Below are 72089 nucleotides of genomic sequence, written 5' to 3' on the forward strand. Positions count from 1 at the left end.
GCCTGTCTCCCTTGCACAATGATGTTTCCACCCCCTGTGGTCATACTGCACCAGTGAGGACAGAACTGGTTTGGACAGGGCTCAGACACCCTTGCACAAAGAAGAAAAAAGACAAAAGTGGGTATAAGTATTGGACCTTAAACCCCAGGAGTTTTTTTTAGATCACTTCTGGACTCAAGAGGAACCTTTGTCAAAGAGATGAGCTGGAGAGCTGTGAGGAGTACTGCCCCTTTTGCTCTGTGTGGTTGGCCTGCAGTTGCTGCTTCTGACAAGGAAAGGACAAAGACTGGGACTTTGCTATGAATCTGCTTGAAGGAGAGTCTCCAAGGACCTCTGTGTGCTGGCCTCCTGTTCTGACATCTCAGGGACACAAGGACTTCACCCCCAGCTTCCCTGAACTCTTTCACTGAGAGTTGAGAACTGCCAGAGGGTGCCTATTCCAGTTTTGGGCCTCTGGAGGTTGTTCCTGCTGTTGGAAGCTGGACGTAATGTGAAAGAAGGAAGAAAAGCAATTTCCAATGTTGTCAGCGATGCCGTTGTGATGCCGTGACCTACACCAAGGCCATGGGGACGCTCATGATGTGCACGACGCACCGCCCGGCCTGCACCGCAGCTCCCATGTCCTTCAACACCTGCGGACACCTGCAGTTACCGACATATCCCAACGCCACCGATCACACCGACTCCGTCATCACCAGTGCTTGCATCCTGTTATCGCAGCACTAATAACCGCAGAGGGTGACTCCACGAACTCGCCAACTGCGCACTGTCATTGGAACCGCCACCTCATCGCCGACGCAAATTACTTCCCCTGTCCTGGATTCGACACGTCGCCTCCTCGCGGACACGACGCCTCGCCTCCCCTGTGGCAGCCCGGGAGCCGGCCTCGACCTCAGCACCGACGCCTCACCTACACGACGCCGTGCATTGTCATAGACTTTATTATCCAAAGGTACTGTTTGTTTGGGGGTTCGTGTGACTCCATGCCCAATGCCGCGCACCTCGCGGCCGGCACTGTACTTTGAATTTATTGCTGTCACGACGTCGTAACAGCTCCAAGCTTTATTTTGGAAATAAATGTTTTTAAGTGCTATTTTACTACTATATGTTTTATTTTTGTCGTTTTGGTCATGTTGAGTTTCGATAAAGATATTTTATTTTTCTAAACTGGAGTGGTGTCGATTTGTGGTGTTATCACTGTGTTACTGTGTGTTTTGAGTACAATACTTTGCTCCTTGCCTTTGGGATAAACAGGTCTGCTCATGCCAAGCTACCAAGGGGTGAGGGTTATCTAAAGTGTATATCCCCCTTACCCTGACTAGAAGCAAGGGTCTATACTTGGACAAAGGTCATATCTATGCCAATTAGAGACCCCTATTTCTAACACCCCACAAGTGAGCGCAGACAGCTCCTTCTGCTTCCACATACTACGCATTCTCAGAAAAATGTTCAAATAGATCCCCATGAGCACCAGGCTTACCGTCACTCAAGCCCTAGTCACCGGTAGACTATGGCAATGCACTCTATGCCGGCATCCCCAACCACCTTCTTCACCAAATTCAGACATCCAGAACACCTCATCTAAACTCATCTTTGACCTCCCACGGCGCACCCACATCACGCCACACCTCAGACAACTCCCATGGCTGCTGATACACAAGAGCTGCCAAATTAACCTCCTCACACATGCAACCAAGGCACTGCACAATGTTGGTCCAGCTTACAACAACTACCACCTCCACTTTAAACATCTCACCAGACTCCTACATTTTGCCTCACTCTCTTTCCCACACGCCCATGGCATAAGCAGAAGAACAGAAGGTCTAGCCTTCTCCTATCTCACACCCAAAACTTGTAACAAACTCCCTCTACACATAAGGGCCTTCTCCTCGCTTCTGGAATGCCGCAGGAATATGAAGACCTGGCTCTTTAACTAACAGTCACACTTTACCGATCCAAATAAAATAACATAGTAACTGTGGTGGTTGAGGTCTTTAATCCTGATGTCCATGGAACTAACCTACTATGGATGCCCCTCAACTGGGCCAAGGGACCTACTGCACTTGACTCTCAGAAGCAGCTGTATTCCAGCAGTCAAGGCTCCCTCGTGGGGGAGGGCGGGATGTAGATTCAGGTCAGTGTACATGACTCATAACTTATCATGCAAACAGTACGAACAATAAATCAATATCCTGTCAAATACTTGCTTCTATTAAAAAAGGCAGTATTTTATTATTGACTCTACACATGTAAAGAGATGCAACATTCAAATACAGCAACACAATCCCCCTCAATGTCAGGGCTCTAGAAGTTGTCAGGGGAATCCATATCCCACCCTCCTTCATGTAACATGTTCAGGGTTATTCTTAGGCTTGGACAGAGGTTCTAATTCTGCCAGCGGAATCAGAGAAATATTGGTAATTCTGCATTGGTCTTGAAGAATTCTAGAAGACTAGAAAATTCTGCAGAGCCTGTGGAAGCAGGCTGAGGAGATGGTGTTGACTTGTCGTTTCATGGATAGCTCACTGCCCAGGATGATGCAGAGGTTGCAGATGTGATCTTTTGGAGTGGGGTGGTTCTGAGTTCCGATGCCCAACAGGAGTCATTCCAGAGGGGGTGTGGCTGCCATGCATACTCTGCCGTGATTAAAACTTTTAATTCAGTCCTTCGGCTCCGGACTGCAGTCTCACAAGGTCTCGTAATCCTTTTCTGCATCCTCCTGGTCCACAGGAGTCAGTCAAGGAAAACCTTTGGTACGGCTAGACCTGCCAATCACAGTTTTAGTTCCGTCCTGGGCGACGGCCAGACATTTTTGATGATTTGTTCCTTGCACATTGGGTTGCCGTGGTACCTTCCAGATGCAATGCGTGCTCCTCAGCTGCAATCGCTCACAACACGGCAGATCCTCCTTGTATATGTGGTCGCTGCCCAGATGTTTTCAAGGTCTGGCATGCTGGTCACACAACTTCTTCACTAGTGGCCCCCTCTTGCATAGGGGGTTACCACAACAGGGCTTTGTTGGCTTGGCACCTTCCGCACAGCTCTCGATATTTGATTCAGCAGCTGATCTCTCCTGGCATACGGGAGTCGCAGAAAAGAGTCTTGCACACAGGCTACGGGGTATGCACAGCTGAATCCTGACACATTACACAGGGAGTCCCCACGGTAGGACTCCCCACTGGAACTCACTCCCTCTAATGCTCTCCTCTTCCTCAGAGGGCACACTAGTTTTAGAAAGCAGGCAGGTGCTGGTGCTCCCGAACAGGTGGTCTTGGTTTCCATGGGCGATGTCCCCTCACCCAGCAGGGAGACTAGCAAGCCCTCTTTAACGTCACGCTTCTATTTGCATAGTGACAGTGTGCAGGGTACGTGCAGCCATTGTTCATGAGCGTCAGTTTGTCTAGTCTTTAGTGTTGTGTGCCGACTGGAGAAATGTCCGCGTCTGTGCTCAATATTGACATCAGACTCAAATCTACAGAGGTCTCCTTAATGAGTGTTCACCACAGGTTTCCTTGTGTCTTAGCTGCATGCTGTCTAATTTCTTCTTTTGAGTACACACGCATCCCGAACAGCTACAGGCAAGTTTTGCTCACTATGAATGCAGCATTTTCACAAGTTCTTGGTTTTGACAGCTACAACCTGGGTGATCGGCAGTTTCTCTTTCCACGCTGGATTTTATCTTCCTGTGACACGCTCACCCTTTACTATAACTTTCAGCAAATGTAATTTCAATCCATTTCTGTTCCTATGCCTAATGTATGCTTCGCTATGATTACGCAGTTTACTTTCACTATGGTGATGTGGAAATTTAGCGTGCAAACTGAACATTATCTGCGCCATCTTGCCTCTCCCCAGCGCCACGCATAGCGAATGCACGGCCGCCATTTTAGGCACCCCACTCTCTCTCCCCGCTCACTCTCGATCGCCAGCGCTTTCCCCCGGCGCTGCGAGCATCCCCCGCGCGCCGGCCACCCCCGCTCTCTCATACAGGCCATAAACCCTCTCCTTCTGCGCGACCCTGCTACGGAACCACATCCGACCGACATCCCATACATGGTCATGCCTCTCCTTTGATAACCCCCTTCCTCTGCGCCCCATTGTCTGAACTGGTCCCAGGCCATCACCTAGCCCTGCGGATGCAGTTTATTGCCCCTACTGTAAGGGAAACACCCCACATCAAAGGGATTACAGTAGATCAAAGCCCCTACTCCCTGAGACCCGACCGGTCACACACACCCCCAGGAATTGGCGGAATACCCTGCTGCGCAATAGCCATCTCCTACTGTGGGTGGGGTGGGAACTTCTACTGTATCTATGTGTGGGATCGGATCTGAACCAGGGCTTCAGGGGATATTCCCCCATACTTCAAGGGAATCTCAAGAATGTACTATGTGTAATAAAGCAATAAACCAGTGTATAAGAGACCAGGTCTCAGAGATGCAGTTAGAGCACCTCGTGACGATACCTTGCTGTCTGATCTGATGTGTTCTGCTCCGACGGAATAAAACTTTGTTTCCTGCCTTCCAGTCTCCGGCGCCTGCCTCTTTCATTGGTAAATTATCGAGTGGTATAAGAGGCGATTACCGCCGGGCAAATACTTGAAAGGTTATCGACTGAAACTGCCGCTACCATTTAACAATTGGCGTCCCAAACGTGGGGCCCATCAGCGACACGTGGATCCAGTGGGAGAGGTCCCGACGACAGAGTGAACGACTGCAACGATCGGGAGAGCTCCTGCCCAATAGACCCTCGTCTGGCAGCCGATCATCCGAACTTCACTGGTTCCGAGCAGACCTCTCTCGAGTGATCTACGGTCCTGACTGGGAACCATCAGGAGTGCCGCGGCAAATACGGAGAGTAGAGGACGATCAGGCGCTGGAGGCGGAAGACGAGAAACTGTCCACGCGGTCCGGGTAAGGTCGTGATACACGACAAAATGCGAAATAATTGATTGATTGTTTAAAGCTTTGGAAATACTAGTATTGCTCATTGATTGTGCTCATTGATTGTTCTCTTTGAGATATTCGCTGTCTACAAACGGGGAGGAGTAGAAATACTCTCTCTCTCTCTCCCTTTGCAGATAGTGAAGGGTAGGTAACGCAGACTTTTGTCCCCGTTGAAACCCGTCGTGCCTATCTTTATCTCCCCATTGATTGATTGTCCGAACATTGATTGTTTTGGAGAATAGTGCTTTTTGAGATATTCTCTGTTTGCAAATAACGTAGAATAGGAATATTCTGTCTAGTCTTTGCAAATAGTGAAGGGTAGGTAATGCTGACTTTTGTCCCCGTTGAAACCCGTCATGCCTATCTTTATCTCCCATTGATTGATTGATTGATTGTCCGAACACTAGTTGTTCGATATTGGTTCTTTGGAGGTATTCTCTGCTTACAAATAACGAGGAATAGAGATATTCTGTCTAGTCTTTGCAAGCAGTGAAAAGATAGGTAGTGCTGACTTTTGTCCCCGTTGAAACCCGTCATGCCTATCTTCTCCCCACTGATTGGTAGTTGGTTCTGCCCGGACCGCTTATTAGAGGTGAACCATCCGGCTCCACTGGAGGGCACCCCTAATAAGGACATGTTCACTAAATATGGACTAGTCGCCGTAGCTTATACCAAGCTATGGCATAAATATACAAAGAAGGACCCCGAGAGTCAGTGGCCACTGATGGGATCCTTCGACGACCATAAGATAGAAACGCTAGAAATAGCTCTGCGTAGCAATAAGACCACGCCTACTATGCTTGACAGTATTGGCATGTGGCGCAAAGAAGCAACGCAACGGAAAAAGAGGGAAGAAGTAAAAGCAGAAAAGGAATTACGAAAGGCAGCTCACCTTGCCGCTAGAAAGTTAGAAGAAGAAATAAAGGAGAGAAGGGAAACTAAATTAAGACAGGAGCCCGAAACATCAGGACAGTACGCTGTTAGGACCCCTTCTTTGCTCTACCCTGAGTTGTCCTCCAAGCAGCGAACGAATGACGAATTACTGTTAGGTCCCCCGATCATTTACATGCCCCCTCCATATGCACCCTCCCAGTCAGTAGTGCAACACCCACAACCCCCGAACACGAGCGAAAGCAGTACCGGGGCCTCGGTCCTCACGGCCTCCGCGCCGGCCGAGCCTCCTGCGCTGAACACAACGTCGGCTATAACATTAGACGACCTAGAGATGAGAAAGAAAGAGTCCACCAGAATGAATCGATTAACGAAGGATGAACGAGCAGGAATTGATAAGATAGTAGGGACACTGGTGGAGCGAAAGGAAAGTGAGGAGTATATAACAGACGTGTACAACTCGTATGCCGACAGCCGCAGACGACACTTCGTCGTACGGCTCTGTTATCACGCCCTGAATGCGTATGAGGAAAGATACCACGATAAAGGTCCCGAAGGCTTAGCAGCCCTATATAGGAAGGTAGACATCGGAGAGGAAAGAGAGGGCGACGTGACGAACCTCTTTACTCGTACACTCGAGGTCTACCGACACCTTAGAGAACATAGGCAGACCACCAAAGCAGAAACCCCCATAGCGACTAAGCCCCAGGAAGGAAGGGCTGAGGCCATGATGCCCATCAAAGAAGCTGCCCCCTACTGGGTCCCCCCACGAGGTCAGGGAACGCATGACGACATCAACCACCAAGATGCGAAGGGGAGGGTTGTATATAACTGGGTCTACCAGCCGTGGGACCGGCAAGATATTTTGACCTTTAGAAAAACTCTACCCGACTTGAGAAAGAACCCGACTGCCTTCTACACTGAACTGGGTACAGCCTTAGGTTCTACGATTATGACTTTAGCAGATATCGACTTGTTCTTTGGGCTATGTCTGCCGGCTGATGTGTGGAAACAAATCCGGAAAGTTGACCACGCTGAGCCGTTCGGATATACCTGGGTACAACTCGATACCATAGATAAGCAGCGAGAACCAGGACAGAAACCCCCAAAAGCCATATTAGAGCTCCCAGACAAGATTGTACTAAAACTGAAGACTCTAATCCCAGAAAGAAAGGTAGACTGGTCGATAGTAACGGCTTGCTGCCAGAAACCCCAGGAGGATGTGTCTGAATACTTCTCCCGATTCGAGACTGTGTTTTCCGATTACAGTGGCCAAGACATGACCACCGCAACCGGACATCACCTCTTTGTCCAGAATTATGTGAAGGGTCTGTCACAAGAAATCTCCCAGAAACTACAGACCAGTGAGAGTAGTTGGGCAGCCTCCAAACCCGCAGCAATTCTCCAGATGGCCCAATACTACGAAAATCAGAAAAACGAGAACGATAGGGCATCAGAGAAGAAGAAAAAGGAACTGAAGGAGAGGGTAATGATAGCACAGTTGCAAGGGGTGACCATAGGAAGGGAACCCCCGAAAGAGAATTACCACCCAACCGCCCCTAGAAAGCTACCCCCTAGAGACCATACACCTGCACCCTACAACGGACGGAGAGACTTAGATGGGAACCAATGTGCGTTCTGTAGAGGGTTCGGACACTGGAAATCCCAGTGCCCGGTCCTTCTGGAACTAAACAAAAATAGGGATCCCAGAGACACAGCATATGACCCCAGAAACAGAGGACAGGGACGAGGGCACACGAACGACGCAACCAACGTCAGGCCAGGCAAACCAAACACCTTTGACCGCCCCCGACAAAACCAGTGTCAGCAGTCCGACTATGAAAGCACCCATGACTTCGCATAGGACCGCCAGGGGCAAGTGAGGGATCCAGTCGAACTCCGTGTTGACCAGCAAGGCCCTTACGTCACTGCTAAGGTCTTGGGCACAAAATCTCCATTCCTGGTAGACACTGGGGCGACACGTAGTGCGTTATCCAAACGACTGATCCCTAGGGCACCCTTGTCTGGCTCACATGTAACCTCAATAGGCTTCGATGGAACGCCCTCCACTAACCCCTTATCAGCACCAATCTCCTTTGACTTAGAAGATAACACCACTGACACGACCTTTCTGCTCTCCTCCAACACCCCGATGCTATTATGGGACTTGATTTGCTAAAACATTTTCGAGCTACCATCAGATGCTCCCCAGACGGAGTTCGAGTCATCCTACACGATAACCCAGATCTGTCCAGACCCTGTCACACACGGCGTATGCTCTCTATAACCGATGCTGACATGTCCCTACTCGACACATTACCTTCACATCTATGGGCTAAAACCGACTCAGATGTAGGGCGCATGGTGATTGACCCAGTACATATAACCGTCCGACCAGACGCAGTACTCCCAAAGCTTCCACAGTATCGGATATCACCCGAAGGCGAGAAGGCATTGGTGGAAATCATCGAGTCCCTAGTCGAGGCAGGAGTGGTAGAAGAAGTAGTCAGTAATGTTTGCAACAGCCCTATCCTACCCATTGTAAAGAAGCAAGGCGAGGGAGATGAGAAAGCCTACCGTTTCATTGTTGATTTACGAGAGGTTAACAAAGTAGTCGTACCCCAGTACCCCGTGGTCTCAGACATCACCACCATCCTCACCCTGATTCCATCCACTGCCACCACCTTTACTGTTATTGATCTCAAAAACGCCTTCTTCTCCATCCCCATCCACCCAGACAGCCGTTACCTCTTCGGCTTCACCCTAAAAGCTCGTTCATACAGATTCTGTAGGGCACCCCAAGGCTACACTGAGAGTCCCAGCATTTATAGCCAAGCCCTCAAGAGACAGCTAGATGCAGTCCAACTACCCGATGGAGTGGTGTTGATACAGTACGTCGATGACATTCTTTTGGCGGCCGACACCACTCCACTTGCCATCACAGCCACCATTCACCTCCTCCGCTTCCTTGCGGAGAACGGTCACAAGGTCTCCAGAAAGAAATTGTAATTCTGCCAGCCCCAAGTAACGTATCTAGGCCACCTACTATCCAGGGACGGGAGGAAACTTACCCCTGACCGAATTCAGACCATTCTAGAAACCCCTGTTCCCAAAACTCAGAAGCAAGTGCGGTCCCTAGTGGGCCTCACCTCCTTTTGTCGACAGTGGTTGCCAAATTTCAGTCTTATCGTAAAACCTCTGCTTTCCCTGCTGGCTAAAGATACCCCCTTCCCCCTCCCCTGGACACCCGAATGTCAATCCTCCTTCAAAGAATTACGAGACGCCCTCTGCTTGGCCCCAGTCCTAGGAACCCCAGACTACACTAAACCTTTCTCCCTCTACACCCACGAAAGGGAGGGATGTGCGTTGTCTGTCCTAACCCAGTCCATAGTCCCTAAGCAACGCCCTTGTGCCTACTTCTCTGCCACTCTTGACCCCGTAGCCAGAGCTTTGCCCGCCTGCCTTCGAGCAGTAGCCGCCGCTGCTGTCTCTATCCGGCAAAGTGAGGGGATCGTGCTCTCGAACCCCCTCACAGTATTGGTACCCCATGCTGTTGATACCCTCCTGAACCAAACCAAGACTCAACACCTGACTAGCGCACGACTGACTGGTTATGAACTGACTCTGCTTGCACCCCACATCACATTGAAACGATGCACCACTCTGAATCCAGCTACTCTACTACCTCTCCCTGACGCTGACCCCAATGCATCCCCTATACATGATTGCGTGACCCTCACCGACGAACAAACCAAGAGTAGGGTTGACCTCCAGGATACTGCCTTCCCGGACCCTGACGGAGAACTGTGGGTGGATGGCTCATGCATCAAGCTCCCTGATGGCACCACCTCAGCTGCCTATGCAGTCACCACAGCTCGAACAGTTGTTGAGACAGCCCGCATCACACAGCGATCCGCACAGGCGGCGGAACTAATTGCCCTCACACGAGCCTGCATCCTGGCAGCAGGGACAACTGCAAACATTTACACAGACAGTCAGTACGCCTTTGGGGTAGTTCACCACTTTGGGCTCTTATGGAAAGAGAGGGGATTCTTGACTTCTCATGGCACACCCATCCTGCATGGAGATCTAGTCTCTGCCCTGACCGAAGCAGTCCTCCTCCCCACACGGTTAGCTGTGATCAAATGCCAGGCACACAAGAAGGTGACAGACATTATAGGACAGGGAAATGCACTAGCTGACATTACTGCCCAAACCACAGCCGAGAATAGGTCCACGACCCGCATGTACGTGACCAGGTCACAAACTGAGAAATGGAAGGATGCTAGGGAAACGATTAGGGATATCCAACTAGCCAGCACACCACACGAATTAACTGAATGGGCCCGGGTGGGATTGAAGGACGATGACAGTTGTTGGCGAACTAAAGACTCGAACAAATGGTTGCTACCCGACTCATACTTGATCCCCATGCTGACCATGGCACACTCCCCCGCACACATAGGGTCTGCCCCCATGATCGAACTCATCTCCAAAGTCTGGCACAACGACAGAATACCAGACTCAGCCAAACGTCTGGTCCAACATTGCCTAGTATGCCTCCAACACAACCCTGGGAAAGGAACTGCTGTACCCCGGGGAGGGTTTGGGGTCCCCAATCACCCCTTTGAAGTCCTACAAATGGACTATGTCCAGATAGAAAGGTGCCAAGGTTTAAAGTATGTACTTGTCGTTGTGTGTGCCTTCAGCAAGTGGGTGGAAGCCTACCCAACCCATGACAACACCGCTATGACTACCGCAAAAGTACTACTGAAGGAATTCTTCCCCCGATACGGCCTTTGTCGAATTTTGTGGAGCGACAACGGCCCCCACTTCGTAGCCGAAGTTATCCAACTCATCTTAAAGGGGTTGGGTGTAAAACAGAAATTCCATGCGGTCTTCCATCCCCAATCTGCAGGCCTGGTTGAGCGACACAATGCCACATTGAAGCTTAAGATAGCAAAAATAGTCGCCACCACAGGACTAAGATGGCCAGACGCTCTCCCACTAGCATTGCTATCAATGCGTTCCACCCCCACCAAACACCACTTAACCCCCTACGAGGTCGTCTTTGGGCGGCCCATGAACCTTTGGACTGCACCAAAACCAACATCCATCCACGACGTCCCGGACGTCCTCATGTCTGACTATTTGTATAACCTAACTAAGACGTTGTCTGTTATCCATCAGCAGGTGCTGCACGCCATTCCCGATGTTTCCAGGGGCCCGGGACACGACATCCAACCCGGTGACTTCGTCTTAGTGCGTAACTTCCAGCGCACCAAGAGTCTGGAGCCCCGGTGGACGGGCCCCCTGCAAGTCCTGATCACCACCCGAACAGCTCTTCGAGTGGAGGGGAAACGCAATTGGCTGCATGCACACCACTGCAAGAAGGTATCACCGACCCTGACAACCACGGACAACATCACCGCCCAAGAGGAACTTCTGGACAAAGACCGACCATCCCTGAGCCGCTGCCCGGATACAGAGACACTTGAATTGATTGAATATCCCGATCCCACTGTGCCATCCAAAGAAGGGTATAACTTGCGACGAAAGGAGAGAACTTCGGCTAAACAGACCACAGGCTGAGTGGAAATCTCAGAGCGGTAGCCTAGTCACCTCAAAGGCCACCAGGAGAGAAACTAAAACAAAGTCTGTGGTTCTGCCCGCTACCGAGTCTCTTGAAGGTGATGGAAGCGCCCGACATGAAGATGATGGAAGCAATCGGACGTCCGAAGATCCACTACAAAAACCCAAAGACTGACCGAATGCACAGCTTTAAGACAATAGCACTTTTTATTACCCTTCTCTTTTGCCTTCTCCTCGTGGTCACCTTCTGGATCATGGAGGAGAGCACACCCGCTCATAAGACATTGCTGACCACCGTTCAACCTACCACCACGAAAGAACACCATCTGATCTCACTTTCACCCCAACTCCGAGAAAGGCGTAAGGAGTTCTGGAATAACTCTTTTGTGCAGTTGCTTCACCAACACAATCTTGCCACCAACGCCACTAACTGCTGGATCTGTGGGTTGCTACCACATGCCACTGGGCACTCAATCCCTTTCATCCCTTCACCTTTTTCTGTCCATGGTTCCTGCCTCGCCTGGCTGATCCTCCTACAGGAGAGCTACAAGGACAATGCCACTTCCGGCAGAACCATGTCACACTTCTACCATGGGTTCTGGCTGAACAAAACCGGTAGAACTTCCGCCCTCTTCTGCCCTCTGAGATCGAACACTTCCTTTCACATGGACATCCCCTCCAAAGAACGAGTTGAAATGCAAGTGTTCAACAATCCAGCCAGACCCACCTTCTCCTACCTCCGAAAGCGGGCGGCCGCCACCCTAACAGTGGCCCTGTCCGTCATCAACATCACTGGATCTGTATGCCTCGAAGGCCTGGGGGCACAGCTGGTGGGCCACAGCTCCTGCCTCATCACCCGAACCTTGGACTCAGTTGACCCACCCTCCTTTGTTGCCTCCCCGAATATGTACTTCGTCTGTGGTACTAAGGCCTACACCTGGCTCCCGAAAGGTTGGGGAGGCACCTGCTACATCGCCTTCGTCCTTCCCCCGACATATGTGGCTCCAGCAAACCATCACCGACAGAAACGTGCCAAAGACATTGTACAAGCCGACTCCGCCGGAGCACAGTTCATGGACGCAGTAAAAGGTCTTGTTCCGCTCTGGGGTCCGATGGCAAACAGCCGTGCCATCCGCCACTTAACCCAGGCAGTCGAAACAGCAATGAACATTACAGCTGGCGCCCTCGCCAACAACACCGCTGAGCTTCAGGCCGTCCGCCTGGTGGCTCTCCAGAACCGCCTTGTTCTAGATGTGGTTCTGGCTGATCGTGGAGGAGCATGCCGCATCATTGGGTCCAGCTGTTGTACCTACGTACCGGATAACTCACCCTCAGTCTACAAAGCAATTGAACACCTCCACAGACTGTCCACAGAGGTCCATCAAGAGCAAGAAGAATGGTCACTGGGGAGTTGGTTTTGGGACACTATTAAAGGTTGGGGATGGAGGCTGTTTTCATTTATCCTCATACCAATCGTGATACTATGTGGATGTTGCTTGGGGATTCAGTGTCTGCCACCTTTATGTTCGCTTTTTATGAACTGCATCTGCCCTAAGACTTTGGACTTTGAAACAGAGCGGATGAAAACTCTGAATGAGGTGGAGGTACGGGGTATTATGGGGATAGATCCAAACTAGGCAAGCTGGCGAGACATGTTAAAAGGGAGGACTGTGGAAATTTAGCGTGCAAACTGAACATTATCTGCGCCATCTTGCCTCTCCCCAGCGCCACGCATAGCGAATGCACGGCCGCCATTTTAGGCACCCCACTCTCTCTCCCCGCTCACTCTCGATCGCCAGCGCTTTCCCCCGGCGCTGCGAGCATCCCCCGCGCGCCGGCCACCCCCGCTCTCTCATACAGGCCATAAACCCTCTCCTTCTGCGCGACCCTGCTACGGAACCACATCCGACTGACATCCCATACATGGTCATGCCTCTCCTTTGATAACCCCCTTCCTCTGCGCCCGATTGTCTGAACTGGTCCCAGGCCATCACCTAGCCCTGCGGATGCAGTTTATTGCCCCTACTGTTGGGGAAACACCCCACATCAAAGGGATTACAGTAGATCAAAGCCCCTACTCCCTGAGACCCGACCGGTCACACACACCCCCAGGAATTGGCGGAATACCCTGCTGCGCAATAGCCATCTCCTACTGTGGGTGGGGTGGGAACTTCTACTGTATCTATGTGTGGGATCGGATCTGAACCAGGGCTTCAGGGGATATTCCCCCATACTTCAAGGGAATCTCAAGAATGTACTATGTGTAATAAAGCAATAAACCAGTGTATAAGAGACCAGGTCTCAGAGATGCAGTTAGAGCACCTCGTGACGATACCTTGCTGTCTGATCTGATGTGTTCTGCTCCGACGGAATAAAACTTTGTTTCCTGCCTTCCAGTCTCCGGCGCCTGCCTCTTTCATTGGTAAATTATCGAGTGGTATAAGAGGCGATTACCGCCGGGCAAATACTTGAAAGGTTATCGACTGAAACTGCCGCTACCATTTAACAGTGACATGCACATTATTAACGCTTACCGACCGCAAACAATATTGTAATGTGCTCTTATGCCCCATATGCATACATGTTTTGGGTTGTGGAACGTTACATTATGGAATTGCTTTTCTCCTACTTATCCTGCATGGGATTGTTTGGTGGGATTTAATGGTCCATGTTCTTTCATTCATGGACATTGAGTACAGATCTTAAGGGGTTCTTACATTTCACATGTGTACACCTTACACTTCTTTCTTCCCTACACAGAGATGGCAATGGGTACTAGCCCCATTTGCTCTATATGCACGTGCCTACATGGACTACTTACGGTTTTCTCCCTTACACAGGGAACCGTTGCATGGGTCTCAGTTCCATTTACAGTAGCTACTTCCCTTATGTCACAGGGAAGTATATGGGGTTTATTCCCATCCTCTCTTACACGTTTACCCTCACTCAGGGTGCTTTCATGGGTTGCAACCCATCACAACATATCAGTACATGTGACCTCTACACGGGGTTGGCCTTTCACGGGCTTTCACATTATGGGTCACAGTGCCATTTGCTGTCATTTACTTGAAATGTCAGGGTTACTTCATTTTACATTGTTGTACATACAACACCATTCTCTTAATTATTTTATTATCATTATGAAAGTGGGGTAAGTTGAATTCTCCTCTGTTTTCAGACTTGTTCAGTGATCCATGTGATGTTCTACCTCTTCTCATCCTTGGTACCTGAACTATACACTTTGTTGTTATTCTACCTCTGCCTCTTGTCTTTCCGCTTTTGTAGTGTTTTTAACATTCATCCTTGTTCAAGAGGACATCTTTCCTTCTCTTCTTCGGGTGTCTGGGTGTCAGTCGTGTGTCCAGTTCGCGTTGTGCATCGTCTTTCCTTCCTTGCTTGCCTGCCTGGCCAGTGGGTATGTTTGGGGGTAGTCTTCGGTGCATCTATGTCTCTCTCTTCTACTGGTTTCTTCTTCTGCGTTTCACTGTCTCCTTCTTTCTATTTCATTGTTGTAGTGGATGGTTATTTCTATTTGTATATTTACACTATTTGTATACTTACACTATTGCCTCCTTCTTGTCTTCTCCCATCTATCTCTTCGCTCTGCCTTGCTTTCTCTTTCCCTAGACGTTTATTCTGTTACACCGTTGTTCCTCCTATGCATTCTGTTATTTGTTTACTCTCATCATATTTTATTCACATATTGGACTTGTCCTTCTTTTGTAAGGAAAGGGGATATGTAGTATCCTGCATTTGTTAATGTAATGTATTTTACACCTCCTGCTCAGCCAGTGCTTGTTCTCGGTGATCAATAGAATGTTGGAGTCTTGTTGTGCCTCGGAATGTTGGGACACAGAGAGGTGAAGTGACGGTTGAGCATGGGCTGAGCAGTAGGAGGCTGCTCCTGGTGGGGCTCTCCTTCACAACTCAACTACCTGTTGTATGGAACTATTCAACATGTTACCTGTGTGAATAAAGCACCTTTAATTACAACCTACCTGCGTGGACCTCCGTTACTACACTTAGCCTCCAGCCCTGGTCACAGGCAGAGGCCTTGCAGAGCTTTCCTTTATCACACAGCCTGTCTGGCTGTTTGGAAGATGACAAATGTTTTGGGGCTCAACCTCTCTTTCTTAAAGTCCTTGTCCAGACACCAAATGTGATTTAGGGTGTAGATCCATAAGGGTTTATGTTGGGGTTCTGCTTCTTTTGAAGTGAGCACTTCTCCTTTTTATTGTCCTTCATGAAAGAGGTCTGTCACAGCAGGCATGACTCTACAGCTGATTGTTCACATCTGGATATCAGCCACAGTGATATGTGCATCAAAAAGATTCATCCCAGACCAAAAACCCTACTCTTCATGATTCCTTTATCAGCTCCATCTTCCACCCTGAGATGTGTCTAGGACTATTCTTTGTGATCTATCACGGAATCAAAAAGCAGTCACTTAAAATGTTAAGGGAGTCTCTTCCATTTCCCTCCACTGTGTCCCCACCCAGCTCCCGGGAATGAAGCAGTACACAAATCTATCTGGGGCGATTCATCTCTTCCTCATGTCTTCACTAGGCAGGCCTGGGATTCCTAAAATAATACCCCTGATCCTCCATACAATGTACCACTGCAGGCACAAAGGCTCAGTGCACATTCACAGCACACTTTGGGTCCGGCACTTCTACCTCTATGCATTGCACCATTACATGTATACATACATTCCGTATACACACTCAATCTGCACACACTGTTCAGTACCAAAACTTGACTATATTTAACCAGGGTGTGCTTTTTTGTAAACAAAACACAGTCTGCCAGCACACACACTCACCATGTGTGCTTTGCACAGCACTTCAACCTTCATGTATAGTACAAGAACCCATAGCACATGGTTTTCCTGTGCACACAATGCACAGCACTACATCTCTCATGCAATGTATTTCTCTCAGGCATACCTACACCTAGCACATGCACTAACCATACATGCATTGGACAACGCTGTTCTATCCTTCTACTGTACCAATCCCAGGCACACATACAACTAACGCAGAGTCACTTCTCCTGCTCTGTGCAGCACTCTGCATCTTACCTGATGTAGGCCACGTCTGAGCTAAGCACACAGTAGTGAAATATTTCAAAAGGTTAGTGTGAGGGAGCATGTAGGCCTCAGTCCTGTGACACAGAGTAAAAAGTCCATGTTCACAACTACAGATCACTACAGGGCATGCAGCCACCACTGCTCTTGTGCTACTTAACTCCTGATGAGGGCAGTAGCCTTCTACCACTATGAAGGTAGCACTTTGGGCACCCCTTCCGGTCCAACAAGAATGCACTTCATGAGACAGGCCTATGTCATGGTGCACACACTTGATCCATGTTCGCCTATGACAAAAATCAGCACTAGCGATCTAGACAACAGTATAGCTGGGCACTTAGGGCAGGGGTACATATCTTTACAATGCAGAGGACTTTTCCATCCCAAAAGTAGGGATTTTAGCTCCTTTTTTAAGAGGATGTACAAGAGGATTTACCTGATGGTGGGTGAGATGGCATTCCAGATTTTGGAGGCGGTGCCAGAGAAGGATTGCTTTAGAGATCTAAGTTTTTTTGAGGGAAGTCAACTGCATTGAGTAGGAACTTCTGGGGGAACAGGAGCCACCTGAAATGGTTAACTTACTTGTGAGAAAGTTTAGAGGAGACTTCATGTTTTGTGTATAATGCATGCCAGTTTGAAAATAATCCTTGCTTCAATGGGAAGCCACTTGAGTGTAGTGAGGATAAGGGGTGATGTGGTCTGAACGGTTTGGGCCCAAGACCAAGCAAGCACCGGAGTTGAGAGCTGCCGTCAAGGGGGCGAAGTCGATTTTATGAATTTCCAGTAAGTATAGTGTTACCATGGACCAGTTTAGAGAGGAGAAGCTGAAACTGCATTGCATGGAGCATTGCATTGAAGCTGACGCATTGGAGCTGTTGCGGCGCCAGGACCAGCACATCGCCACCGAACGAATAGATTGACATCAGTGCATCACCCTTCTGCCCTCCACAGCCTCTCCATCTACAGGATCTTTATCTTCGGTGCAGCCCAAACTATAGTACTTTTGCTCAGCGAGTGCAACCTGGTCCCTGTAGCCAACCCACACTCCATCGCAGTCGGCCTAAACCTTTGAATTTGTCCCTGTCCAGCATGACAAGATATCCCTTGTTGGCGCTTAGTGCTTTTTGCCACTATTTTCACTTAATACTTCTAAAATCAATATCTCCTGTTTTACCTATTGGATGCTTGTGGTTTTGGTGCCAAATATTTAATGAAAATATAATCTATTTTTCTAATCTGGTTTGGGATTTTTCTTGTGTTGTATTTTCATTTTATTACTGTTTGTGTGTTGCATAAACGCTTTACACATTGCCTATAAGTTAAGCCTGAATGTTTGTGTGCCAAGCTACCCAGGGTTAAGCATAGGTTAATTTAGTGACTTTTAGAGGTTCACCCTGCAAGGGTTTATGGTTGTTGCTTGACTACTAGCAACCAGCAACACCGTTTCACACAACTCTCTTAATATTTTCAGCACAAATGCTGTATCAACTAGCACATTGTCTGCCAACAATCTTGTACAGCTGGGGAAGTAAAACCATTGACTGGACTACCACGTTTTGATCCGTATTGTTTAAAAATAACACATTCCTCAGCCAGGCGTTAGTTCTCACCCGCATTGCTCAAGAGGATATACAGACATTACATAAACATTTCTCTCTGACCATCCAGGCATAACTGGTCATTTAAATGTATTAGTTTAGTATGTTGTACTTCATGTGGAGTGCCAGAGTTATTCACTTTTTCAAATGAAGAGAAATGCCACTGTTACCTAGGAAGGGGTACATGTCCCTGGGGGATGGCACAGTCCAATGTGTCAACCTGGCGTAAATAAACCACTGTTGCATCACAATGATTCACCAGGAACTTATTCTAACATTTCGATCTATGTAAATAGAGCTGATTTCTAAGTGCCATAATTTGATCTTGGTGAAAACATTTATTCGAGGAATTATAAATACCAGACAGACAATATTAATTCTAAGAAATTGGATTATTAATTGGGATGGAGGTGACTACTCACTTCAAGTAATAATCTCAACCCTTGTCAGGGTGAACCCTCAAAGTCACTAAATTAATCTGAGCTCAATATCCTGGTAGGTATAGCACAGAGCAGACAGGCTTAATTTAGGGCATTGCCTAAAGTATTTCTGCAGTATCAAAAAAAAAAAATAAAGCTGAAATGCAACACAATAAAAATACCAAAACAAATTAGAAAGACAGGGGGGCGTGGCTTGGCGCCGATGTAAACAGCAGCAGACCTCGGAGCTCCTCCGCGGCCTCCCTCCGCCGCAAGTGATCCTGATCCTCCGAAGTAGCCCATAGCGCTGCATAATGTAGCGGAATGCTTGGGGCTCCCCTGGCTGCAGTTTCGAGGTGCTGGAGTACCCGTGGGTGAAGAAAAAGGCGACTTTCCTTCTGGGACGGGCTCCGACTCGGCCGCGATCAAAATGGCGGCCGCGATCTGAGACGGGCACTCCCGTCATTGGGGACAGCCGTTAACCCTGGAGACATTGGGAAGATGGCCGAGTAAATCTTCGGCACCACCGTATCCCCTTCCCCCGGCATAGATCCGGCCAAAGATCCTGACCTCTGATGAGAGATCCCATGACCGGAGGGCGAGTGGAGCTCGTCCGTGCTTTTTCGGACTTTGACGCTTCCTGTGGCCTCGAGATCCGGACCCCGATCGTCTGGGCCTGCACGCGCCCGGTCAGCCAGGAGCCGGAGTGAGCCGCTGTGCCGGCGCTGTGCGGCTGCGAGGCGGCCGCCGCGGACCGGAAGTCGCCGGTCGGTGGTCCGCCTGAGCGGGTGAGGGCGTTTCTGTGCTGACCCGCGGCGGCAATGGGCGATGAGTGAAGGCCGGAGTGCGGCTTGAAGCGGCCTCCCCGGGGGCATGTGTTGCCGGCAGTGGTGTGGGGACCTTGTAAGGTCGCGCCTCGGCGTGTGAACATTTTCGGATCCCCTGCGGATGCACGCGGCGGTCGGCCCGCGCGCTGCATTCAGCGGCTGAGCACAATACTGGCGAGACTGGGACCAAACGCACGCAGTACCACAAGTGCACACAATGGCCATAGCGAGGGGCTGTGACATTTATTAGTGACCCAGCATGCGCTTGTGGACGCCAGAAACACAGAGCTGAGAGGGGGCAGTGGCTGATGCTGCAATGGGGAGAGTGCTGGTAAACAGAGCACGAGGAGCAAGTGCTGCTACCCGGCTGGTTCTTGATCGGCTGCCCCAATAGCTGTGTGAGTATCGCTGGAAGCAGAGTACAGGGGGCCGCCCGCAGATGGTGGAAGGGTGCTCTCAGCGAAGTCTTGGCCTCCCACCTGACAATCGTGTCTCCCCTCGGGCTGTGGCTTGACTCCCCTGGCGGTGCCCAGAGCGCTTCTCCGCACGTGGAGACTTCCGGGGGTGGGGATACACACCGCCATTGGCAAAGTGATCCGGCGAACCTGCGGAAAGAGTATAGACAACTGAATCAGTGCCTGCACTACCCCGCCGTGTGCACTGGCGGCGGCTGGCGTACCAGCTGCGGTCTGTGAGCCGAGTGTGATGACGGGGAGGAATGAAGCGAACAGGGCCTCGGCCAGAGGTCCCGGATCATCTAAACTGACCCAGTCCAACAAGCTTGATAGGTACACGCTACCTAAAGGCTCACCTTCCGACACCAGCGGCGCACCTAAGCCCGCGAAGGACCTCGAGAGTGCAACCCCGGAACTGACTCTGCAGGATGTCATGGCCGCCATTACTGGAGTCAAAGAGTCCTTGGAACGCAAAATGGACACCATCTCAATAGACGTTAACCTAATCCGGGCTGATCTCATGAAAACGAGGGAAACAGTCAAAAGTCTCGACGTTGAGTCGGCCGCAACAAGAGCCCAGAGGGAGGGCATCGGCTGTTGGCTTTCACCTGTCGCGGCGCAGACCTATTGGGGATTGCCTCCTGTTCACGACCCCCCCCCTGCCCACGGTAACGTCCAGCGGTACAGCATCGCGCTGGCTGCCTGCTCGCTGCTGGGGGGGGGTGTTTCTGTCTCGTCCGCTGCCCGCTTCGCCCTCCCTCTGCCAAACTCCAGCTCCCCGGTGCCGTCCCGGACTGCTGCCGCTGTGGGGGCGCAGCCTCCGCTGACATACGGCTCCGTCCTGGCTGCCCTGCGGGACTTTCGGCTGCGATTATGTGCCGGCTTGCAAACGCTCAGTGAGCGGTTCGATACCATACTGCCTGCTGCGGGTCGTGAGCGCCCTGCTTGTGATCAACGAGATGTGAGTCGGCCAGTGCTCTGGTCCTCCTGCGGGGAAGCGGCGACCGGGTGTAACAGTGCTACATTGGAGTCCGCAGTTGGCTTTCCCGGTACCCAGGATCGCACGCCCTCCTGTTCGATGGCGGATACTTTGATTCCCCGGTCGTTGCTCCCTGCTTTGATGTTGCCTGTCTCACCGCGCCCGCAGGAGCTGCCAGCGGAGCCACAACTGACGCCCACGAGGAACCGTGCACGGTGGTCTACGGCTCCTTTTATACGGAACTTATGTACTTTACAAGCCAGGTTTGGATTTCATGTGGTGTGCAAGGGGACTTTGTTGGATGATCGGTGGCCATTTTGTGACTTTGCTTCTCCTTCTTCTTCCGCGCGGCCATATTGTCTCTGTTTGTTTGGGATGCGGGGCCTTCACGAGGGGGCGGGCCTACTCGTAAGCCCGCGAACGGGCCAGGGCTAGATTGTTCGATGTCATCATGGTTTCACGGACGGGCTGGACTGGGACTGGAATTGTTGCACATGTTGTACACGCTTGTCGTGATCTGTTTGCCTTCATTTCCTTATTATTGAATGCTCTCTTCACACGACCGTCTTTGGGTGTAGTGGGGTTTCAGTGTGTGGAGGTTGGGTTGGCCGGGGGTGTCGGGTGCTCAGTGGTTGCGCGGGCTCCCCCCCGCCTTTTTCTTTCTTTCTTCCCTTAGTTTCTTCACTCTATTCCTACTTTCTTTCTCGTCTATATTTCGGGTTCATTGGGCGACAGGCACTATGCTGGGGGGGGGGTAGGCCGTAGCCTCCGCATTGGTGTTGGGTGGGGGGGTAAATTACTGTTTTCTCTTAGTTCTATGGGCCTCTTTCTTCATCTCTCTGCGCTATACTTGTTTCGATTCCGGGTCCGGGTGTGGGGTGGATTGTGAAGGGGCGGCGCTTAGGGGGTGTGTATGCACTAATGCTATGATCCTGTTCTCTAGTTACATCGCCTTACTGTATGTGATTTCCATGGCTGTCTTACCGATGCTGCTGCACTCCAATGTATGAAGATATCTCGCGGACTCGAATCTCCTTGTTCCCTTTTTTCACTGAATCTGTCTCGATAAAATCATTTTAAAAAACCTTAAAATTAACCTTCACTTCTCCTGCCCCAGTGTCACGGATCCCTCCAGTGTAACCCTGAATCGTTGCTTGCCTTGACCGTTGATGCCTAGGGGGTGTACCGTTTGTTTCTGTGCTCAACGTATTGTGGCCGGCCTGATGGTTGTAGGCCCGTATTTGTTCCTTTACTATGCACAAATAAAGGTTTTTAAAAAAAAAAAAAAAAAAAAAAAATTAGAAAGACAGAGTAAAATTTCATAAACAAACTGACACCAAAACTAAAAACATCCAATAAGGTGAATTGGAGACGTTTTAATTAGGAATAGCGCAAAGAAACATAACGTGCCAATGATAGTCAATGGTCATCGTAGACCACAACCTAGGCACAATTTAACATGAAACAAAATGGAGCGTGGGTTGGTATACACCAACCAGGCTTGTCCTGGTCAAAGATTTAGCCTTCTAACTTTAGTCTGTTAAGTCCCAGTCTTCCTCCGAAGTATCTCAGGACCTCAGAGAAGGCACTTAGAATTTCACAAGATGTCAGAAAGAGGCCAAACAACAGGGTCTAGTCCACATTCAGTTCCCACTGGTCATCTGGGCAGTTGCAGGAAAAGGCCTCTTGAAGCTTGTTGACACTTATAGGTTTAACAGGAGCGCAGCCTTATGATCTTTGGAGTCCACTTCTTTGCCCTGGGTGTAGGAGGGAGAGCTGGTCCAGACTTCTAGGCTGCAGATTCGGTCATTATGTGATCTTCTCTAGGACCAGGAGTGTTCTGAAGTGGGCCCCTGGAGGTGCCACATCTATGCCTGGACCGAGCTCATGGGTAGGAATGACTCCTGGGGGCAATGGGGTAAATTTACCGGGGCCAACTCTACCCACTTTTGGCATTTTCAAGATGGCGGAAGTCTTCAACCATACAGAACTTGTGCTTTGAGTTCTGGGGGTGTGTTTGGGGTGTGTACTATGGTAATCCTAAGGTGCTTCCACATGTAACATTAAAATCCAGTTTGGACAGTCACTGTACCCCCAATAAACCCAGAGACACAAGTCTGGTAGAAAAAAAGCAGGGTTTTCCAGAAACCAGACTGTTCATACAGAAGAATTGCTATGGATTCCTGTTCTAGCTCCTTGAGCGCCCCCCAAATGTTAAAGTGTTAGATGCAAAACCACAGCAGACCTGTCAAGCATGATTTGATATTCCAGCAGGATTTCACATTATAATGTCAAAAGAGTACCACCATGATTAGAGCCTGGCTGGCTAGGGGGAGAAAGGAATGGCAATGCCCAGGTGTCACCTAACATTTTCCTATGACAGAGGAGGCCTATTCGAAGTGTGGCCCAAGGTTTATATGTAAAACCCCAGCAGACCTGTTATGCAGGATTTGACATCCAAACAGGATTTGACACTGCAAGGTCAAACATGATGTTCACAGCCCCACCCTGCCTATTCAGTCAGGCTCAGAGTGTTCATCTCTACTCATTCAGGTCAGCCTATTGTTTTCTTATGGGAGGCATTTCACTCTCATACACACCTATTCAAATGCCAATTATTGGCTGGCAGAAGTGGCAGAACAAATGCAAATGGGTCTCTGGAGGCTTTTGGCACAGAAAAACTTAACTTTCAAAAAGTCCCCTTTTCCTAATATTTATCAAACATCCAACTTCACTATTGAATTGTTAATTTAATAACGATTAAAAATAGTTGTTCAATTGGTTTTCTAGCTGTTTAGTAACTGAAATCAGAATATATAATCCAATGTTGTCCTACGGAACTGTGGAAAAGCCAGCCTTGCTGCAGTGGCAGTACCTTTAGGGGCTTATCCACTGTAAGTACTTGTATGACAATAAATTCTTACATGCCCTACTTTTAAATAGCATGCACTCCACCTTAAGGCTAATAAGGACAACATAGAGGTGACATAAATATTTAAAAGAATGGATTTGACCTGCCAAAAGGGGTTATTTAGGCAGGTAAAATTTACAGTTTAAAACTGCAAAAGCAGGACTACAAATGGTAGGCCTGCAGTCATGTTGTGCTACATTACACTACATTACACTAGTAAAATGAACTTCAGGCCCTGAGTACACTTTGTACCTTATACAAGGGTTGTATGGGTTACTTAAATATGCCAATTAGTGGTATGGCAATTTCACCATGTTGAAAGGGGGAGCACAGGCACTTCATCATTGGTTTGGAGGGGTAAAGTGCACAGAGTTCTACAGCCAGCGAATGTATAGGGTGCAGCAAAAGGTGAAAAATCTGGGTTGACCCCGCAGAAAGGGCAAATGTTCTACAATGGTGCAGTGCTCATAGTGTGAACACACAGTGACACATGTAATAATGTGCAAAATGTATTTAAAATATAAAAATACATGGGCATTAACAAAGGTTGCATTAGAGCTAATAAAATTATCAGTCCCAATTTCAATGCTGCTCCTAGTAACAAGAAATGAAGTAATGGAATGTCCGCTCATGTATCAAGGTTTTGGCTATGCACATTAGTGAATGGTCATCATCAGAGCAAGGAATTCTACAGGAGCACTGTACTGTGGCTTAGACATTTAACAGTCAGGGATATTTTTGGGGTAGAAACAATTGCACTAAAGTGCTATGGTTATAACTGGAACAAATCTGCTACTCACGTCAGTGGGCAGACGTTGTATGGTCACATCCTTTAAGGCAGTTCAATGGGTGCCCTGGGTAGAATTTAGGGAAGCTCATCAAGAACCAAATTCAGTTTGTAAACTGCAGTGCCATCGTCACTGTCTGCCAGAGCCACAGATTCATCAAGGCAAAGCAAGAGATGACACAAAGATCAATGTAGGTCTAATATATGCACACTGTGCATGGATGTTTGAGGCAAAATTAAAGTATCCCACACTTCCATGTAATGTCTGTATTTCTGTGCTGAACATCTACAGTGAAACTAAGTAAAAGGAGTGAAGCAGAACGTCTGTCCTCTCCTGCCTGTTAATCTTCATCCCATTATGCCAGTGGACGTAGATGGCATTCCCAGTGAGGTCATTTTCTTGTGGTTTATACGACTACTTCCTGTACTTTCTTACTTGGGGCATGGATTAGGTCTAGGTGCTGGCCACCCTGCTCGTCGTGTGTTTTAGGGTGCTGATGGTGCATTGCTTGTAGGCTGCCTGGTGCACTTGGAAGTTGTTTGGGGCTACAGGGTTGGCTTGTCCTCGTTCTGGCTGTGTTTCCCAGGGGTCTCTTGCTCGTGAACTATCTCTTAGACTGTTCTGATGTGATCTACTGCTTTTTGCCTCTGCTTCTTCGTTGTGGTTCCCTGTAGTTACTATGCAGTGAGGAGCTGTGCTTTCCTGAATCTGGTGATGCTTAGTCATGCATTAAGTGCCAAGGGGTATGTTTTGTCTGCCACTGGAGTGCGCACGGTTCCATGTAAACCGCAACACTGAAGCAGCAAAGGGGCAGAGCACTGTTACATGAAAAAACACTTAACCTGTCATTTCACAGTTTAAAAAAGCTCTTCTTTTACCATTCATTCAGGATCGTACTCGTTCACCTCCCATTTCCAGTCACACTCGAAGACTTGGAACGAGTCAACATTTTGATGCTTAAGGTTCAATCGACTGCTGCAATTTAGTTAAGAGAATACTGATAAGCTGGAGATAGCAAAAGTCTTTCAAAATCAGTTTTCCTGCTTCTACGTATGTAAAATGTTAACCCTGTATAACTAAACGTCTTGTCTAATGGGAAAGTTGCGAACTGTGAGCCTGTGGGTATGGGTTAGAATCGCACCTTTACACTGAATATAACATAGTGTGATCTTGGACAAATCGCCTGTAATTCAAAGATGAAAAGTTCTCGCTTGATAGCTTTCAACAACCCCTATACAGTGCAGCACTTCATTGCTCTCTTCAATGCTCGACTCCTATGCCTTCTTTCATTGCGGTTGAAATGTAAGATATTTAACCCTGAGTGTTCTATCATGTACCCCAGCTTGGAATCGGTGGCTTGCTCTTGGACTGTTGTGAAATAATGTAAAGTTATTTACCATGATTGGCAGAGATTTTAATTTCTAAGTCGCAATGGTTTAATTTTAAGTACAAACCCAGCTGGATTACGAAGTGGTGGAATCGCCTAAAAGTAGTGTGAATTTTACTGCTGAAGTAATTTCCTTTCCTGTAAATATTTAGCAGTGCCCGTGGAAGTCTGTGTCAGCGCCCTTGTATCTGTGTACACATCACACTCCACCTGAGAGGCCTGCACTGGCTCCCCGTCAACAAAAGGATCACCTTCAAGCTCCTGATGCACGCACACAAAGCACTGCACAACACCGGACCCACCTACCTCAACAACTGACTCAGCTTCCACACCCCCACCCGAAGCCTCCGCTCAGCCAACCTCGCCCTCGCCACAGTCCCTCACATCCGAAAAACCACCGCCGGCGGCAGATCCTTCTCCTACCTTGCCGCCAAGACCTGGAACACTCTCCCCACCATCCTACGACAGACCCAGAACCTGCTGGCCTTCAGAAGACTCCTCAAGACCTGGCTCTTCGACCTGTAGCACCCCCCCCCCCTCCCCAGCACCTTGAGACCCTCTCGGGTATGTAGCGCGCTTTACAAATGCAGTGATTGATTGATTGTGTAGCCAAAGGACCTTTTTAGGTCTCGCCTAGCGTTGCAGCGCTAATGCGCTGCAATCGCTTTGCGAGGCATGCAGTATATACTGTATCGTGGAAGCTTCGTGGAAGCTCCGCCCACTATCTGGCCATTGGCTTTTATCTTAAATGTTGCCTTCCGATTGGTTTGAGGCTTGTTATTCCCTCCTCATTCATCATTTGTATCCTTCCACGGCTACCAGCCCCTTTACTTACAACAGTATTTTTCTTCCCCTGCCTTCCCCCTCCCCTCTGGCAGTCCGTGACTTCTCAGACCACACCAGCCCCCCCACTCCCATTCGTGGCTTCTTCCCACCCGCACTTCTGATTCTAATGTAATAGGTCTAGCGTAAATGCAAGTCCTATTGCATTTTCAATGCTTGTTTGTGTTACGCGCTGCTGGTGGCTATCTTACCCATGCAGAGTGGACCCCACTACATCAAGTGCACCTCTCCTCCCATCCTCGCTCCCCACTTCCTGTGTCTGTCTCCTGGATCCAGGCTGCGGCTCCCGCTCAGCTGCTGCCCCGGCCCTGCTCTGTACCGGTTGCCTGGTGTAAATCTAGTCGTCTGATCTCCATGACAGGAGATTGGACAGGTATAGGAACGCCATGCTGGCCGCGGTCAAGCCCGAAAAACCTCGCATAAAAATTGCTAACTTCATTCATTCCCGCGCTCGCGGCCGCAGCTTCCTCGAGAAGGAATTCAAGCCCACAGCAACCACAAGGTGAGTTTCTAACAACCAACCGGCCCCGGGCAAGCGAACCTTTCTGACAGCTCATTGCTTTGATTCCTCGAGACCGCAGAGACCGCAGAGACTCATCTCCTGACATCCGCAGGAAGACTTTGACACTTACTGAAAACCGCCTTGAAAAAGCCCAAGGCCAATGGGCCACTAGGGCGAAACACGTGTCGGCTTGTTGCTTTTTCTCTCACAATCTATACCTGCATTTTTTTTCAAAAAAAAAAATAAATAAAAATAAAAAAAAAAACAACACAAGTAATTTCATTTTGAGCAATGTTCTTGATGTTGATTATCCACTGACGTGGACCAATTAAGAAGGCACTACCCTCCACCGTTTTCTAACTTTACCTTTTCAATGGCTCTTGGGTGTAGCCATTCACGAGGATTGTGCATGCCAAAAAAATTGGGCCTTAACAATTGTAGCGCCACAAGTCCAGAATTTTCCACCCATACAGTGTTTCATTTCCTATTGCATTTTCAATGCTTGTTTGTGTTACGCGCTGCTGACGGCTATCTTACCCATGCACAGTGGACCCCACTACATCAAGTGCACCTCTCCTCCCATCCTCGCTCCCCACTTCCTGTGTCTGTCTCCTGGATCCAGGCTGCGGCTCCCGCTCAGCCGCTGCCCAGGCCCTGCTCTGTACCGGTTGCCTGGTGTAAATCTAGTCGTCTGATCTCCATGACAGGAGATTTGACAGGTATAGGAACGCCATGCTGGCCGCGGTCAAGCCCGAAAAACCTTGCATAAAAATTGCTAACTTCATTCATTCCCGCGCTCGCGGCCGCAGCTTCCTCGAGAAGGAATTCAAGCCCACAGCAACCACAAGGTGAGTTTCTAACAACCAACCGGCCCCGGGCAAGCAAAACACCTCAGCAGCCCCGACTGCTGCTGGCACACAGAGCGTGAGGGGCACAGTCTCGGAGAGAGTGGCGGGAGAGTGAAAATTCTTCAGGTCCGAGGTGTGAGGGAGAGGGGCGGGAAGGCGGTTGGGGCGATAAGCACAGAGTGAAAGACGGAGCAATTGGGATCAGTCTGGAATAGCATGGTGGGATTTGGAAATGAGAAAGAGTTGGGCATGAAACAGAGGTGCATGGAGCAGTGAAGGATGTGTCCGAGGTGGGCAGTAAATATGGAGAATGGTATTTTGAGAGAGGGGTATACCAGTTGCCTAGAGGATGTCCGAGATGATGCGAGATCCCAAATGTCCCTGCTGTTTGCCTGAGTACGCTTATAATAGAATCATAAAACAGGACTACAAGTACCAGAGTGCCAAGCGAAAACCTTAACTGGACGAGCTGCCTACTCGTGGACCTGGGAAACTATGGAACTCGGGAATGTAGATATCAGTGTAAAGGATAGAGGTTAAAGTAGAGCTGTTTATGTAAATGCAAATCTGGTAATAGAAGTCGAGGCAGCCCTAAAACTGTTGACGTACCAGTATGGGATATGGGTTGTACGTATATTCTGGGGAGGGTGGCTGTACAGGGGTGATAGGGACCAGCCATGTCCAGGGAAGGGAGAAAGAGCGTGTGAGGGAATTTCAGCATATCCCGCAGATGTGAGGCCGGGTGCAGCTGTAACTTTAAGAATGCAATTTAATCTCCCCGTGCCTACCAAAAAATGAGTGTGTGCTTGTGTAATGTAACTGGTGGTCAAGTAAAGCGCGCCAATACCTTTGGGTCGAGTTCGCGCTATATAAATCTGCAAACAAAATGTGACAATGAAAGCACCGCTTAACTAAAGGGGGAAGTGAGGTACCGCTGTGAGCTGGAGACAGGCGAGTAAAAGGCTCTTTTGTAACTCTCAGAGAGGTGTGTGGTGGGGAGCAGGCTGCTGCTGCAGTCACCAGCGAAGGCGAGGAAGTCGGGGAGAGGCAGTACTGAATAAACTAGAGGTGAGTCAGATCCATCACTATAACCACCAAAAGAGGTAAGTGAGGGGAAGAGACAGCGCTGCAACTCTTGGAGGGTAAAGTGAAATGCGCTGCTGTACCTCAGGATAAAGGATATGATGTAACAAAAAAGGTATGGGTGAAAGACACATCTGTAACCACAGGCAAGGGTTTTAATGCTATTACTCACAGTGCAGTGACCAATCTCTTACTCTCAGAGCGGTAACGCTTGGTTAATTTGCTGGTCACTATTGGTTTCTCTTCTTAGCACAGTTATGTGACACGCTTCGCTTGGCCTGGGTTCAGGCTGACTGTAAGTAAACATGTGCTTTGGTAAAGCGTACCTGAAGGAATTCGCGGCTTCTGGGTGCTGGATGGCAGATGACAGACCAATTCAGCACTAGTGATTATTAATCACTTCCATTGTGGAAGTTTATAATTTGAAAAATCGCAGCACGGCGAAACTTATCGCCTCCAGGCATGAACTTTTCAAAGCTGGAGAAGAAGATGTTAAGGTTGTGAAAAGAGAACAAATGTATCCCCACGACAACAAATATGGCTGTTTGAAAACTAAAACAAGTTGCTTTGCAGACAGAAGAGCCAGGAATTAATTCAGTGACAACTCCTCAACCCTTATGACAGTGTTCCAACTCCCTCTTCTATGAGAAAAAACATGGACTTTAATTGAAATGTGGAATGAAACGAAAACGTATCAATGGCAGCATTTGAAGAAGGGGCGAATCAAGTGGGGGGAAGTGGCAAGTCAGAGCAAGGAGCAGTGCAGAGGGTGGCGCTAGGTCAGGAGGGCCTTGAAGGTTCTGAAGAAGCAACTCCTGCAGCACTAACCTCAGAAAATGGAAATTCTTCCCACACTGCACTGTCTCAGGTCCCTTCTCCCCCTCCGGCTCAGCTGTTCTCAAGTCCTAGCCTTATTCGCATTACGAAAACTCCAAGCCAAGAGCTAAGCCCACAGGCTTCTCAGGCCTCTCAAGAGGATGGACTGTTTCCCCTCCCGAGTGCTACAAAAGCAAACTCTATTGAAATTTTGCTCGGGACTATCCTTCAGGAATTAAGGGATTTCAAAAACTCCCAGGCTCAGGAAATTTCTCAGCTGCACAGCAGGCTCACAAAAATGGAAGAAAATTTTGGCAACTTTCCCTTAAGAGTCACTGAAGCTGAAACGCGGATTTCATCCTTAGAGGACTCCCTATCGGCAATACAGAAAGACCTCTTGGTGGCCAACAAAGAGAGAATCCAGCTAGCGGAAAAAATGCAGGACCTTGAAAATTATAATAGGAGGTCGAATCTACGCTTGGTAGGCATACCAGAGGGTTTGGAAGATAAAGACGTAGTTAAGTGGTCTGAGTCCCTTTTGAAAAAAGCCATACCTGAGCTCCAAGGAGATTTAACGATCACAAGAGCGCACAGAGTCCCTGCGCATAAACCAATCAATCTGAAATATCCGCGTACAATTTTGCTTAATTTCTCTGATTTTAGGGTGAAGGAGAAAATTCTAAGCACTGCCTATTCTAAGAAATTATTCAATGCTGACGGCGCAAATAATTTTCGAATTTTTTCAGATATGTCGGCAGCTTCTGCTCATAGACGCAGGGACTTTGTTAAACTGATTGACTCTTTTAAAAACAAGGGAGCCCAGGCTACGATTGTGCAGCAATCAAAACTTAAAGTACTGGCCAAAGGGAAGTTTTTTATTTTTACGAACATATACGAAGCTCAGGCACTCCTTGAAGGTCTAGGTCCATAGCTTACGGCTAATTATTTTTCTATTTAATGGGCGAGTCCACGACAGGGCCAGGAAGCACACAAGGATGCAACGACATGGCATCCAAAAAGAAGAAATCCAAGAGAAGGACGGAAGTGGGACACGGGGGGGTACCGTCCGCTCTAAGGGGGGGTTGGGATGGGAGGGGAGGTGAAGGGGGGTGTTGCAGGGGAAAAATAGAGAGTTCATTTATTGAAGAATCTTCTGTTCTAATTCTAAATTCAACACAGTTTTGGCACGGACAAGGCCTTCTGCTTTATTATCTGGTCTGATAAGTTCCCTTATGGTTTGCTTATTTGCACAAAGAGAGGGTTTGCTGCTACTATGTGATCACATTGATGTTCTGCCTTTTTTGCACAAAAGAGAGGTCTCTTCTGCTATTATATAACTGCACTGTTTATTTGCTCATTTGCACAGAGAGAGGTTTTTTGCTACTTATTTGCAAAATTATTACACAACCGTATTACCCATTGTTTGTATAAAGAGAGGTTGCGCTCTTTTCATTTAACCTCACTGCTAAAGGCTCTGCTGCTATTGTACTACCATTTTGCTTATTTGCACAACCATATTACCCATTTTTTTTTTTTTTTTTTTTTTTTTTTTTGCATAAAGAGAGGTTGCGCTCTTTTCATATAACTCTACTGCTAAAGGCTCTGCTGCCATTATACAACCACTTTGCTTATTTGCCTATTTGCTCAGTGAGATGTTCCTGTTCTTTAGTTGCATATTTGTACAAAGTGAGGTTTCGCTATTCTCATTATACAACGGTACTCCCTATCTGCCTATTTGCACAAAGAGTTTACTATTGAAAATTTTTTGTATGATTATTTATTGCTGGTTTGTTGATTAATGCTTATTTTTACAGGCTGAAATTTAAAATTCCCTTAGCCATATTTATTTATTTCGGCTGCCTTGTCGCATGTTCCATCCTCCTCCTCTTGAAGAATTAATAATATGGTGAAGTTTATTTCTTTTAATACAAATGGTCTTAACAATGTTCGAAAAAAAAATGCTATTGAAAGTTGGTTAAAGAATTTAAACCCAGACATCATCTACTTACAAGAGACCCATTATAAAGATCAGGAGGACTCAGATAAAATTCTGAAGAATTGGGCCGGCCATAGGATATCTTCCTCAGCTGGGTTGGCACAGAGAGGAGTATGCATATTAATAGGAAAACATGTAGGTTTCACTCTGGCTGGCACAGCCATAGACCATAGAGGTAGATGGGCAATTGCACATGGGAAATTAAATAATATTGACATAATCCTCGCTACAATATATGCACCAATTTTGGATAACTCTCTGCCAATTTTACAGTTAAAGAACGCCATGACAGGGCTCCCTGGGTTAATATTATGGGGGGGAGACTTTAATTTTCTTCAGATCCCTCAATTGGACTCCTCCAAAAAAGATCGCCGTCAAAATAAACCCCAAACTGCTTTGGCCATTCAATCTTGTAAATTAGATCTTGATATCATGGATCATTGGCGATTCTCCAATCCTCTTAAACGAGAATATTCATGCTACTCAGCAAAATATAACTCTGCATCCAGATTAGATTTTTTTTTAACTTCTCATGACTTAGAGTTATATAACTATCTACATCTGTCCAATGCTTTCTCTGATCATGTGTCAGTTTGCATGGAGGTAAAGTTGGGACTACAAGATATAAGCCCTATTAGAAGATGGTTTTTTAACAATCTTAACCTCCTTGATCCTAAATGGTGTACAGACATTGAAGAATTTATTGAGCAGTTTTTCACACAGAATAGAGGTACTGCCCCATTAAATATGATCTGGGATGCTTTCAAGGCTACACTCCGTGGGTTCATAACATCTAAAGAAATACCAAAGCAGAAGGCAAGAAAGGAGGAGAAAATAAAACTTCAAACCGATCTCACGGAAGCAACTCAAGAACACTACTAGACTAGATCAGCGCACTCAGGGCAAAAGCTTAATGAGGCTAAGGGCAGGATGAGGGATTTTTATTACATCCTGGGTGAAACTAATAGCAATCTCTATGCCCAGAAGATCTATGAGGAGAGCGAATATACAGGCAAGCTTTTGGCCTGGCAAGCCAAAGAAAAGCAGGCTCGCAATAGAATAGATCAATTAATTAATCCCATCACCAAATCATATGCTAAGACTACAGGCTCTATTGGCGAGTTGTTTTTAAAACACTATGAGGGAGTCTATCAAGCAATCGAAGGGGCCTCATCTGATTCCATTGGGGAGTTCTTAGAGCATCTGGCAATACCGAAATTAGACGATGAGGGCAAGAAATGCCTTACAGAGGACTTCTCAATGTCAGAATTAGATGACGTAATCAGCTCTTTTCCTAACGGTAAGGCAAACGGTGATGATGGTATTCCTATTGAATTTTTTAAAAAATTTAGAGGAACCCTACATAAAGAACTTTTACTTTTATTGAACGACTTACTCCAAGGAGGTCCCCCGCCAGACTCCTTCCATTCAGCTGTGGTGGTTAGCATTTTGAAAAAAGGGAAGGACAAGGAGAATATAAATTCATATAGACCTATAAGTCTCCTAAATACAGATTATAAAATCTTTACAAAACTTTTAGCAAACCGATTGAATAAAATTGTGGGATACCTTGTAGCTATCGATCAGTGCGGTTTTATTGCAGGCAGACATCTCCACTCAAACACAAAGTTTGTTCTGGAAGCACTAGATTTTTTTTAAACTAATCAAGTGAAGGCTCAAATCTGGTTTCTAGACGCAGAGAAGGCCTTCGACCTAGTGTCATGGGACTGCCTTTTTGCTATTTTGCACAGTTTCAATTTCCCGGATGCTTTTATCATACTTTTAAAACAACTATATATGGATTCTAAGGCACAGATTATCATTAACAAATCTAATATTGGGACATGTCTAGTCACTAGAGGCACGCGCCAAGGATGCCCTTTGTCGCCAATTTTATTTGCGCTATTCATTGAACCTTTGGCGATTGCGATTAGGAATATACGCACCGACACAGCCCCAATAGTTGGTATGACTAATATAAAATTATACGCTGATGATATTGCCCTTTTCTTAGATGCCAAACCCTCTAGTCAATTGAAGATTCTAAAAATATTCTCAGATTTCCAGAATCTAGGGGGTTAGAAAATTAATGTTAACAAGACAGAAATTATTTTAGTAAACTGCACTGTAGACACTTTAATACCAGAATTTAGGCAAATATATAATCTATCCCCAAAGAGGTATTTAGGAATATTTATATCGGATAATCTGGAAGATCTGTTTTCATTGAACTTCTCACCATTGTTAAAAAAGGTGGGGTCTCTTTTAGATCGTTGGAACTTATTACCCCTATCTTTGATGGGGCGAGCAGCATTAATACGAATGTCGGTCTTACCTCTTTTTAATTTTTTGTTTGATACCGCACCTTGCCCAATTCAGGTCTCTTTTTTTAATAAAGTGGATGCTCTGATTTCTTCTTTTCTTTGGGCTAAAAAATCTCCTAGGCTTGCGCGTGACACTTTATATCTTCCTTTTGCACAAGGAGGGCTGTCCCTTCCAAATATTAGAGAATATTACTTTGCATCTTTTGCACATCATAGTTTTAGGTTTTTTTTCTCAGACACTAACGAAGCAGACAATTTTTTTATGAGGAAGATGCTGTCAGAAATAAAAATAATTGATCCAATTAGAATTATAAAAGATCCAAAGAAAGTTCGCTACAAGTCCCTTCAGTGGATTTTCAAACAGAAAATTCAGTTTTTGAAATTCTACTCCATCCCTAGAATAAGTAATACAACGGATTTGAACAACTTTAACTTTGGAGAAGAGGGAGGTATGGAGAGTAAAATAATAAATCTCTGGAAAGAAAATGGCTTTGTGAAGATCGAAGACTTCCTCATTGGCAATAGGTGGAAGTCATGGGATGAAATCTCCAGACAGGTACATTATTCACATTCCACCTTGAATTGGTCTTTCTGTATGCTCAATCAAAGGCTCAGAGGGTTGGATATAGGAAATCTATACCACAAAGAAACTATCTCGACAGCTATGAATAATAAAATTCCAAAAAAGATGAGCATCTGGATCAAATTATTAAAAGAGGATAAAGGGCAGGAATGTTCCAGTAGGATCATTGAGAGGTGGAAAAAGAGGGAGAACATTGAAATCAACAAGTTTGTATGGGACAAGATAAATAAATTTAATAAAATAATTTTCCGTGGCGCTAATTTTAGACGCATGCAATTTTACAATAAATGGTTGATCTATAGAACTCCCGCTTATCTCCATAGTATCTTTCCCCTAGTTGTTGATAAATGTTTTCGGTGCGAGGAGAAAGGGAACTGGAAACATATTGTCTGGGAATGTCCTAAAATCCAGCCATTCTGGAAGGAAATTGAAAAATACCTCTCCTCTGAGCTTAAAACCATTATAATATTCGATGACTTAGTTCCTGTACTAGGCTGCTCTATGTGCCACACTCCATATGATGAGTCCCTTTTCATAGCTTCTTTAATAGCCAAATCTCTTATTTTACAGTCCTGGAAAACCGATCAAGTACCAACTTTTCAGGCTTGGAAGGCAAAATTATTACGAATCCAGGGCAGGGAAAGAAAATATGCACTGAGATCTGGGGCACTCAAGAAATATGAGAAGTTCTGGAGTGTGTTTGAATCGTAGTCCTTTTTACTGTATTTCCTGACAGCATTTAATATTAACTATATCTTCTTAGCTAATAGTCTGCTAGAATGTTTCTCCCTACGCATTTTGCACTTTATATTTGCACATTACACTTTACAATTGAGATTTGAATTGTCGAAATTCGTTGTTGTTTTTTGGCTTTACACTTTGCACTTTATAATCAAGTTTTTGAACTGATGAATTTGTAAAATGCTTTTACACCTATGTGCCTTGTACCGTATTAATCGTTCTACAAATGTATTCTGTATTGAAGATTTTGTTTTTATGAACTCTCAATAAAAATAATTTTTAAAAAAAATGGCAGCATTTGAAGGACATATACACCCTCGCCCCACGAAACCATGATGCAGTGCACCAACCCCTGCTACACAGCACTTTGCACAGCCGGCTTCTCTCCCAGAGAGGGACAGGGGATGTGATGTTCCCAAAGGGCACCACGAGTTTCCGGTCACGTCCTGGGTGTTCCTCATCTTATAGTATTCTCTGCTTTCCAGACCCTTAGACAACCTTGGGCGCAATGAGTGTCCAGCAGAGGTTCCCAATATTTATTCCTACAGAATCGCCATGGAAGAACCATAAATTCCTGCAGCACCCCCAGCAATGGCCCATTCCAACATTGTGATTCCTTCTACATGTCCTCCTGTTGAATTTGCTATGTAACACTCTATATCAGTGCAGTTGCAGGCTGTCATCTTTCCTCCTCAGCACTCTTCCCACTCGTCCCTGCCCCCATCACTCGCTTTGCATTATTTCCTCTCTGCTCATTCCTTACTGGTCCCCCAAACCCCCTACCTTGCTGCAGTAACTAGAGAGCTGAGCAGGGCTAGGAAGGCGGAGAAGAAATGTATGAGCTTGTTAGGTTGTATAAATGATGTGCTTTGTCAATAGTAGTTGGTTACATATAATAAATAAGCACCATATATGGCTTTGTTGTATATAACATTGAAAATGCTTTAGGTCTAACATGATGCTACTCTAAGACAATTAAAACAAGTCTCTTTTGAAGTTGTATCAAAGGCGTGGTACTGCTAGAACAGTAAATGTTTCAGCACCCAAACTAATATGCTGCATAGCTAAATACATATAAGGTCCCAAAAGCGAGACCGATTGCATTGCAAATGCTTGTTCATATATTGCATTCTTGTCATTTTTTAAAGAAACTAAAATCCAGCACATGTTATGACTATTAAGTTCTGGGTTTTTTTTTACTAAAAGAATTTGGAATCGGAAGGTTTAAAAGTGTCGTTATCTGCCACTGTTGACCTGCTTGTGACCTCCGTCTTTCTCTGGTTGTCACTGATAGCTGTGTTAAAGGTGATTGTGTCTGTTGCAGGTAAAGGTGGCGGGGTGCGTTGAAAGAAAGGACGAGGATTACTCAGCGCGCATTTTCAGCAACACTCCTCCTGCGCCTTTTGTTGAGATGAAAACTTCTGCTTCCATACTCTCTTCCTCTTGGCGTCGGAGCCAGCAGAAAGCTCTTTATATTAATATTTGGGTGCCTCTCAGATGAAATGTAATTAAAGTGGTGACCCATCTGTGTGCAAATCTCTCTGCCTGTCTTGCTGACGGGAAGGAGAAGGATTGAGGGTGAAATGGCCCAGTTACAGGGTCAGAGTTTGTCTATGTCAGGCGGTCGGTATTTTAAGGGAAACAGGTGAAATGCCACTTGTTTCCAAATTGTGCCCATGGATTCAGAAGAAGATGATATCTCACATTTTACTCCTGAGCAGTACATGAGCCAGTAATAACTTGTTTTCTAGAAAGTGATTCCCATTGAAGTTTTTGTAATAAATTACCTTTCAGCAGCATCTGTCTGCCTACGAACCCCTTCTTATTTTACACCTGTTCCGTACTCGTGGATTCTTTGTAATATGCATCCCCAGAAGTCATCACATCAGACGTCATTATCATACCAAATCTCTTTGTTAATGTCATAATTACCCTTTCACAGTTGCATCATTATCCTTTTTTCTTTCTCAAATTCGCTTGAAAGTCCACCATTTGCCCACTCCTTATTCTAAATTTTCTCAGGCGAAGAACCCCCCAAAGCCTCCTTATGGCAGTCGGGCTAGCTCCCCACGCTCACTCACCACCAGCCACTCACCCAGAACTTTTACACATACCACTTTCAAATGTCACCAGCCGCCACTGGCTCTTACACCACTTTCAAATGTCACCAGCCGCCACTGGCTCTTAGACTGATACTCCGCCAGTCCTCCGATGGAGGCGGTGTGACAGAGTCCAGCGGGTGGGAGACCATGACACACGGGGTAGTTTCCCATATTTTTAAACCACCTGCACAGGTTGTCCCATCAAACAAGGTTTGAAAGTGTGTATCGATCTAACAGGATACATAGAGCTTGATTCAGAATAAAAAGTCAAAGGGAACCCGAACAGAAGCATTATCTTCTCTTAGGCATCCTCTGAAACATTCACATTTTAGACATCGCCCAGGATTTCTTTAACATGATCAGTGTTATCACTGCCTCTGGTATTTGCATGGTAAAAGGTATCTCTGAAATCTACCGAAATTACAATTCGCATTGTTATCACTACAATAAATTGTTCTCTTCTTCCAACTAAATCAAGCCATGGCGCTCCAATGAACAAACACACGGTGCGCCGCCCCTTTGTTTCCACTGTTGATCTGCTGTGCTCGCCAGAGTCTCTGGCACCTGGCGGCCTTGTTTGGATTCAAGAGAAGCCAGTACACAGTTTCAGCTGAGGTTTCAATGCCCACTTGAGTGAAAAGGCAGGGTATTTTGGAAAATTATTCGTCATTCTCAACGGCTTGGAATTCTGGACTCAGTGCTCTGCGCAGGGAAGGCAGAGACCATACCCTTGGTGGGCTGGGGACAGCGGCTGCCTGCAAGGCTGAATGACTGGAGCTCAGATAAAGGAACGTGAAACAGGAGTAAACCCGTATACCCAGTTGAGACCGGGTGAATTATAGTATCAAAACAACAATGTCTCAACCGGTAATTATAGGGACAATTTTAGAAAAAATGCATAAATCATCAAGGAGGGAAACCAAGAGACCAAAGTAAGAACAATTTTTTAGTTATTATTATTATGCAAAAATATTATAACAGCACTATAATACAGTTAAATCAAATTAAGGTAGCCAAACATACACCAGTTGTGTACTGACCGTGCTCGGTGCAAGTGATAAGTGCAGTGACACAAGTGATATATACAGTGTGGGCGGCGCAAAGTGAGAGAACAACATTAATCATAAACAAATTACAAGAACACAATGAATAATTTGCAATAAGGTATAAATCCTTAGGTGGCCGTGGGTTACACTGGGATGTCGACGGCGTTTCGACCTTATGCACTTAAGGTCATCATCAGGACAATGGCTACAATTTGAAGAGTGCTGTAGAGAAGTAAAGAGAATTAAGAGTAGGTGGATCATCTTTTAGAATAAGGAAAGCAAGTAACCAGAAGTAGAAAGAAAATTAATAAAGACAAAACTCAGTGGTAAGGGCAGGGAAGTGGGGTGGGGGGGGAATGGACGGAGGTGGGAGGAGAGGGAAGGTGGGAGGAAGAAGGTGTAGAAATGGGGTGGGGAGGGGGGAGGGAAGAAAAGGAAGGAAGGGAACGAAGGGGGAAAACCGTGTATTATCACAAAGGGAGGAAGGGTATGGCTGAGGGTAAATATCAGTGCAGTAAGCAGATATATTAAATCACCTGAGTTCTGGTCTAAAGAAAACGCGCAGAGCGCTAATGCTCGGGCGATCGTCAGGAACTTCTACGTGAGACTACGTTCGGGAACTGTGAAGAAATTGAATCTCGTTTAAATTTGAGGTTATCACAGGTAGGGGGGACGAGGTAATTTAGAATATAGTGAACTGATGTACCAAGCTAGCCGATATGCTGGGTCTGTTACGGTCGTGCAATCAAAGGTCCGGCTCGTATGGACAGTCTACAATGTGTATACAAATAATGTGCCCAAATCTATAAACAAAGAAATAGCGGACATTAATCGCGGGCCTTAACTCAATTATCAAGAGAACGATAAAGCAATACAAATTAATATAAATTAAAGGGACCCTTACCAACTATTCTGGGTCAAAGTCAATCCGACAAGGCCAATGCTGAAATTATTCCAAAGTGGTATGTGAGCGTGCCAAGGACGCACGATGACCACTGAGTGGGACCAGTGATCTCTTTTCAAACGGACCGGACGAAAAATCGCCGGCAGAGCAAGCGGAACCAATACGCCAGGGTGCTTATGTACACTAGTTACCACCCGCGAGGCTTACGTGACGGCTTACCATATGGGCAGTTCCTTCGAATCAGAAGGAACTGTAAATGGAAAAAAGATTATGTACGTGAAGCAGCTACCTTGACTGAAAACCTTTTGTGTAGAGGGTACCCAAAACATCTGGTACGCAGGGCCTCTAAGAGAGCCTGGTATTCTCATAGGGAAACGATCTTATCCCCTTCTGAAAGAACCCAAAACCAACAGATTCCATTTGTCAGTACATACAGTCCCTCGAGTAACAATGTAGGGAAAATAATCAAGAAACACTGGACAATGCTTCGGACGTCCGGTTTATACAAGGACCCTCCTTTCTTCTCTTACAAAAGAGGTGATAACCTCTCAGACAAATTGGTACACGCAATAACGTGGCCTGTAAAGGAAAGTATAACTCCATCAGTTACATCCATGTGGGGTTTGCCTCCTGTTATTGGCCATTTTAAATGCCAGACATGCACCGCGTGCGATCTTACTTTTAACACCAAGTTCTTTGTTACAACTGATCGCACCTATAATCTAAAGCATTTTTCAAATTGTCGGACCACTAATGTGATTTATGCCATACGTTGTCCTTGCAACTTGCTATATATTGGTCAGACTACTCAGATGATTAAGCACCGAATCAGCCAGCACAAGAGTCGCATTAGATGCTGTGTGGAGACTGCTCCATTAGTTACGCACTTCAAGCAATTTAATCATACAGAATCTGATTTCACATGGCAGGTAATCGATCGTCCACAAATACCGACTAGAGGCGGTGATCTTCAACTTCTACTTAATAGATGTGAATGTCGCTGGATCACGCGCTGCAATACTGTAAATTGTGGTCTTAACTCCCTTGATGAATGGAATTCTGTTGTGCCGACATCGTAAAAAAACTCTGATTTGTGTATGCCTTAATTCCTTGTACTTGAAAGCATTAGCGGATCTTTAATATTAGAACTTGTATCCCCCTTTTCCCATTGTATCGGATTTAGGAGGTGTTTAATGTTCGTTCCGTTTACCACCACCGGACTATTATGTGTATCTTGCTTGTTATATTGAAGATTGCTTACATTGATGGTCCAAGCAACTCTGTTAATCTAAACCTTTTCTTCCCATTGTAACAACTGATGATCATGTGGACACTTGTTTTAAGCAAGTTAAAATTAGACACTTGTTGACCAATGTGTTTATGTCTGTATATATATATATATTTTATATATGTGAGCTCTCTAATGTTAACTGCCTATATATGTCTTTATGTTGTATTTTATATGATATATATTCATCATTTCTCCTTTCTTTTCCTAATTTTTGCCTTTTCACGTCCCCTCCGCGCCCCCCCCGCCCTTCCCGCACCCCCCACTCCCGCCTTTCCTCTTTATTAAATTATGTTTTAACTTTTAATATAAGCAATTCCTAAGATCCAGTCGAGACCTATTGTTCAATTCATGTGGGTTTATCGACTTTCCTTCTTTCCCCCGCTTTTGTCCCTCCGTTCTTGCCCGTCGGCTTAAGTGCATTTGCATCGCTTATATATTGTTTACTTGTTCCCCTGGGGCACTTGGTTCATCCGTATGTTTACGGTCTAGTGTCTCCCCTTGATGGGCGCGCCTGCGCACATTGGACTTCCGCATTGGCTGTATTTCTGGACCACGGTTGTATCACGGCTTGTGATTCAGTCACCCTGGCGTATTGGTTCCGCTTGCTCTGCCGGCGATTTTTCGTCCGGTCCGTTTGAAAAGAGATCACTGGTCCCACTCAGTGGTCATCGTGCGTCCTTGGCACGCTCACGTACCACTTTGGAATAATTTCAGCATTGGCTTTGTCGGATTGACTTTGACCCAGAATAGTTGGTAAGGGTCCCTTTAATTTATATTAATTTATATTGCTTTATCGTTTTCTTGATAATTGAGTTAAGGCCCGCGATTAATGTCCGCTATTTCTTTGTTTATAGATTTGGGCACATTATTTGTATACACATTGCAGACTGTCCATACGAGCCGGACCTTTGATTGCACGACCGTAACAGACCCAGCATATCGGCTAGCTTGGTACGTCAGTTCACTATATTCTAAATTACCTCGTCCCCCCGACCTGTGATAACCTCGAATTTAAACGAGTTTCAATTTCTTCACAGCTCCCGAACGTAGTTCTGGCATTTGAAAGCACTTCGTGATCACGTCTCACGTAGAAGTTCCTGACGATCGCCCGAGCATTAGCGCTCTGCGCGTTTTCTTTAGACCAGAACTCAGGTGATTTAATATATCTGCTCACTGCACTGATATTTACCCTCAGCCATACCCTTCCTCCCTTTGTGATAATACACGGTTTTCCCCCTTCGTTCCCTTCCTTCCTTTTCTTCCCTCCCCCCCCACCCCATTTCTACACCTTCTTCCTCCCATCTTCCCTCTCCTCCCACCTCCGTCCATTCCCCCCCCACCCCACTTCCCTGCCCTTACCACTGACTTTTGTCTTTATTAATTTTCTTTCTACTTCTGGTTACTTGCTTTCCTTATTCTAAAAGAGGATCCACCTACTCTTAATTCTCTTTACTTCTCTGCAGCACTCTTCAAATTGTAGCCATTGTCCTGATGATGACCTTAAGTGCGTAAGGTCGAAACGCCGTCGACATCCCAGTGTAACCCACGGCCACCTAAGGATTTATACCTTATTGCAAATTATTCATTGTGTTCTTGTAATTTGTTTATGATTAATGTTGTTCTCTCACTTTGCGCCGCCCACACTGTATATATCACTTGTGTCACTGCACTTATCACTTGCACCGAGCACGGTCAGTACACAACTGGTCTATGTTTGGCTACCTTAATTTGATTGAACTGTATTATGGTGCTGTTATAATCTTTTTGCATAATAATAATAATAACTAAAAAACTTTTTCTTACTTTGGTCTCTTGTTTTTCCTCCTTGATGATTTATGCATTTTTTCTAAAATTGTCCATATAATTACCGGTTGAGACATTGTTGTTTTGATACTGGAGCTCAGATAAAGTCACCTGACTGGAGCCCACGCATGCAGGAGTGGTACACTTTTTAGGTCAAGCCTAGAGCAGCGCATGAGGAAATCGACCTCTTGGAATCACTTCAGTTTTCTTCAGCTTTTGAAGAAGATCATGCATGTAGTGCTCACACGCTATTGGCCAGGGCCGGACTGGGAACCAAAAGCGGCCCTGGCAAAGTGCTCGGCCGCCCCCTCCCTCCGGGGATTGAGAGTGCGGCCGAGCTCTTTGCCAGGGCCGGTTTTCGGCCGATTTTGTTACTGGGCCTATTTTGCAGCTACGCTGCAAAAATGGCCCTGTAACAAAAAAGGCCCCCAGGGGCCCAAAACCGGCCCCAACCCGTGCGGCTGACCGGGGGATTGCCCGGTGCCAGCTATGGCCAGTCCGGCCCTGCTATTGGCCTTTGCGTCTGGCTTTAGTACCAATTGGCCAAAGGCGTGTGGATGTCCCAGCTTCTTAGGAAATGTTTTCTCCCAGAGTGTTTTGCACTCGGGTGCCAGCAGCGGCGCACAGGGGCCATCTACTCGAGTGTTAACATACCTGTAAATCTTGTTTCTTCCTATTAAAGCCCTGTCTACAGTGGAGCATTTCGCACAACCTCTGCAGACGTGTGCCAGTGTTGGTTGATTTGTGGTATCTGACTTGGGACATCAGCGAATTGGTAGAACACCAGTGGTGTTTCAGTCTGATTTACGTGACAATGCTCATTATGGGGCGGTTTGCGAAAAATTTAAAGTTTTATTAACACTTCAGGAAAAGTAAGGAGTGCCGATGAGAGAAGGGACCTGCACCGCAGAGACAGGTCTCTGGCAGAAACTAACAGGCGACGGTTTGTACTTACTCTATTTTCAAAGTATAAAACAGCATTATTAAAGAGGACAGGAGGGGGTATACTGATTGAGTTCAAATGGCATAGAGAATGGAGAAAGTGAATGTCAATGCAGCTCCGTTCAGAGGGTACAAGGAGACCCTTTCTTAATTACTAACTTGCCGTTCTGAACCTGCTGCATAACCCGACCCCCTGCGGAAGTTGCCCTCCGGGCCAAGATACAGCAGTTCGAACCCTACACAAACTCCACCACAGACCTAACAGCACCATCTCCCCCCTCCTCTCGCAGTAGTGCAACCAACGGGGCACAGCGGTGATGACGTCTGTGAAACAGAAAAGGGACTAAGAACAAAGGGGTATATTATCAAGACAGGCGATAAAATTATCGCCGCTTTAGCGGCAGAAAACTGCCGCTAAAACGGCGATAATGGGCTTGATAATATGCTCTATGGAATTCCAATTGAAGGTCAGGTTAGATGTCCTTCACATTTAACATGGACTTCAATTGGAATTCCATAGAGCATATTATCAAGCCCATTATCGCCGTTTTAGCGGCAGTTTTCTAATTTTATCGCCTGTCTTGATAATATGCCCCAAAATTGGTGGCGCTTCGTTGCTCCTCTTGTAAATGCTGATCTGGGCACGGCGCATACATGTTGGGGTCAGGCTATCTGTCTGTCACACGTAAAAATTAATTTGGTGCGCTCAGCTTTATCTCACTACGAGGAGGCTGTGTGGTTGGCTTTAAGTTAGCGCAACAAATTGTGTAGTCTGTGACAAAAAGTTGGCTTCATATATGTGCCTGGCCCTTTATTCAGTTGTCAAAAACGAAAGGACATTTAAGACCGCAGCACCTTTCGTTCTGATCCGTGTAGTTTTTAGAGCGCCCAATATTCCCAGTTTCATGTTTGAATAATTCCCCATGACCAGATTTTTAGATTTGTCTTGATAGCACTTATGTCACCACAGTAAGTGATTCTAGCAAGCCTAAATAAATCAGTGGCTCATTGTATATTGTGGATTAAGAACAATGAAGATAACCGACAAGACACAAGTCCTAACAAGCATTTGAAATTCAATAGGTCTCGCATTTGCGAGAGTTTAAGCTATCAGCATGACAATGCCTTTAATTTATGTTTTAAAAACCAAAACTTAAATAAAAGGCATTGTCATCTACAATGCCAAAAGCTCAAACTCACCAAAATGCGAGACCTATTGCATTGCAACTGCTTGTTTTATAGGCAATGTAAAGCCAATGCGCTAGATTCTCTTCTATTAAAATATTTTCGAATTTCTCGTAAAAAATGGCTACATAACGTTTAGCATTGTAACCAATAAGTGTGATGGTGCATGCTATAAAAATTGATCATCAGGCCGATTTAAGAAGTGTTGGGGCAGTGCACCATTTCCTAATCCCACTTAAGGGGTTCAAACTTGGGGACAGATTTATGAACTTGGCAGGCTGTGTGGCACAGCAAATCATCTTTCTGCGCTGCACTGCGTGACAGGGGAAAGACAGGTATGCATCATATTTAAGGCGATAGGGTGCATTCCTGAGTTTTCCCCTGCACTGACTGGCACCCTTTATGCAGCCTAGTGCCAATGCAGGCACCCTTGCACCCTGGTGCAAGCATGCCTGCTTTGCATGCAGGATTGTTTATTGTATAGGAAGGGCACTTTCCTGCACAAAAACAATCCTGTGAGGCATATTCCTCTTTCTATGTGTGATACAGAATGCAGCACACATAGAAAGGGGACGTAACATGGAGAAATACAGCTATTTCTCTTCATTATGACTCTATTGGGGAGGCATATCTTTTTTGTGCATTCCCAGGTTTACCAGTTCTAGTAAATCTGGGAATGCATCAAAAACCATGGGAGTTGCGTGGGGACAACTTCCTAGGACAGAGTAAGGCAACACAGCAATTTGCTGTGTTGTTATACTCCAGATTTATGGAGCCACTCAGGGCCATGCAAAGTGGCCTTGCGTGGCTTCATAAATCACATGCAAGGTTTGCATCGCATTGGGTGGTGCAAGAGCGATACAATCCGGCTCATAAATAGGTCCCCTGTTGTCTACGCTTGCTTGCTCATGGCAATATGGGGCTGTAAAGAATACACCTGCCAGGGCTGTTTTTTTAACTACTAGTCCTCTTAGGTCTGATCTTAGCCATGTCCTTTAGATTTTACTAAAATGATGTGTACATAAAATATACTTACTTATGAGGGCTTTCAGTCTGCCTTGACATCAATTGGTGCTTTGTGTCATTCACATTTTTACTCTGCCTAATACAGAGTGACCATTATAGCCAATGGGGTAACCCAAAATAGTCCACGGACCTGGGTGTGAATTGTTACAAAAAACAGTGGTCCTGGACCAATCAATCAGAGAAATATTCAATATAGGGTAATGGTTATTGAACGTATTTTGATCTTGCAATATGTTAGCTCACAGACATATATCAATTTTAAATTTCATAAACAGTACATTAAGTGCAGCACAGCAGTACTTCTTATTACAAAATATTTATTAGAAAATAGACATGAGGTTAAGCAAACATTCAGGGGTCATAAAAGGGGGGGGGGAGGAAAGTTGATTCAGGAAATGAGTGAAAAGGGGTGCTCAAAGATTAGAAGGAGTCAATAGAACTCAGAGTTTGTCAAAACAGAAGATAAGAAGCATATATTTACATAATTGTACAGGAACTGGTATTAGATATACAGTTCAGTGCAACCTGGCCATGTCAATCATTTGTAAATTATATTTATAAAATACGAAATAATTTGGTTGAAGCAGGGACAAGGGTAGTAGAGGAGATGGTCCAGGTGCGCGAAGGGGATTCAATAGAGCTGATTGAGCTGGCTCCTACCGCTTTGGAATGAGGAAGTCAGAAGTCATTGACAAGCACCGCCAAGTCTATTGAATTAGCTGGGTTTGGGTTGCCGTAGCCCTCTGTGGGTCCCAAGCCTGGGGCAGTATGTTATCACGGAGGCTGGATCGTACTAGAAGAGTTTAGAAATTATGCCAGTTTGGATTCTGTTGTCTCATTCATTGGACCACTAAGCAAGCAATCATCTTGTAAAGGGCCACCCCACCCCTTCCCTGTCCTGAAGAAGATCCGCATGGCTGAGGCTTTAATTTCCCCCTCTTGCCGCTAAGCCGGATCGAAATGTCGACGCTATCCCCTTCACGCACTACTACACTTGTCCCTGCTTCAACCAAATTATTTCGTATTTTATAAATATAATTTACAAAGGGTTGACATGGCCAGGTTGCACTGAACTGTATATCTACTACAGAGTGCAGCATGGGGCAATAGGTAAGCTCACCTCAACCATTGGCTAACCACTGAATGTGACTGCATTCTGCTCTTTCACCAGGGGTGGATTCTTCATTAGGGCTCTGCGGCTGCGCCCCCCTGAAATCATTTCTTTCACATTCCTGTAGAAATATTAAATAGATCGATTTATTTAGAGATACGATCGTATCTCTAAACAAATCAATGTATTTAAATATGGGCTGTCTGTCCCAGGCTGCCTGTCCCGCCTTGCTCTGAAGCAGCAGATGGAAGCCAGGCAGTAAATCAACTTTCTGAACTGTAATGCACGATGCAGGGCTAACTGTTCTAAAGCCCTTCACAATGAATCATTGCCATTGTAGTCTATGGCAGTATCTACTATAGGCCAGTGACGCATTTAGCGTCATGGATCGGGCGTTGGTGTCTCGTCCCTGCATGAGAGCAGCTGCCTGTCATTCGCAGGCATAGATCCCACCCTTTTCTGTTCGTCACGTAGGAGTGGGTGCAAGGACGTGTGTTTTGGTGCCCCGTCCTCGGTAATGGTAAGTGTTAGAATGCTAATCTTCTGTTTGATATATTGTTCTGAGACCCCTTGCCACTCTAACCTCCCCCACTGTGAAACCCCAGCCCCACATAACTGGCCTCGTTAGAAGTGGAGCTGCTGCATTTGTTCCCCCACAAAATCGCTCTAAAAGTGAAGCAGGCCAAGGTTCATATTCCCTTGTGAAACTGATCAAAATATCAGAGTAAAGCGCAAAGCAAGAGAGATGTGCTTATACTAGACAGTTATCTGCTGTATGACAATGCCCATGGAATGCCTTCCTTGTGCCGGGTAAGGCAATGCAGTGATTTGCACTGCGTTGCCTTACTCCACATTTATGAAGCAATTCAAAGCCATGCAAAGTGGCTTTATGTGGTTCATAAATCTGACTTAGAGGTTGGCATCATGCCTGTACCATTTTGTGTGGTGCAAACATGATGCAAGTCTCTCCTAAATATGCCCCATTTTGTGTAGAAGTTCTGAACAATTAAACTATTGCATGATGAAGGAAAAGGGACATAGTAATGTCAGCAATTATGTATATTACATGCAACACGTTTGACAGAAAGACAATGTTCAAACTCTCTCTTTAGAGGAGAGACTGACTAAAGAGAATGGAGGGGAATAAAAGGAATCCGTGACAAATAGACATATCTAAATGCTTAACTTGAATGCCACTTCCAAACAGCTGAGTGGTTGGAGAATTAATACTTGGGTTTTTCTCATGCTTTCCTCTATGTTCCATCATTAAGACCCACTAGGACTGGCGGAGGGTGGGGGTGGGGAGTTGGGTCACTCAACAAGTAAACCTGTGTAAAGAACAGAGAAGAAGGGTTTACATCTGACCACAGAGGTCCAGCAGAAAATGTCAAGGTTAGGAAAGCACTCCGTAGGTCATCCAAGTGGACATGTCTGCTGGTTTGCACAAATGTTTTATAAGATTTTAATCGTTGAGAGGTCTTTTAACATTATGGCAGAGAAAGTTGAGAAAAATTGATTCCAAAAGAGGCTTGGCACTACGGCCTGGTGGGCTTTATTGAGCTGGTGCTTTATAATGGAAATATGGGAGTAGTGACCTTTAAAGACATGGGGAATGTTTATAATGAAAAAATATAAATTATTATGGGGGAACCCCTCAGATGAAACATCAGACGTCCAGCTCCCACCACCTCCTACTCTGCCAGAGGACTCTCTATTGCAAGGAAGATGGACAGCGACAATGGTTGGAAAATCTTTATTCGTTTCAGATCCTGTAAAGTGAGCAAATCAGGCAGCTGCTTCACCACTTGTCCTACCCTACCATCCTTCTGCAATGCTTTCTCCCCATTCCACTCTCAAGGGCAGGAGTACCGTGGTCTTTAGAGAAGGTGAAGTCTGGCGCAGAGGCCAGAGCGGCTGACTCCAGAGTGCAGGGCTCGCGGTTCAATCTCCGAAGGCAGCTCAGAACCATGTTACTTTGGCCATTAGCTGACTTAATCTCCCTAATGGCCTCCAGGGCCTTGAAACCAGAGACAGAGGAGAGAAGGAGTGTGGACTACCCGCACAGAGGCACCAAGGCTTCTTCAGATTTAATTCCAGACAACCACTCTCTTGTATAAATCACCACTGGGTTTTCTGGAGCTCACAGAAAGCACACTTTCCGTGCTCCAATTCTCGCTCCCTCAACAGATAAGGCCTCATCAAATCACACTATACAAAAGTTTTAATTTTGTGTGCCTTGTACCTGGAAGAACAAGAAGGGCCATCATGAACACACAGACTACACTAAAGCCATTTGCACCAATATTTTCTGGATTACATAGATTGCAATGATGCAATTTTGCTCTGACATTTAAAACCATATTTGGACAGGCCAAATGGTGCTAAATCTCAATTTTGCTATGACCAATTGGTCCAAATGTCGAATTTAAACTTGTATGGCAGTGCAAATGTTGGAGCAAAACTTGCAAATACATCAGTGCATTCAAAGGAATCTGTTAATTTAGGTGCAAAATTGCTTTGACAATCTATGTAGCATTTCCATTCACCAAATCAAGTAAAACACTTTTCAGTACATAGAAGGAAAGTGATGATCATTAGCCTATTATAAATAGTAATCGTTTTCGTATGACTCTGTCTTTGAAGGAAACAGTGGGTGCTAAAGATTAGATTTTTGGTTCATTTAGAAAGGTTATGTGGTCAGGATCCTGCACGAGTAACTAAAGTATCCAAAAGTAAGGCTCGTTAAGGACCCATGCCTAACTTTTTTGTTTTCCTAGGCGATGATATTGATCCGGTTGCCCTGAAAAGACACAAGGGAGGGTCTCCCCAGTTTGAAAAGTGTTAATGAGGTGCAATTTAAACATCAAATGGCAGGATGTGGGTACCCCTGCAGGGAAGGGATCTTTTGTCAGGATAAAACTCTACAATTTTAAAACGGGTTTCTTGCAAGTGCACGCCTACCCATCAGATGAAATATAACTGTATGGATTCACATCTGGAAGCAGAAAGCGGACAGTTTTTGGAGCTACGGCGTCAGGATGCACACATAATTTGCCTGAAGTGAAATGCATCTCCAGAGTGCATCCCCATTTTACCTTCTCCATTTTTAACCTTCTAACTGGAGGTTGGCTCAGAGTTAAATAAAAACTCTGTGAGATTCTGCAGAGTTCTGCAAGTGGGAGGAATAGGCTTGTTGTGCTGATTTTTAGTGTTCAGAGGTTGTTCGGCACTGAAAAATCAGTGCGAACGGCATCACATGGTTTGCCCGATGGCGCTGTTTCTTTGCTTCCGCTTGAGTAAATTTTCTACTCGAGCGGCAACTTTCTCACTGTGAATGGTCGCAACTCGCCGCGACTGCCTGCGTTGAGAAAATCTCAGTGAGTGCTGTCCTAGCGCCTGTAAATTGCATTAGGGGACGCCAATTCTCACTTGTGCTTGCCAATTTAACATTGGTGAGCAGCGTGAAAGAAAAATCTCCGCCACATAGCGGAGTTTTGCTGGAAGTCCGCGTTACAAGCATAACTCAGAGTGGACAAAACACTGCAAACTACGCTGGAGGAGTGGAATTTATCGCCCACCCCTACTTCTAATCCCCATTCTTTTCAATGGGTATCACCAGCCTCAGATCGCTCTCATCAGGCCCAATTAATTGTAATAATGCCTACAATACCTAACTGTTGACTAACATGCACTCTGTTCCATCAGCTAGGAGCAAAACATTTGTATTTGAATTTTGTTTTGGGGAGCTAAATGTGTGATGCATGTTAAACTAAGCTGTATAAAAGGATGTAAGGATGTAAGTGGTTACATTACTCATTGTGTACATAGTTATGCAGATAATTAGCTACCAGCAGAGATTGTACATTGATATCACATCTATTAGTCCTCTTCCTATTCATCATCCATGCATCACTCCCAGCAATCCTTCCCCTTGGCCTCCACTGCTAGCCTTTCCCTCACCACCGGTGGTCCCCCTGGGTTACGGACTTTCCCAGACATCCCAGTGAGCACACACTCCCCCTCTAGGCCACACTACATTTCCACCCATTATGATGAGGCCTCTTACCTTGAAGACAAATTTACAGACCTTAGTCAAGACCTTTAGTTAGTTAAAACCAATCTCCAGAACCTTATTTACATCACCTCGAAGCTTGAGAAGCACTTAAGTCTTAACTTGACCTCTCGGTATAATAGAATCCCTCCCTATAGTTAATTCGCTCCAGTCTCTATGGTATGACCTAACTCCTCTCATCATGTCTCAAAGATCAATGAGAATTCAACTAACCTGCTCGTGAGAGCTCAGCCCCACTCCAATACTACTTCTAGACCCCAGAGGGTACAGAACAACTATCTGATGCTGACATAAACTCCGATAAGACAAGGAAGATTGAATTAGAATTGCAACTCGCCTCGCAATGTTGGACAAAAACGACATACTCACTATAAGGACATCTATAAAACTCTCTAACCATTCTAATAATCCTCTGCTGCTAAGCTTGTCAAAGAGTTTAGATCTTCCTTACTCCATGTATGGATGAAGGTTACCAAAGCATCTCTCTCAGGACATGGTGCCTGATAGCCTAAAGATAGGACAGGTCACCCCTATTTTAAAACACTCAATGCTGACCAGTCTAATCCCAACAATTTTCCCCCTATCCCCAATTTCCCTACTCTAGCAAAATGCTAGAGAAATGTGCACACCTGCAACTCTGCAAACACATTTAACATTTCCAACTTCTAGATCAGTACCAATCTTGCACCAGACTGGTCACAGCACTGAAACAGCTCTGAGACATATTGTTGATGATGCCCTGAGATTGCTTGATCAGAAGGAATCCTGTCTACTTATACTTCTTAGTCTCTGCTCGCCGCTTGATACGGTCAAACATGACAGCTTGATTGATCGCCTCGAAAAAATAGGATGTGGTTATCAGGTCCTGTTTAAAACTGTTTCGCTTCATTCCTTCACAATCGAACTCAGAGGAACAAAATGAACCAATCATTATCAAACATTACACTGGTAACAATTGGAGTACCTCAAGGCTCCACACTCTAACGTATTCTATTTAACCTGTTCATGGAATCTTTTACAGACATTTTAAAGAGCTCAACAATTAATTTCCATGTGTACGCTGATGATACACAATTGTATTTAAAACTTTCCTCACCTGAAGATATCAAAAAGCTCAATTGCACTCCATTGAAAACCCAACAATGGCTGACCTGTAACCACCGCATGCTTAACACCCTTGTTAGACCTGGCACCATTGGCGTGGGTCTCCCTTCCATTTTTTGCGGTTGCCTCCTGTGTTTGTGCTATGTTTTTGCTGGTTTAGATGCTTTGGGCACTTTGCCACTGGTGTTCAGTGCCTAAGTGCTAGTGCTCCCTATTGTAAATTGTTGTAATGGATTAGTGACTCCATGATTGGCTTATTTAATTTACTTGTTAGACCCTAGTACAGTGCACCATGTGTGCCCAGGGCCTGTAAATCAAATGCTGCTGGTTGGCTTGCAGCACTGGTTGTGCCACCCACAGAAGCAGCTCGTAAAATTTGTCTTAGGCCTGCCATTGCAGAGCCTGTGTGCAGTCTGGGACTGCCATGTCGACTTGGCAAGGGCACACACTTGCCAGTCCCTAAAAATTCCCTTTTCTACATGTTAGTCACCCCTATGGGCAGGGTGCATTGTATGTGAAAGTTAGAATATGCCCTGATGTGTGTGGCATGTCCTGATAGTGAATTACAGCCAATTTCGTTTTTCACTATTGTAAGGCTATCTTTTCCCATAGGACAGAATGGGCAGTTTGATTATAACATCTTATAATCATATCTGACCCAGGGAACAAGATAGGAAAATAAAGTTTAGTATGCCTGAACTCAGAATGTTAAAATACATCTTTTAGCGTGGGTGATTTTCACATTCTGTGTTTGAAAATACCACTTTTAGAAAGTAGGTATTTTCTTGCCTAACCATCCAGTATGCCTCTGCTAGGTTTGTGTATTCCATGTCTGGTTTGTGAGTGACAGGGGGCTGGAGAGGGCCTTGGCTCCAGTAGTCTGATGGGTCAGGGCTGGGCTGAATAGGACCTGCATTCAATAGAAAGTAGGGGGAGGAGTTTTCATTTCAGCTACCTGTGCCAGGTCTGCATTCAACAATGCTGTCCCCACCTCCTGCCAGGAAGCTTCACCAGGGAGGACAGAACTGGTTTTGGCTGGGCACAGACACTCTCTGCCTTCAGAGAACAAAGGATCTTGCAGTATCAATATTGGAGCCCAGACCCCAGAACTTTAGATTCTTTCTGGGAATCAAGACGAACCTTTGCCAAGGAGAGAAACCAAAGAAGCTGAAGGAGGAGACTGCCCTTGTGCTGTGTGCTGTTTGAGGTTGGCCTGCAGTGGTTACTTATTGCCACGGAAAGGAGAAAAGGAACTTTGTGTGTACTTTTTTCATCTTGAGAAAGATCTCCAAAGGCTTGAAGCTGAGCTTGCCTCCTGTTCTGAAGTCTCAGGGACACAAAGACTTTACAACCAGCTCCACTGAAATTCCTTGCTGGGAATTCTACCTGTAGAGAGGTGCCTGCTGCTGTTTTTGGGACCTCTAGAGACTGCGTGTTGCTGGGAGCTGGAAGTGCGATGCAACGAGGAAGAAGCGTGTCGCCACCGCAGCTGTTGCCGTCGCTTCGCCGAAGAAGCATGCCGCTGCTGCAGCGGTTTGCCGATGCATCGCCAAAAAAGCGTGTTGCATCGACGGAGAAGCATGTCGACACCGCAGAGGTTGCCATCGCATCACCGGAGAAGCATGTCGCAGGGCCTGTCGCAGCTCAAGAGTCCACCGAGTTCCCCGCACGGCCGTCAGCCATGCACACATTGCATCCAAGTTGTCGCATTGCATCAAAGATGCCATTTTGTCGCATTGCACCGAATGGTTGCATAGCATCGAGGCGCCATCTTGTCGCATTGTAACCGGAACGCAGTAAGAAACCGACGCATCACCTCCTCTCCTGTAAGGAACCGACGCATCACCTCCCCTGTGCTGCAGTAAGGAACCGATGCCTCACTTCCCCCGAAGCAAGGAACAGATGCATCACCTTCCCTGCGACCCTTTTGTTTGTTTTGCGTTACGCATCTAAGGTACTTTGAGAGTAAAGTGTTGCATTTACCATCTACATTGAACTAAGCTATTTCTACCATTTTAAAGTCATATTCTTGATATTGTATTGTGGATTTTTGTTATTTGGTCTTGTGTTAAGTCTAGTAAAGATTACTTATTTTTCTAAACTGGTGTGGTGTCCATTTGTAGTGTTGTCACTGTATGACTGTATGTGTTCACAAATGCTTTACACACTGCCACTGAGATAACCCTGCCTGCTCGTGCCAAGCTACCATGGGGGTGAGCAGGGGTTATTTTAGTAGTTTAGCCCCCTTACCCTGACTAGATGCAAGGGCCCCTACTTGGTAAAAGGTACTACCTCTGCCAACTAGAGACCCCAATTTCTAACAACCCTTAAAACAAAATTGCTTTTGATCACCCCTAACAATCTCTCAGCCCCCATAGAAGATTGGATCAATCAACTCACAGCTCTCAACTGCTCCCCCTACATTACTGACTCTACTTGATCGCTAGGCATAACTTTGGTCAAACATCTAAATATGCAAGATCATATTAGTGCAACCATAAGGGGAGCCAATCACCAAATTAACGTTATAAGGAAAATCAAATTCTGCTTGCCCTCATTGGATTTTCACTTAGCAGTACAATCTGTAGTCCGCTCCCGATTAGATCACAGGAGTGCTCTTTGCCACAGCCGTGGGATGCCGTTGGGTGGAGGGGGCAGACGTGCAACCTCGCACTCGCTCCGATCACTCCCCACTTGTCCCACACCTGAACATCCCTCACTCGGCTGGCTAGGAGCGGAGGTGGTCCTTCCCGGCCTCGGCTCTCCTGGACGAGGTGTTCCGAGCAGACGTTCAGGAGGCCATTACGGAATACTTCACCCTAAACAGTGGTTCAGTGGCACATTACTCCACTCTGTGGGATGCCTTTAAGGTGTTCATACGAGGAGTTGTCATCTCCAAACAAGCCGGGGTGTTATGAGCGATACGTGGCAGCCTCGCTAAAGTGGAAGCTGAGGTCGCCCTGCTAGACGAGTCCTCTCCCGACCCACAAGTGCAAGCCAAGCATAATGCCCTCTTGTTAGATTTCAATGAACATGCCGACAGGGAGGCGTCTCTGCTCGGCAAATACCAATTGGCGCGGGGCAATGGCGAGGGTGGAGTGTCCCAGCAGGACACTGGCTCGTCTGATGAGCCCGCCGAAAGGGGCTGAGCATATCACGTCTATTGAGCATGAGGATGGGACCTCTGCCACATCCGACTAGGACATTGTGGCGGAACTGGTGGCTTACTATGGTCCCCTCTATTCCACCACATTACCTGTCACTTTTACGCAGAACCTGTCCTATTTGGAGGAAGTGGCCATGGTCTGGCTCACCAAAGTCCAAGCTGAATTTTTAGCGTACCCCTTTACGGTCAAGGAAATCTCTTTGGCCATTGACGAACTCTCTGGTTCAAATGCACCGGGCCTTGATGGTCTCACGGGGGTATTCTTTAAAGCGTACAAAGACAGCCTGGCACCTCAACTCTTGGAGGTTTTTGCCGAGGCACTGGAGTCCGGTGTTCTCACCCATACCATGCGTGAAGCAGCCATCTCCCTACTACTCAAACCAGGAAAGGATCCCACACAGTGTTCTTCTTATCGTCCTGTATCCCTCATTAATTTTGACAATACAGTTCTTGCCAAGACGCTTTCCTCATGCCTCTCTTTATTGATAGATCAAATTCTGTCTCCAGTCCGGTTTCATACCTTACCGTTCCACTGCCCTTAATCTTCGAACGGTTTTCTCGGTCATCAGCCATATCGAACCCAACACACCAGCTGCAGTTTCATTATTAAATGCAGAGAAGGCCTTCGACTCTCTCGAATGACCCTTCCTTTTGGCGTCGCTCTGCAAGCTTGGCCTCCCTTCCAACTTTATAGCTTTGATTGCCCTTTTATATTCATCCCCTACGGCCCGCCTCCGGGTTAATGGCTCCTTATCTCCTCCTATCCCTATCACTCGTGGCACCCGTCAGGGGTGTCCCTTATCCCCGCTCCTATTTATTATGGCAATGGACCCTCTGGTCCGTCATCTTCAAGAAAAAAACCTATTCCGCGGCTTGCAACTCCCTGCCGGCCTGCTCCTATTGTCTCTGTATGCAGATGCCATTCTACTTTTCGTCCACAACCCTCAAACCAATCTCCAGCCGTTTATTTAGGAAATCGAACACTTTGGCTCTATGTCAGGCCTTAAGATCAATTGGGGGAAGTTGGTACTATTCCCCATCATGGAAGCGGTGGCGACGGACGGGGCGGAGTACCCCCTACGGGTGGCTCAGGAGACCACGAAGTATCTTGGGGTGCAACTTCATAGAGACAAAAGCCAGGTTTTGCAATTAAATTACGGGCCTGCGATTGACCATCTAACTTTGCAAGTTGAACGGTAGATGCACCTGCCCCTTTCTATGGCAGGCCGTATCGCCCTTATAAAAATGAAGGTGCTTCCCTGATTCTTTTATTTTTTCCGCACCATACCCATTCCGCTTACCAACGCGTTTTTTACTCAATTGCGCGGTCTCCTTATTCGACTGATCTGGGCTGGTCTTAGACCTAGGGCCACTTGGACACTCTTACACTCCCATATGCGCGAGGAGGGTTTGCGGTTCCGGAACCTCAGCTATACTTTCTGGTGGCACAGGCCCAATTTGCGCACCACTGGTTTCATCTTGATGCCCGAATACCCTACACCAAGACGGACAGGGAATTGGCTGCCTCGACTCCTTTCGCATCACTGCTCCCAAAGGGAAAGACCCTTGATGCTCAGGACATTCAACCTTTGGCTACTACATGCTGAGCCTGGCGAAAATTTAATAGACTATACGGGTCTGGTCTCCTTTATTCACCCGCCTTCCCGCTTGCTCAAAATCCTTTTTTACCACTCACCACTGATAAGGGGGTTCTGGCCACTTTCTCAAAACTTGGGTTGGACACCTTTGGATCCCTGTTCCTGAATGGTCAGGCACGTACATTATCTGATCTGATGCAACTCCCGGGCCTCACTGGCGTAGACTCTCTTAACGTGGCCCGACTTCAGGGGACACTCCGTGCCACCTTTTCCACTTTTCCTGCCCCGTTTGCTGACTTCCCCCCACTCACTCTCCTTATCGCTGATGACACCGGGTCACATTTGGTCACTAAACTATAAAAAGCGTGTTTGGCGCTCCGGGTGGGGCGGGACGGGGAGATCCGGCAACATTGGGAAGCCGACATTGGACATCCATTGACCGACAAAGAATGGGCCTTTTGTCTCGCAAAAATGCACAGGGTATCCCCTAACCATAGGCATAAATTGCTTTGTTTTAAATTCATACATAGAACTTACGTAACCCCTAGTCAACTGGCTAAGTTTGACCCCTCTAAACCAACGAATTGCCCCAAGTGTAATACCTTGGATGCTGATTTTGCCCATATGATTTGGTCCTGTCCCCCTATTTTAGCTTATTGGCAGGACGTTTTTGCTACATTGACACAAATAATAGAAACACCCCTAGTAACTTCTCCGGAGCTAGGCCTGTTGGGACTGGTTCAGCATATTAAACTATGCTACCGATACTTTGCAGCGATAGTGCTACTGTTGGCCAAGCGTGAAATTGCTGTCCTCTGGGGGGCGCGGGCTCGTCCAACCAAGTCCGCCTGGCTCCGGAGTCTGGTGTACTGTAGTGTACAATCTGAGATTTATGCTCCACTCCAACCCTCAACCCTTCAGGCCCCGGGACATTTGGTGCATTTATAACACACACCTGCAGCGCACTCTCCTTACATCGCAGGCTGTTCCTTCGACCTCAGTCTCCTCCAATGCCGACTACATACTAGTCAGGCTCCTCTGCTAGCCCCTTAGGCAACTGCTTTCTCCTACACATCGCCGTTATCTGTGTAGCTGCTATAGTATGTTCCTCCTAGGCACTGCCCATAATTGCAGGTTACTGCATTCCACAGTTTCACTACCGGACCCCGGACTTATTTTCAGTGTTTTCATTTTGCTGATGATTTTGATTATTATTCAATGTTTAGTATTGATTTTGTGCTTTTTTAGTTGTATTTGTCTTTTTGTATTTTATTGCAGTTTTGTATTGTACTATTTTATGTTGATTTGAGAAATGAGTCACTGTAATTTCCTCCTTTCATTGATTTAATATTATTGGTGTCTTTGTTCTGTTTTCCAAATTTTCAATAGAAACCTTAATTAAAAAAAATAATAAAAAAAAAGATTACGTGAATGCCACTCTTTCCGGCCTACCCAAAGTAAAGTTGGCACCATTAAAGACCACACTGAACTCAGTTGCCAGACTCACAAGAGGTTCCAAGAGAATCAACCAGAATACACCAGAACTAAAACATCTAAAATGGCTCCCATATGAAGCTAGAATCCAATTGACGATTGCATGCATGACGCACAAGGCCCTCCACCACAATACTCCTGTCAACTTGGCCAAAAATCTCGAGCTATCTGGGATAGTCGTTCCTTAAGAAGCACTGACTCCCTACTGTTAAAACCCCAGAAATAAAAGAAAAAGAAAATCTACAACCCTCTCCTTTTCCAGCTTTGCCCCAAGAATTTGGAACTCTTTACCACCGGAAATTAGGATCCCCTTGACTACCTCCTTCAAAAAAGAAGCTAAAAAGCTCTTGCTGCATACTTTCCTTTTCTAGGAGTCCTGATCCTTCTTCGGCTTGGCTAGCATTGGGTGGACTCCCATGGATCTTGAAAATGATATGCTTAATAATATACTGAATATATGTAATTTCATGGTTATTCCTTTTCTGATTGTCATTTGTCTTTCTCTTTTCCTGTTACGTATGACTTGATTGCTATATGTACAGCACTCTGATACCCTGACAGGTCATGTTCGCGCTTTATAAAACTCCATAAATAAATAAAACAATATAACAAAACAATTACATACACTGTGCATATATAACACGTTGCCCATAGAATACATTATGCAGCTGGTAGTTAAAAGTTAATTCAGATGCACCAACCACAAACGGAGAGGATGGACTGAGCTAGGATGCCACTTTGAGAACTAGTCACCATTCAGGAGGTCAAGGGCAGTCAAGTGTAGCCAGCGTAGTTGGGCAAGAAGGGGTCATTCATATTAGTGAGATTGGAACAGGTGGATATGGGAAGAGGGAGGATGTTTAGCGTTGTGGCTTACCACAACAGATGGGTTGGGAAGGTGCTATTTCATCTGTTGGGAGAGGGGTGGGGCATGGACAGACTTGAAGACCATGACAAGACTCTGCTATTATGTTATGTGGCTGGCGCTGAAGGAGAGTGAAGAGCCTTCTAGCAGCAGAGGTCATGACCTTATCAGGTATGAGAGGGCGTGTTTAGGGAGGCTTACATGTAGACTATTGTTGTTGCTAGGTATGCACTTATTATGTGTGGCATTGCAATGTGTAACTGTGAGTATGGAGAGCGCCTTCCTGATGTGAGCAAAGTGTGTAACACATAGGAGTTGTGCACTCAGAACATCTGTATTTGGGACCTACTTTGCAAAATAACTATGTAACAACGGTTCTTTGTTCTTGTTTTACTTCGGTCTACATGGGGTTTCTGAGCTAGATCGGTGGTTTTCCTATTGCTTTGCTTATTAGCCAGCGTGCCCTATATGACAGTGCCGATGCTATAAATGCCTTCATCAGAGACCATTCTAGAACCAGCCGAGAGCAAGAGAAAGCTTAGGATGTTATGATGGAATGATGGATCGTTTGACTGATCGCTGTGATAGATGCAAGGGGCCATTCCATTAAGTCTCCTGAATTGCCTTCTTTTGTGTAAAAACAAGGGTAGATCTTGCCTTAAATTTCTTCCTGGAAAAGATGGACTGGCCGACAGGGCAATCAGGCAGTGCCCACTGGGCTGGTCTGGCAGGTCAGTGTGTGGGCCTGTTTTACTGTTGGTTTCCATAATGTTAAAACAAACATTGCCTCTGGCGTGGCTTGATGCAGAGGGAAGATGGCTGCCTGCTGATTCATCTCCATGACTGCCTGCAATGAACTGGACAATGACAGCAGTGAATTTATTTTCTACATATGAAAGATAGAAGATAACAAGGGTGAGTCATCCCTTTCTTTAATTCTGGTACTGGTTTACAGTGCTGCTGCTATGTGAAAGTCTTTTTGCATGAAGAAACCAGCTGGATATCTGTTCAGGTTGCCTGAAGAGCTTGCAGAATATATTTCTGACTTTTCTCTTTGACACATTTCTGTTTTTCACCTACTTTGCTTGTTTTAGACATCCACATCAAAGCTCCCACTGCTTAGATTACTGTGGTGTCTAATTAAAAGGCAAATACATCTGAGAGAAAAGATTGTAATCTTCACAAACTAAACTAACTGAACTAAGGGTCACTGCAGGCCATAAATCTCCAGCAGTGGAAACCACATTTGTAGCTTCAAATGAAATACAATTTGAAATGAGTTTATACTGAAAAAACAACTAAGAAAGAAAGGAATATAATTTCATCCTCAGCTCCAGGAGTTTTCTGTTGCCTTTAAGGGATCGCACTTCACATATTTGTTACATTCCTTTGCTTTTTGGCTGGTTTTAGACGTGTCTGCCATTAGGGTTGTGTACCCCTACTGACTTTTTGCCTTTCTGACCTTGCTTTTGCTGGTAATAGGACTCTGCGCATTTCACCACTGCTAATCAGTGGTATAGTGCATGTGCTCTCTCTTCATAATGGCTCATACCCAATTGGCATATTTAACATACTTGTAAGCCCCTAGTAAAGTGGCACTACATGTGCCCATGGCCTGTAAATTAAATGTTACTAGTGGACCTGTAGCATTGATTGTGCTACCCACTCAATTAGCCCTTTAAACATGTCTCAGGCCCGTCATTGCAAAGCTTGGGTATGCAGCTTAAACTGCTAATTCAAACTGGCAAAATAAACTTTTTGCCAGGCCTAAACCTTCCTTATACATATAAATCACCCCTAGGGTAGGCACTGGACAGCCCAGAGGGCAGGGTGCAATGTATTTAAAAAGCACGACATGTACTTTTAAGTTTTACATGTCCTGGTAGTGAAAAACTCATAAATTCGTTTTTCACTACTGGAAGGCCTATATCTCCCATAGGAAAATATTGAGATTGCCTTATTACATTATAAAAGTGTAATTTCCAAATGGGGTTCTCTGCTTGCTCCCATCTATGTCTTCCCCTCTGTGCCGCCTGTGGTGGACTCATTCGGTAACTCCGAAACCACTTCCAGTATGGTGTTTAATCTTATTGGACCATCTTAAAAGCACCATGGTCCTTTAGGTCCCCCGTCGCCACCAACCCAGCATAGCTCTTCTACAGTAAACCCATCTTCTGGGTACCTCTGTTCCTTCCTGTGTAGATTCAGTACAAATACGTCTATCACTCTAGCTTTATTAGGGGATCCAGAGAGGCAGCAATCCATCTTCACAAGAATTTCCCCTTAGTGGTCACCCAGGTCTTCTATGATCCTCTGGGTAGGTCCATGGGGGTGGCTGGAACCCTGTAAGGGAAGCCATACAACCTGTTGAGCATTTATACCCCTCCCAAGATGCAACGAAAGATCCTTCACGACTTAACAGAATTGATTACTTGCCATACGGAGTGCTTCTCCTCAGGGGGGTACCTCAGTGCTGTCACCATCGTAAACTTAGATGGCACGGACCCCGTCTCATGGCACCAGCGGGCTGTCTGCAAGTCCCTCAACTCTTGCACAGACTACTTTGGACTCTGCGATGTCTTGAGGGTATGAAACCCTCAAGAATGAGCATACACACATGCCTTGGCATTTAACAAATGTATGTCCCCGATCGGCAATATATTCCTAGCAGCCGTGGATGTCTCTGCCATGGTGGGAGCCGCTGTGCTCCCTGTGGCATCTCAGACCGCTCCCCACTACTCCTTTGGTTCGATACCTCAAAGCACCATAAAGGACCCATGTGGTGTCTAGATGCTTAGTTCCTGGTGGACAAGGGACTTGTGGATCACTTGTCTGAGGAGCTGCGCACCTATTTTGGAACTAATGAAGGGATGGTTCAGAAAGCTGGCATGCTCTTGGTGGCAAGCAAGCCTTGATGATGGACTCTGCATCGCTGCCTCACAGCTACTCGTAGCAGACGCATTGTCAGCTGTGGACTGAATCCTCGACACCGGACTTCTCATTGCAAGCCCTGTTGATGGAATCCTTGACGACGACGCAACAGGACCTTGCACCACAGCCTCGTCGCATCCTGGGACTGATGCATCGCTTCAGCTGTGTGGCGCATCTTAAACCCGGATCCATGTAGTGCTCCACAACCAGAATTGAAGGTACTCTGTTTAGTAGGCCTAATTGGGTCCCTGTAGCCTGCCCGCGTTACATTGCGGTTAGCCCAGGAAATGTGCCTTTGTATCGGTCTGGGGCGACCAGATATCCCCAATAGCCCTGTGTGCTTTTTGGAGCTATTTTCAGTATAAATAAAAATTCAATATCTCCAAGTCTGCTAATTGTTTTTTGTCATTTTGGTCTTGTGTTTTTTTATTAAAATGTACTCTATTTTTCTAACTCAGTTGTGGGCTCCTTTTGTGGTGTGTTTTCACTGTTTTACTGTTTGAAGTGCTGCACAAAAACTTTACACATTGCCTCTAAGTTACGCCTGACTGCTCTGTACCAAGGTACCAAGGTGGCGAGCACAGGTTAATTTGGGGTTTGCTTGTGTTTTACCCTGACAACAATTGTGGTTGCTGCTTGACTAGGCTTTTCATCACTACAGTCATCCTTTGTATGAGGGATTCTACTCTTTCATTTTTACCTACTGACAAACAGCTTTATTCTTGTGGATGGTCGGGCTCAGTGGGAGCTGTTTGTACCAACAGGTTTTTACTCTTTATATCAAAAAATCAGTAGTAGAGTGGATCACTGGTCCTGGGAAACCAGGGTGTTGCATGGTTAGTACTTTGTACTGTTTAAGAAACCCTCATTCACGTTTGGTTAAGGATCGAGATTAGCGGTATATCTTGATTCTCCGCTGGATTTGGTATTAACGTGATCGCATAATCATTGGGTTAATCCAATGCTTCCTCCACCCGGAGGCTTTTACCACTGGTAATCACAGTAGTGATCGTGAATAAAAAAGGTGAAGTGATTGTGGTGAAGAAAAAAGTTGTTTAAAAATCTCGTAAAGCCAGTAGATTTCTTTATTAGTACTGGATTCGGGATCAGTTAAAAAGAGTTTTCTAGTTGTGCACGTATCCGACTTATTATGGTCAAGTGCACTTTTTAAAAAAATTGTGTCCAAAAAAGGTCGACATGTTTCAGCCCTCGTCAGCCCCTAGGGGTCAAGTGGGCTTTCTTCAGGACCTGGTGCAAAACAGAGTGACCTTAACTACAGGCACCCTTGTGGATGTGCAGGAATATTATTTCCTTCTTGGTTGCACATTCAATCTGGTCTCCTTTGTTACAGGCCACAACGGGTACTCTAGGGGGGTCGCTTCACGCTCTCTTTGGCGTCGGTCTGTGACCTGTGCTGACTCTGCCTCCTAGGACCCGGTGAAGACAGGTTTTTAGGCATTGCATTCAGCTTACTTTAGTGCCAGCTGAGATATCTTGTGTCATTAGCAGCCAGTGGTTCCTCAAATTCTGATATTTTTACCAACATTTTGTGAGCTAGTATTCTGCAAGGGAAAAGCAAAGCAAAAAAATTAACTGACACTACATGTTCTTCTCAATCTTTTGAAAATACTTTGAACTCAGAAGGATCTTCTCCTGAAAATATGGAAGAACCTAATAATGCCAAGCAACTTGAGACCCTCATGGGTAAGTAGTCACACTTTATAAACCCCTGAATGATTGATTGAAGCAAAATACAAATGCCCCTTCCTTGTTACTAAAATTGGCTCTATCAGCAAACACTTCCAGCTTCCTTATACCTAAAGTGTCACTTAACCCTAGAGGTTCTACACATAAACAGCCTAAAAATGATTAAGCCCGGGTGGGTAACTACGCTCCACCAGTGCAGTTTACATAGTTTTGCCTACTCTGTGTTCTGTTGCAAACGCAGAGTTTACGCAAAACTACGACTACGTGGCAGAGCGTAGTTAGCCAGCCCCTCCACCCATGTAAGACGTACAATGTAGGGGTTAGAAGATGGATGGCAAGGATGAGGAAGGAGAGCAGCCATGGCGAGGAGGAGACAGCCACGGCAGGTAAGTGCCTTTTTTATTACTTTATAATTAATTTGGGAGGGTGCGGAGCGAAGTTCCACGGAGTTCGTTTCCAACTCCGTGGAACTTTGTATAGAGGCATTACGCCTGCTCCACACAGGGTTAAAAATGATCCTCCTGAACCAGCCAAAACACCTTGTTTCAAATCACTGAAATTGCTCCTAGAAGAGATCAGAGCTTTTGACTATTTATTGGAGAAACTAATAAGAGATTACCAACACTGGATGAGAAATGGACACACTTGGAAAAAAGTGTGACTGATGTGGAACAACGGGTGAGCAACCTAGAGGACCCTAATGAAAAGATCAACAAAATGCAGTCACAAATATCTCTTCCTCAAAAACAAGCGGAGTATTTTGAAAATCGCAACAGGGGGAATAATCTTAGAATTTATGGGGGGTGGGGGAGTGGTTGCAGGTTCCAGTCCATCAAGGAGGGGTCTGTCAAAGAGCCAGGTTTTGAGGTTTCTTGTGAAGATGGGGAGCCATGTTGTCTGTCTGAGGTGGAGAGGGAGGTCATTCCAGGCTCTGGCCGCAAGAAGGGAGAAGGAGCAGCCTCCTTCACCTTATTGAAAACGGCAACCCTTAACAAACTTAGCCAAAGTCACGGCACACTATTGATGCAAAGCACTGGCCAGTTTTCAAATTGGTCTCAATTTTCACACTTCCCACGTCAATTTTATCGATGGCTCCAACAAATGCAAATTCTAAGGAATATTTACCAATACAAAGGTCATTCCTTTTTTTAAACTGTACGGATGAGAGCCCTCCTTCCATTTCTATCGAGTGACTTTTAAGACTCGATATATTGAAATTTTGTTTAGATTGTTTTTAGAAAACTCTGTCCTGAAGAAGGTAAAGGAGTTACATCTCACCGAAATGCCGCATCGACCTTTTTGTAGTTTTCTTGTGATGTATAAATTGTATCCATAAGAATCAACAATATTGTATTTACAGTATGAGTTGTTTTTAAGCCTATATGCAATTGCATTGTCTACATTTTATTAACATTTTTATTCTTTAGTTTGTATACTGTTTTCTTGTATTTTTTATCTTTTGTCTCTAATTGATACCCATTGCACTCTGAATTTATTGCAAGTATATTTGTTTTTGGTTTTGGATAGCCCGCTTTTTCAACACATGTTCCATACATCTACTTTCATAAGATTAGAGACTTTTTTTGTTATCTTCCTCAAATGACCAAACCACCCTCAACGTTTTGTTTTGTTTGTAGATATGTGCCTTTTCTTCTTGCATTAACTGCTGCTCTTTATCTTTCATTCTCTTTTCTTTGATATCTACCTTTCTCATCTATTTTCCCAACCTCTCCTTTTCATCTCTAATCTAATTCTACTTTGCTTTCTTTATCATTATCATGAATTTATTATGGATATAGTTTTAAGTCTTCTCTTTATCAACTCTTTGAAGTATTTTCTTCTAGTTTTTAACTTATTGTTTCTGTATGGTACTTAGATTAGTTTAATAGAATGTAAAGGAAATAGACACTCGGATTAAAAGAAAACATTGCATTACGGCAGGGAGCCCATCTCGTTGAAAAAGAAATATTGAAGCTTAAAAAGTGCTGGGTCGGCAATGTTTTTTTCCTCTCCAGGTTCGGGAAAAAGAAACTGAGGGATCATTCTATGTGATAAACATCTTGACATTTAACTTAAATATTCAACGTATATCTCAATAGAGTGATGATGAGGAAAGATGGATGGTTGTTATGTTACTTATAACAAATCATATGGTCCAACTCAAACTGACAATTCCTTTTGGTAATTTCTCAAAAGCTAAGAGAATATTCTGCTGAAAATTTAATATTTGATGGAGACTGTAACCAGACATCTGATCCTTTTTTTGACAGGAATTCTAAAATTACTTTTATCCCAAGTAAAATACAGAAACGATTTGTCATTGCATTAACTCCGAGGTCACTTATAGAAGCGTGGAAACTGTGTATCATCATTCGCAGTCTAGAATTTATCATATAATTGTATCAAAACATATATCACAAACTTTAATCTTTGTTGAGATTGGCAAAATTCTAATATCCACTCATGCTCCTATCAATATTGATCTTGATTTATTTCTTATGTGCTCTGAATGCAGACAGATGATCAGGATTTAACAATGCTCTTTTAAGGGATGAATCCTTCACACGTCTTTAAGAAATTTGCTAGTGAGTTCTTCAATCTTAACTCTACTAGTGATGTTTCTATAAAAGTGGTTTTGGACTCCTTCAATACAGCAGCTAGGGATTTGTTAATCACCTCTATATCAAATAAAAGCAGAATGTGAAAAGGAGACTTGTATAGATGAAATTATAAAAGCCAAATTCCAATTTAATAAAAATTTCACAGAATACGCTTCTTCTTATCTTCTTAGATCTAGTGCAAAATATTATGGTGGACAAAATAAAGGTGGAAAATGCTTTGCAAACTATCTCAACATTTTAAAAGAAAGAACAAAGGTGGAATGTATTTTAAAGAATGATAAAGACCCTATCGTTACTCAATTTTATAATACTTCATACACTCCTGAATTTATACCTCAACACGAGCAAAATGTGGAACATCTTGACTCCATACAAACAAACACTTGGAAGGATATCGATTTTTACTCAGTTCTTTCATTTAAATAATTTATACCTTTTTCTCAATAACCCTCATGTACGTTGCAACCCGTCCCTAAAAACTCATGCAGATTAATGTACTCCATACTATTTCCATGTCTCAACGATTAAGCTAATTTCTTAAATTAATTTATCTGGTATATTAAATATATTGAAATTAATAATAGAACAATTTTTGGGCACCCATAGAAAGAGAAAGGGTTAATATGGGTTCATCAATTATTTAATGACAAGACGGTACTATATTTCTCTGATGCACAACATATATTACAGTTTCCAAATTTATTAAAATACAAATCTAACACTTTTCACAAATTGTATCTGCTATATATGCTAAATATCCAATCACTAATACAGTCGCAATGTCAGATAATCACCTTTTTGATACTCTTGTTTCATGACCATCAGCAGCCACACTGTATAAAATGGTTAGATCTTCTAATACTGAGATGCAAAAATCGCAGGTGGAACAGAAGTGTGAGGAAGATCTCAATGTTAACTGGTCTATTATTCTGTGGAATAGAACTTGGCTCAAAATTCAGAACTCCAAAAACATTTAGCTTCAAGCTTGAGCAACAGGATCAGACTGCCCGGACAGAGACTGGCACATTTGAGGGCAGTAACCAGGCGCATTAAGAGAGACCGCAGCTGAGAGTATTGGAGTAGGCCTATTCCGGGAGCATAACAACGGAGCAGGGGGTTACCCCCAGAGACCAGGGTGCGTGGGAACCTACACCTGATCCTTATCCCAGTAAGAGAAAGCACGCCGTACTCACAGTATTGACTCTTGTGTTCTGCCTGCTGTGGGGAGCTGCTGATGGGGGCAACTCTGTCATCATTGACCCCGACGCTTGCTGGTCTGAGGCAAGGGACTGACACGGGGTGTGGTGTGGTGGTGGCTGCCGCCCGTCCCTGGCGGCGCTCACTAGGCCCTGTAGGTGCGGGCTGATTGAACAGACTGATCCTGGCAGTGAGTGATTGCCTTCCCTGGATTTGACTAGGGTTAAAGCCTGATACTGTGGCCTTCTGGGCGGGCGGCCTGGAGACACGTCCACTGCGGCCCCTACTTGCTCAGCGATGCGGCAGGGGTGTCCCTGACAGTGGCGCTATCGTTGGACCACTGTCAGCCATCACCATAGGGAGAAATTTTAACTGTGATGCGTTGCCTCACCATGAGGCTCTCTATAGTGCTGGGACCTACTGATAGCTGGGGACCCCTGCATGGCTCCCACTGCTTAAGTATGTGGCGCTCCCACGCTGCTCTAGAACTGCTGCTTTCTTCCCCGTCAGTGACAACTGCTATGCTGCCTGCCTCTAACACTGATTACTGTGTAAACCAGGCCACTTGAGGACCTTGATCTCCATTTACTTGCTATTTCAGTGGCTGGCTGGGGTGGGACTTGGTCCCCAAGCATTCTGCATGGTGCAGGAGGCAGGCCAGTCTTCCTGCGGCCGTAAAGGTGCCTCATTCATCCCACAGCGCACAGCCAAGGGTGGGCCTGTCAGAGCCCAGAAGCGGCCAGGCCTGGCCACCCCCCTTGGTCCTGCCATTTGGACCACTTCTTTCAGCACACTACTTGTACTAGTTGTATGACCAGAGGCATCAAGATGGGTAAAAGGAAATTAGGAGGGGGACTGAACACAGCACAGACACCCTCCATGCCCACCTCATTGGACAGAATGCTACAGCGGGCTATGACTGTAATCAATCACGAGATTAATCATACAGAGAGAAGGTTATCCCTTACTGTTGCCGTGGTTGGTGTCCCTAATAGCTCCATGGTTTCACCCGGCCCTTTAGCTCCTCTAACAACTGCTCAATGACAATTTTCTATGGACACAGGTTTGAGTGCTATTTCTTTGCCACTCAGAGAAAGCTCTCCCAATAGCCCACCTCGTTGCAGGCAGGCAAAACGCCCGAAGACAATACCAAAATAATAAAAAAGCAACATGAATCTCCTTACCTTTTAAAGTCCCCTGATGTTGCCCTAGTCCCAATTGAAGTCGATCCTCCGCCATTACACCCAATATCTCCGGAACAGGCTAGGGAAAAGGAAGGACAGAACTCGAAAGGTGACTGGTTGTTGGAGGGGGGGGTTTTGGCTAAAATCATATCGCAGTTACGGGCTGAACTATTGCCAATATTAACCAAGATGGATGTTATAAATAATGCCATACTGGATGCTGAGAAGTTGGTGGGCAACAGGGAACAAGTATGTACTTACTGTGACAAGTTAGACAAAGAAAGAGCTAGTACTAAAGCTCCATTAGGTAGGCATGAGAACAATTCCCATGGGATCTTGCAATCTTTTCCCCCAGCTGATACCATAAATCTCATCCCTGGGGCCCATAAAACAGGCGGGAACTGTCCTAATTCTCTCCCAAATCCTCACACTCAGAGGGGCAACATAGGTCCAATAACATCTTGATGCTAAGGCGGGTGGGGTGGATTGGGCCTAGGAGGGCAGACATACAAGCAGATTGTATCTTTGTTAACTTAAATACTCATTATTTGAAAAAAAGTCTGTTACACAGGAATCTGAGTGCTCAGTTGGAATTCAGTAACATTGTTTATTGCCTTTGTGTTATTTTTATAAACTAAAAGATCAATTGAGTGGGGTATCTATTAGGGCACTTAATGCATTTAGGGAGGGCACACAGAAAGCTTCAACAGTAAAAGCAGGGGGCATGTTGAGCATGTCCAGTTTTTCTGGTATACCTAAATATAGCTGTTTTTTTTTATGCCCTTGCAAATTAGGATTGGCTTCCTAGAGAAGAGAATGTTCCGTGTCAGCTTGATCCCAGAGATGATATGAATTTTTGTGCTAAAGATATAATAGGGGGGGGAATGGGGAAGGTGTATGCATTAATACTACAATAAGTAATTTGTTCATACTAAGCTGGAATATTGCAGGGCGAAGCACACAATTAGCTGATAAACAGGGGTGGATCTATGCAAAACATATGGTATAGTGTGCTTTCAAGAAACCTGGGATGTAGAGGGGACTTTATATATGGATAGGTTTATTGCTTTACAGGCCAAAGCCAAGGCCTACCAGTATGGTAGAGCAAAAGGGGGCCTGGCAAGGCTTCTAAATTTAAGATAAGACTGTACCACAGAATTAAAAACATTTGATTTTGGAATTATTCTGGGAGTGCTACTATCATTGGCCCATAATATTAAGGTGCTGATAATCAACATTTATAATTCTCCCTCCACCAAGATAGCACTGGACATAGAGCTCAAAAGATTCTGCGAAAAAACCGAGTGGTCCTTCTCATCAATAGTCCTGCTGGTTGGGGATTTTAATCTACATCCTTGTAAGACATATATTGAAAAAAGGAGGGATTAGGAACATATGGAGGGCCTAGAGCTGATTCATTTCAGGCACTCAGGCCAGGGCAATAATCTTAACCTTATGGTTACAGAGCTAAACCTTATTAATCTTTTATCTAACGAAGAGTGCGATTCACCCACATCCATCCCTACTTTTAAGGGAAGAAGTAATAACACAACAATTGATTATATCTTTGTATCTGCACGCCTGGTTCAGTTTTTGGTGGAATTCAAAATATTATGGAGTATTTTTAGTGATCACAAACCAATTACGGCAGAATTTTGTTGGTGTGACTCTGCGGCCAAGACTTCCACCATCTTTAAAGAACTGCTTGCAGTTAAAACTCAAGGGAGACGTATTAGTTGGGGGAAGGTCATTCCTGAGGACTTTCTGAGGCATTTGGTCCAGAAGTGTAGCTGTGAATTTGAGGTGTGTTTGAATATTGATGCGCATGATCGTGCCATTTTAGATTCATTTTCTATTATTTGTATTGAGGCCCCATTAGCCCTGACTAAATATAGCATCAAGACAATTAGACCAGGACCCCAATGGTTCGACAAGAATTGTTCAAGGGCCTATAAAGATTTAAAGATAGATCTCAAGTCAAAACCAAGGCATACATACGCTGTCAAAGTGGCTAGGAGGGCATATGCGTTAGCTGGCAGAAATAGATTAAGCGGCTTGAAGAGGGAAGCTTGGGATAAGCATAAGAAGCAAACACAAGGAGAGGATGGGCGGAGTGCTGAAACTTTTCAAACACTCACCCCCAGTCACAGTTCTGGGTTGAATCAATCATCATTCTTGCGCACACTTTGCCACCCCAGTTCAGACACAGCTATAAGCAAATCAGTCTTGACCCTGTGCCTCATGGGAACAGTCCAGCCCGAACTGCCAAGCCATATCTTCCCTGGACCAGAAACAAGCATCCTGGGACCGGTTTCGGGCTGACAGCCCTCTTCAGCCAGGCTAGCTTTAATCCAGTGGCAAAGTGAGCAAGAGACCCACATCTGGGTATACCCTGCCAACTTAGGGCGAACAAAGCAAACACAAGGAGATGATGGACGGAGTGCTGAAACTTTTCAAACACTTGCCCCCAGTCACAGATCTGGGTTGAATCCATCATCATTCTTTAGCTCACTTTGCCATCCCAGTTCAGTCACAGCTATATGCAAATCAGTCTTGACCCTGTGCCTCATGGGAACAGTCCAGCCTGAACTGCCAAGCCATGTCTTCCCTGGACCGGAAACAAGCATCCTGGGACCGGTTTCAGTCTAACAGCCCTCTTCAGCCTGGCTAGCTTGAATCCAGTGGCAAAGTGAGCAAGGGACCCACGTCCGGGCATACCCTGCCAACTTAGGGCGAACAAAGCAAACACAAGGAGATGATGGACCGAGTGCTTAAACTTTTCAAACACTCACCCCCAGTCACAGTCATGGGTTGAATCCATCATCAGTCTTTAGCTCACTTTGCCATCCCAGTTTAGACACAGCTATATGCAAATCAGTCTTGACTCTGTGCCTCATGGGAACAGTCCAGCCCGAACTGCCAAGCCATGTCTTCTCTGAACCGGAAACAAGCATTGTGGGACCAGTTTCGGGATAACAGCCCTCTTCAGCTCGGCTTGCTTGAATCCAGTGGCAAAGTGAGCAAGGGAACCACGTCTGGGCATACCCTGCCAACTTATGTTATGATGTTATGATGTCATTTGAGATGTCATCAGTATTGTCATCAGTGATGTCACTGACCATGTC

The sequence above is a fragment of the Triturus cristatus genome, chromosome 7, assembly GCF_964204655.1.
Source record: "Triturus cristatus chromosome 7, aTriCri1.1, whole genome shotgun sequence".
Lineage (NCBI taxonomy): Eukaryota > Metazoa > Chordata > Amphibia > Caudata > Salamandridae > Triturus > Triturus cristatus.